We start from the raw sequence: 72,089 nt of genomic DNA, 5'->3' as shown, positions 1-72,089 counted from the left end.
TTTGTGTATCTAGTGCTGTTTGGCTGTTTATTATACCTGGTGACCAGCTATTTAGTAAAAGTAATCTAGGTGGCTCTACAGTGCTGGTTCCCAGGCTCTCCTGTTCCTCCGGGGAACCCAGGGCCACAGTAAATTAACCAGTGATACGTATGAGAGAGTGAAAGCGATAACACCAAATTTAACACACCTGCTCCCCATTCACACCTGGGACCTTGTAACACTAACAAGTCACATGACACCGGGGAGAGAAAATGGCTAATTGGGCCGAATTTGGACATTTTCACTTAGGGGTGTACTCACCTTTGTTGCACAGGCTCCTTCCCTTCTACACGCGTATCGCGTACAATTGGCTTTCTCAATAGATCGTCATACCATCAGAGTGGGAAGCGAGTGGACATCTTGTAACACTGTGACAAATGATTTTATCTTTTGAAACCTTGTAAGTGTAATATTTTAAGGGGGAAACCCAAATAAATGATTTAAATGGAGAGCACTATGTTTCTTGCATTTGTATTTGCATGAATACGGACCATATCCCGAGGGAAAAGTCTCGTCTGTGAGCCATTCATACAACAGGCTGGAGCAGGAGAGCTGATATTGGAGTGGAGAAAGAGGTGAGTTTCCATTCAGAGCTTGTATGGCTCAGTGTTGAGGTGAGCAGGCATAACAGCTGGTGGAGGTGTGCACATTTATAATATTGGAGAAGTGTGATAGACACACAGTGGTGGAATATTGATGCACAGCAATCAAGAAATTGGAAAAGTCGATTGATTTTATATATATATATATATATATATATATATATATATATATATATATATATATTAACTTTTTTTTATATTTTACTTACTATGGATATTCAATGTTTATATTTTTACTGTGTTTAAATTGGTTTATTTATTTGAATAATCACATGATAGCGGGCAGCACTGCATTCTTTATATAATAAATATTTTAGATGGTGAAGTGATACGCTGAGAGTGTTCAGCAGCTGCAGAAATTTTATTTATAATTTATAATTTATAATCTACAATTGTACACTTGCACAATAATTTTAATTTTAAATTTAAGTTATTTAGCACATTGCACTTTGTGTGGGGCTGATTGACTTTTACGCAAGATTTACTATATATATATATATATATATATTTATATATACCATTTATTTGCATTACCTCTAATTATATGTATTTTTTAGTGTCGCAAATAAAATGATAAAGCAAAAATGAAACAATTATCCGAGTCTGGGTAACTCACATGGCTTAATAAAACCAGTTTTAGCACTCTAGAGGGTATAATAACAAACCTAACCACACAGGCAACTGTAAGAGTAACATAATTAAAGTTCAGTAAAACTGTTAAGTTTAATTTCATTTACAGAAAAAATGACCAGTATCAGCATAAAAATCGAGTTTATATGCAATAGCAAAAATTGTTTTCCTAATGCATTTATAAAGAAGTTGGCTTTGTATACGAAGATTGTCACTGGCCTTATCCATTTAATACTGATAAATTGTGATTTATTTTCATTCCTGTGTGGTTGTAATCATATTGCTTATTTGTAAAAAGTAAAGCATATTTTAGAATTAACACTTAGAGACCAAATTAAATGAAATAGTGTCAGGCTGGGGAAGAGGACAACAGGACAGTTTTATAACTTAAGAGCACTCTTGGACAAAGTTAAATCTAGTGTGCTAAGTCTACTGTATATTATTAACTAAGAATTAAAGTTGAATTTTTAGGCAGATATCAAAAGTTCAGATTAATGCAGCTATGTTTAATAAATATATTTTTAAATGTTAGCAGTGTTAAGCCGTGTACACACGACCGGACTTTTCGACCGGACTGGTACGACGGAACAAATCCGTGTGTGGGCTTCATTGGACCTTCAGCGGACTTTTTCTATCGAAATCTATCGAAAATCAGATGGACTTTAGATTTGGAACATGTTTCAAATCTTTCCGACGGACTCAATTCCGGTCGAAAAATCTGTCTATATGCTAGTCCGACGGGCAAAAAAGGACGCAAGGGCAGCTATTGGCTACTGGCTATGAACTTCCTAATTCTAGTCCCTTTGTACGTCATCACGTTCAAACTAACAGACTTTCGAACGGACTTTAGTCCGTTCGTGTTTGGGCAAGTCCGGTCGTTCCAAAGTCCGTCGTAACTCTGTCGAAAGTCCGTCGGAAAGACCGTTAGACCTTTGATACTGAAAAGTCTGCTCGTGTGTACGCGGTATCTAAAATCAGTCCGCTTGTGTGTACGCAGTATCTAAAATTCACTTGATATCAGCCTCTTGCAGTCTCTGTATAGCAGAGCTCGGAGAGGTGGAGAAGAAAGAAGCACAAAGAGCCACTTAGGTGTGGTGGAGTGGAAGGGGCATGCCAATAGGAAGAGAAAGCACCTTTTTTGCTGTCCAATTGCATGGTTGTGGTGGGAAGGAGACCCTGTTAAAGTGTATTTCAAGAAGAGCAATTAGTCCTCCCAGTCCTTATCTTGGGGCTATAGAATGTTTAGCCTCTGGTGTGGACATGGGAAAGGAGGTGGGTCTGAGTAGTTTGGCAAGAAAAAAGCTGGCAGGGCTAACACCACTCAGTCCAAAAAAAAATATTACAGCTGCTAAACATGACAGCTTCCCCTCAGGCTGGTTGTTAGGAAGCTGGCAGCCACCAGCATCCTAGCAACCATGAGTCATACCCGTCATCAGCCAAGAATCAGCATAATGTAATGAAATGGGTGAGGATTTAATGGGTTTTATGAGGGGACCCCACACAAAAGAAAAAAAAAAACACATGGGGGGCTATTTACGAAAGACAAATCCACTTTGCACTACAAGTGCAAACTACAAGTGCAACATGCACTTGAAATTGCACTAAAAGTGCACTTGGAAGTGCAGTCGCTGTAAATCTAAGGGGTAGATCTGAACTTAGGGGAAGCTCTGCTGATTTTATTATCCAATCATGTGCAAGCTAAAATGATGTTTTTTATTTTCCTTGCATGTCCCCCTCGGATCTAGTGACTGCACTTCCAAGTGTACTTTCAGTGCAATTTCAAGTGCACTTTGCACTTTGTAGTTTGCACTTGTAGTGCAAAGTGGATTTGCCTTTCGTAAATAACCCCCATGGCATCATAAGGGCTGGAATAGCTCCAAGGCCGTGAGTGCGCACGTGCGTGTGTGTGGGGTGGGGGGCGTTTTCCCACTTTCCTGGCTTGCTGCCTGCTTGGATGAGGTTCTGGTATGGATTTTTGAGGAGGACCCTATGCCCTTTTTTAATGGGATCCCTCTTGACATCCAAATCAGACCCTCATCAAAGGTAAGGGTCTGCTATGTATTTTTAGGGAGAATTCCACACATTTTTTTGTGAAGGACCCTGTATTAACATTTATATGAGACCTCCATGTAGGATAAGGGTCTGGTATAGATGAAGGGTATTCCCAACCATGTCAGGATTGTTGTTATGGTAGGTTGTATACATCATGCAGGTGCTCCACTTCACAGGCAGGATCAGGGCATCACCTAGGAATACTATTTAAAAGGAAATTGCTGCTCCCTGCCAAATAGAATTTAAGGAATTATTTTTCTTTGATACATGTTCCCCAGGCCAGTGCCTGGTCCCCCTTGCCATTTGTTTTACAATCTCTTCTCTGTTAGCCTAGAAAATGTCAATTCCTGTTTTTTTAATAATTGGCTACCATTACATTTGGGGTGGGGGGGGGAGGTTGGATGTAGCATCTGAACTTCAGTCATGTTCTCCGAAATCGCCTAGACCAGTGGTTCTCAACCCTCAAGTACCCAAAATAGGCCACGTTTTGGGAAATTCTCTTAGACCCCTTTCACACCGAGGCACTTTACAGGCGCTATAGCGCTAAAAATAGCGCCTGCAAAGCGCCTGTAAAGCGCCTCTCCTTTCATTCCAATGTGAAAGCTCGAGGGCTTTCACACTGGAGCGTTGCGCCGTCAGGACGCTCCAAAAAGTCCTGCAAGCAGCATCTTCGAGGCACTGTAGGAGCGGTGTATACACTGCTCCTAAAGCGTCCCTGCCCGTTGAAATTTGCGGGCGCTTTTTAACCCTTTTTTGGCCGTTAGCAGGGGTTAAAAGCGCCCCGCTAGTAGCCGAAAATCACTGCAAAAACTACGGTAAAGAGCCGTTAAAAATAGGGGCGCTTTACCACCGAAGCCCGGCGCTGCTCAGTGTGAAAGTGCCCTAAATAGCTGTCCAAAATACCAAACCATTGACTCTTATTTAAAGCACCTGTGCAAGATAAAGGAAAACTTGCAAACATGGCCTGTTGGGGGTACTTGAGGACAGGGTTGAGAACCACTGATCTACACCATATCCAGGTATGTTTGGCTTATTTCTACTTCCCTCTGGTACAGTGTACTTTCACTTCACCTATCCATGAATTGTACGATTTTCTGCAGATCAAACAGATGGCAATACAAGGAAATATTTGGAAGAAATTTAAAATTGATTCACTCATCTAACATTTCACATTACAATTCTGTTAACATTCATTCCGATTTATGAAAACTGGATGCAGTATGATAAAACATTATATTGTACATATTTTTAATTTAAAGCTCATCTCCAGGTAGATACAACATACACAAATGCACCGCTTAGCGACCGCCCACCGTAGATATACCGCGGCAGGGCGGCCGCTCTATGCCAGATCAAATACCTGGTACGTGATCTGACACTTCCGAGTCTGGGGCACGCACACCTCCTGCCAGCGACCCGCTCCTGCTGTGATTGAACACGCGATGTCTGCCGGGACCCGCCGATCGTTCAGGAGAAAGGCAGATCGCTGGTCTGCCTATGTAAACAAGGCAGATCGCAATTCTGTGAGAGGGGAATGCGCTGATCCTGTATTCCAGGAACACGGATCTTTATATCCCTCCAGTCAAAGCACCCCCCCAGTTAGCAATCACTCCCAGGGAACACATTTAACCCTTTGATCATCCCTGATGTTAACGCCTTCCCTGCCAGTGTCATTAGTACAGTGGCAGTGCATATTTTTTTAGCACTGAACACTGTATTAGTGTCATTGGTCTCCAAAAAGTGTCAAAAGTGTAAGCTAGGTGTCCGATTTGTCCGTCGCAATATAGCAGTCCTGCTATAAGTCGCTGATCACTACCATTACTAGTAAAAATAAAAAAATAAAAATATACCATAGTTTGTAGATGCTATAACTTTTGCGCAAACCAATCAATATACAAGTATTGGGATTTTTTTTTACCAAAAATATGTAGCAGAATACATATTGGCCTAAATTGATGAAAACATTACATTTTTTACATTTTTCTATTGGGAATGTTTTATAGCAGAAAGTGAAAAATATATATATATTTTTTTTTTCAAAATTGTTGGTCTTTTTTTGTTTATAGCACAAAAAATAAAAACCATAGAGGTGATCAAATACCACCAAAAGAAAGCTCTATTTGAAAAAACACAGACATAAATTTTATCTGGGTACAGCATTGCACGCTCGCGCAATTGTCAGTTAAACTAACGTAGTGCCGTATCACAAAAAATGGCCTGGTCATGAAAGGGGGGTAAACCTTCCAGAGCTGAAGTGGTTAAAGCAGATTTTATATTGAATAATACATTGTTATTTTTTTATGGCAAACTCTGGACGTACCTGAATTTTACTTAGTATCAGCCTCTAGTAGTCCATGTACAGTATAGCAGAACTCAGGGTGAGAGAGCCAAAAGCAGCACATGGGAGCTAATGAATTGTGCTTGCTCATAGAAGGAAAGAGCAGAGTAACAGAGAGATAAGCTCATCCGGCTGATGCTTCTCCTTTCACTGTCCCAGGTTGAGGGAGGGACAAGACCTGTAAGGGCTCTTTCTCACGGGGCGGATCAGTGATGATCCGCCCCGTGAACACCCGCTTGCTCAGCGGGGATCGCTCCGCCGATCCCCGCTGAGCAGGAAGATGACAGGTCCATCGCTGCACGCTGTGCAGCGACGGACCTGTCAGAGCGCCGCTCTCCCCTATGGGGGGATCGGATGATGACGGACCGTAGTGTCCGTCGTCACCCGATCCAATCCGAAAACGGATGGAAAAGTAGGTTTTTCCTCCGTTACACTTTTCGGCTCGGAGCGGGGTCGGATGTCAGCGGACATGTCACTGCTGACATCCGACGCTCCATAGGGATGAATGTATGTCCGTTTTTCATCCGAAAACGGAAGGATGAAAAACGGACATATGGATCCCTCGTGTGAAAGAGGCCTAATGCCGCGTACACACGAGCGGACTTTACGGCGGACTTTGCCCGGCGGACTGGATTTCGTCGGACAATTCGATGTGTGTGGGCTCCAGCGGACTTTGTTTTCTCAAAAGTTGGACGGACTTATGCCGCGTACACACGGTCGGACTTTACGGCGGACTTTGCCCGGCGGATTTTTCGACGTACTTTCCGACGGACTTTGTGAATGAACGGACTTGCCTACACACAATCCACCAAAGTCCGTCGAATTCGTACGTGGTGACGTACGACCGGACTAAAACAAGGAAGTTCATAGCCAGTAGCCAATAGCTGCCCTAGCGTGCCTTTTTGTCCGTCGAACTAGCATACAGACGAGCGGACTTTTCGACCGGACTCGATTTCAACGGATAAATTTTAAACAAGTTTAAAATCTAAGTCCGTCCAACTTTTGAGAAAACAAAGTCCGCTGGAGCCCACACACATCGAATTGTCCGACGAAATCCAGTCCGCCGGGCAAAGTCCGCCGTAAAGTCCGCTCGTGTGTACGCGGCATTAGATTTTAAACTTGTTTAAAATTTATCCGTTGAAATCGAGTCCGGTCGAAAAGTCCGCTCGTCTGTATGCTAGTTTGCTCCTCTGATTGAGGATCAGTGTTACAACAGCGAATACACCCACCCACCCACGCAATGCTCTGCGCTCTAAGCCCACCCTATTTTGAAGCCTATTAGAGCCTATGGCTCTAATTAGGTGCTTAAAAAACACGTGCCCGGCATCCTGAAAGTAGTCAAACGTATGAATAGGGGTGGCAACGGTGGCCATGGATAGATTCATGCTATCCATGGGACGGGCTGCCACTGCAAGGGATCATAGCGCTGAACGAAAGAGACACTAACCACTAAGCTACTGTTTCAAGAGACTGCTAAAAATCACTGTCAATACATTCAGTGCTCCCTACAGCCTCCTTAATAATTTACTGGCACCATATTTTATTCTCCGTTCAGCAGGATCCATAAAATGTTAGAGGAAAAAAATTGCCCAAAATAGAGAAATACATGAACAGCACATAAAAAATAAGAAAATGTAAAATAGGGAAAAAAATAAATTTTTTAGCCAGTAGAATTTAATCTAATGAAAGGCACTTTGGCAAGAAAAACACTGAAAAACACCAAAAAAACTACCATCTGCTTAGACAGTAAGTACCAAAAAGGCCACAGAGCTTTGAAATGTAACTCCAGCAAAACTTTTAAAAAAATTTCAGATAGAGTAGGTAAGGATTAGATCTCCGCACTACTTACTACTATCTGGGTCCCTACTTAGGACCATTGTTGATGGGCTTTGAGCTGCAAATGCAGTGTGATACTGACATGGGTTTGAGGTGTTGGTGAGATCAGTCCGTGTTCATTTACAGATGAAGTTGACCTCCTTCATTTGATCTGCTTCTAACTGGCTCCTACTGAATCCAAAAATAAAAAGGAAAAAATAACATGCTTTGTCTTGACATAAACTGTAAAGTGTAATTCAGGCCTAAAGGTGGATTTAGACATGCATCTAAATCTCCCATTATTCTGAAGCCCGATCCACGTTCGGACCAGGCTTCAGAGACTACTGACAGGGCTGGCCCTACCATGGGTCCCACTGGGTCCAATGGACCCAGGCGGCACTTTGAGAGGGGCAGCAGAGGTGGCTCTTCAATTAGGCAAATTAGGCAGTCACCTCCAGAGAATGACCACCTCGTTCACCCACCCGGCTGGCACCTCTCCCTCCTCCCAGCCAGGTAAGGTACCGCATCGCTCAGTTGTGAATGCCGCCTGCACGGGCTGGCTACAGACAGACGATGGCGATGGAAGGAGACGGAGCCACAGCCACCACAGCACCGAGACCGGAACTTATCCGTCACTTCAACCGCCGCCTACCGAGCACAATGCTGGAATGGACAGACAACAGGGACACCTGCGCTGCCACCATGTTATTAGAGCCAGTCAGGCCAGTCAGAGAGCAATTATCCCGGCCGAACTGTCTGCAGGTCAAAGGTGAGTCCTAGTGCGTACACCCTGTCCTCTCCTCCTTCCTGGGGGGAGACTGCATGTGCCCATGGAGATCGCTTGGCTGTATGGGGGATTGATTGAAAATTGTAAAGTCGACTGTAAATGTCATGCTCATGTCATGTGTAAGGGCCTGGGGGGCTCCCTATTATATCTGGTTGATTGAGGGCCGTTTCACACCAGCACATGGTCGGTGTGGCTATGGTTCACTGGGTTGGTGTTTCCCACTCAGCAGGTGAACACACTTGCGATCTGCTGCATGTGGCTGCCAATGTATTGTTAATGGCACCTCAAATGCAGATCGCAAATGCAGTGTGTTTACAGGCACAAAATCGCATGGTACCACAGTACTTTGTGGTTTGGTGCAGTGTATTTTTAAAAGTAGTGCAAACACTACTTTTTCCGCAGTCTGTTACTTTTTTGCAGCCCATTCAAATGAACAGACAGTCAAAATGCTCCCCGTGGGAAAGCGTGTTTCCATGTGATCCTGGTATGAACTGGCCCTTAACCTAGGTTCACACTTCTGTGTTTAGTGCAAAATCTGACTTCCTGATAAATTAAATTTTGGTTTTGATTATCATGATATAAAATAATAAATGTGGAGCCTTTTGGTGGGTGTGATTTTTTTTTGGGGGGGGGGGGGGGCAGCATTTCCTTCTTGGACCCAGGCAGCACACTGTCTTGGTCCAGCCCTGGCTACTGACAGGCAGTGAGGAAATGTGACTCCTCCTCACTGCCTGTTTTTACCCCATTTTTGCCGGTAAATGCTTTGCAACCGTGTGCATTGCACATACTGATTGCTAGAGTGTGTAGGGTAAACTTTGCAGAGGGAGCGACACGTAGCATCGCTCCAGTATCATGTAAACACCCCCGTCGGCTGCCTATCGCAGCTTAAAGCTGAACCCCATCTTTTGATCTTTACATAGTTCGTTTGGGACAGCTTGGTCCAAAATAAAGATGTCCCTCACTAACATGTGAGACTGCTGGATGTGCGGTATAAACTGTATGTAGCTGAGGCCACATACAGCATATCACACTGTTGTGGGTTCAAGCTGAGACTTCCTGTACCCGAAACACAATGGAGTCTATCTGATCGGCGCTCAGCCATTCAGAGAAAGTGATGTATTCTTGCAATGAATACAAAGCTTCCTCTGAGTGGCTTAGTCAGAGGTTGTGACATCATCAGCCTGCCTCTCTGACTCAGCCACTCAGAGGAAGCTTTGTATTCATTGCTAGAATACATCGCTTTTTCTGAATGGCTGACCGCCACTGTGATAGACTCTACTGTGTTCCGGTATGAGACAGAAAGTCTGGTCTCGAATCCGAAACACAGCGCGGTAGGTAGCCGCAGGTACATACAGTTTATACCGCACATCCAGCGGCCTCACATGTTGGTATATCAAAAAATGGATAGCTTTAGGGGGTAGTTGATGGGTGGCCAAAACGGGGCTCAACCATGCATTTTTGCACCCCCCCAACCATACATCTAAATGAAGCCTACATGCAACCATTCTTTAAAATGTTCCCTTCCCCTCTTTCTACCTATTCTGCCTAACCTGTACAAAAAAGAATTTTGTACTTATCTATTTTTAAGGCAGGTCTGGTCTGGTTATGTGATCCCACAGCTCCGGCTTTCCTGTGTCATGAAGCATTAAACAAAGGCTGGAAATTTTGGGGGCCATGATGTCACCCAAAGACTCCCATGTCCAAGCTCTTGTTGCATTCCCTCCTCTCCTAAGGTTGCCACCTCATCTCTTTAAACCCGAACACATATGAATTACACAGGTTCTGAGGCTAATTTAATGCAGATAAGGCAACAAATTAGTTTAATTACCACCTTAATCAGCCACAGAACCTGTGTAATTAATATGTGTTCAGTTTTAAAGGGGTGGGGGGGGGGGCAACCCTATCCTCTCCCCTGCAGCCACTTACTGACACAGGGGAGCCGGAGCTGCAGAATTATGTGACCGGATAAGGGCAAATTAAAAAAAGGTAAATATACATATCTTTTTTGTACAAGGTAGGCAGGATAGGTAGGAGGAGGGGCAGGAAACATTTTTAAGAATAGTTAGTTTTAGGTTTGAATTTAACAGGCAGAAACTCAGCGAGCTGAGAGTTGAACTTCACCCTAGTCTTGAAGGCTAATACCTTGTAACCTTTTATTCGCCATGAAGGAAAATTCAACGTGTTTCTCAATCCCTTCTAACCAGCAAAGCTCACTGTTGTGATTTTTCTTTTGTATCCTAATATCATTTGCTGTGTTTGGATGCTGCTATAGTTTACATACCCCTCGGGTGGAGGATGTGCAATCAGACTCCCATGAACAGTATTCAACGCACTTTGATTGTCATCAGCTGCAGCTTATTATTCCGTCAAGGATTCCTCCTGTTTATCGATGACAAACAATGTGCAATCACTTTCTATTGATTGTAAATCGCTTTGCATAGGCTGGCGGGCTTGGCAAAGCAGACTGTGACGCCTCTTGTCCATTGCTAGGCGCGAGAAGGCCCATGGCGCTGAAATGGATTCAATTAAATATTGTTACCTTTGTGCATGAAAGTCACATTGCAGCTCCCAAAATGTTGGGTACTGCTCAAATCATTGCAATAGCTGCTATTATGTACTAGAAACTTTCTCAAGCTGGGTCATCGATATTTATTTTGTTTTTTTTTGCACTTTGCCTTTTGTATTGACTCATTCAACAAGTTGTTTTAAAGGAGAACTGTACCACGAGAATTATGAAGCCTGATATTGGCTATCTCTCTGTAGAGCTCAGTGGTGCCTTTTGCAACAGTGAGCGCTGTGAGGACCCAGGAGATCAACAGTCCCAGAAGTGTCAGTTCCTGCAGAAGACTTCAACTGGGGTATCTCTGGATCGGAGCCATGCTTGACAGCGTGGGAGGTAGGAGAGCTAAGTACATCTTCATCAGCTAAGTCCCAGCTGGTTTTTTAGTTTGGTGGCTGGGTCACTTTAAGGCTGGGTTCAAACTGGTGCGATGCGGGAAACCCTGCAAATCCTGTGCGGGTTCCCGCATCGCACCTGAATCTCAGACGGTTCATACTGACATCTACGAACCGCTGCGGGTGTCAATGCAAAATTGATGACACCTGCAGATCGGTTTGCAGAATTCAGTGTGAACTGTGAAATGGTACAGGCATCAGATCACATGGGTGTGAATACCCACGCAATCCGATTCTAGTGCGGCCCAAAAAAAGGGTCCTGCACCATTTGGTCGAATGCGATGCAAATTCATACAAACAGCCTCTGTCAGACAGCACATACATTTACCTACCTAAGATGGCGCTACATGTGCATGGACCCTAACCATCTCAATGTGACAATCAGTGTCCTTACTTCAGTAAAGTATCTTCAATGGCAAGTAATTTCTTGGCGAAATCTATTTAACTGAAATCAATATATACATTCCGTGTCGGAAACATTTTTTTAAAAACTGTTTGATGCACATTATATTTGAATTGTAAAAAAAAAACCTCAATAGCTATAAATTATTCAAAAGGTGGAGCCAATATCCATTACCACCAATCAGGTTTACTGATTGGAAAGCCATCCTAATTGGTTGGACAACTCTTCCACCTTTCGACTAGTTTTATTTCTTGTATAGTTAACAGCTTCAGCTTTCTTCCCATTATATTTTCTCCCATTTTTGTAAATCAGCCCATTGTATACATTTTAATTTGTGAGATTTCCTCTGGGTTTTCTATAATGTACATTATGTTTTTGTACACCAGCCTTATGAGTATTTTGCTGAGCTTGGCTCAGATTCAGGAAGACCTTCATACTTTCAGCAGGAGCTTCAATGTAACAAATCAATTTTCTGACATTTCCCTTTAACCTGTGACGGGACTGAGGAGAGTACGGAAATCACAAAACAGTGGAGTCATGGCACTCTGCTCTTTTCATGCTCTCTCAACAAATATGAAAGATTTATGGCTGCAGATGGGATTCCCTAGAGGTAGAGAAGTGCCATGGCTCTTACAATCAGCTGTGTTTTACTGCTGTCCATGGCTGTCCCTGGGGTTAGATTTAAAGATGAACTCCTGGGAATTAAAAAAAAAAATACCCTAGTAGTAGTGCCCCTCCATCACTGTTAAGGTAAATACTCATTTTTACCAAGGGCAGCTTTTTTCAACCAGGGTGCCTCAGCACCCTGGAGTGTCATGGCAAAATGCCTAAAATTGGCCAACATTGCTCAAAAATTGTCAATAAGCCAGTGGTTGGATCAAGCCTGACTTTTTTTTTTTTTCTAAACAACACCTTTTTTTTTTATTATGCAGCATTGCAACCCTGGGCTATGTGGGCCAGCCTCCAGGTCTTAATAACCCGAAGATGTCATTGGTTGATAAGCAGCATGTTGGATGCCTGCACAGTTATCTTGTTTGCCCCAACCCTGCCATTCTCCACCTGCCCTGGGGTCCCGTTAGCTGCCTGAGGAAGAGAAAAACAGGGAGAAGAGAAACATTGGAATATTAGCCGGTACCAATGTACAAAGAAAGATATATTTGCTTTGTAAAAATGGATCACCTCCAATGCTGGGTGTCCTTTGTGTGTGGATACTGCCGCGTAATGTACTATTACAAAACACATATATTATTAAAATATTATTAAACTATTAGCTTAGTTTTTTACATATTTCAATAGGGTACCTTGAGAGTTTTGATAATTTTAAAAGGTACCTTGACTAAAAAAAGGTTGAGAAACTCTGTCCTATGGCACCGTTAAAAAGTAGTTTTGCTTACCTTTAATAGTCTCTCACTAAGCGCCCCCCACCCCTTTCCATACGACCCTTTTCTGCACTCCATCCATTATTCACACTCTGGTGTTATCATCAAGTGAGGACATCAAGTGGTCGCCCACAACCTGGTGTATCAGAATAAAGAGGAAGAGGAAAGCACTGGCAGTTGACGGGTTTAGGAGACCACCAGCTGCTGGTTGGAGGAGAGAGAAGCACACTAGCTTCCAGGAGAGCGTGAGATAAGACAAGTAAAAGTGCTTTTTAATGGTTAAAAAAAAAAAGTTTAACCCTCGTAGTGCGAGCCTCACTGCAAGGGTGGTTTTTTAACATTCACAAAATTCTACTTTAAAGTAGAGTTCTACCCCAAAAACGTTGTTCTTGGTTTTACTAAGGAAGGGCTGAAAACTCTGTCAGGTTTTATTGTGGTCCCTCATTTCCTATTTTGGTGACCAGAAGTGTGGAAGTGAGGGGGAGATGAACACAGATAGCAACAAAACATTTGTTTAGGTTTAGGTTTTTGTGTTTCCACTCATTTTTTGCCCCAGTTACTGATTACACCTGGGTCAGAGGGGCAAGCTCTCCAGTGGGACATAGGCACCAATATAAAACCTGAGAGCTTTTAACCAATCACCATTGTGTAAAAAAAGAGAAAAAGGAGAGCCACATATGGCGATCGGTTCCAGTAATTGTGACCCTCGCTGTCCACTTTTCCTCCGGTTGCCTGGGCTCCCCTGTGTGCCCTTTTCCCTCCTCTGCTCTATTCCCTCCACTCCTCTCCCTCCCACTGACTGCTGTGGGGATACAGGGGGGTCGATTTAGGATGGAGAGTGGGAGGGCCAGTAAATATGTCATATTTTCTAGCCCCTAGCTTTTGTGAATAAACACACTGAGTGTTTAGTGCTGATAACTCACTGTATTCATTCCTAATTGAAGCATAACAAACTGTGTTTACTATGCTTCAGTTTGTGAATGAACAGGAAGCCTCTGTACAGAATGCTTAACAGGAAGCCTCTGTACAAAGCGCTTCCTGTTCATTCATTCAGCAGGGCATCTAAGGCTGCAGAGAAAGGGATTGAAGAATCTGTGCCCTCAGCTCCTTTCTCTGTCTCAAAACTGAGACATTGGGGGCCTCTTTAGACCCCTGATATTTCAACAAACCCCCCAACAGCATTGTAAAAAAAAAAAATGTAAAAAATAATATAAAAAAAATTAAGGGCATATTAACACGGGTTTCTGTGGCACATACAGTGGTAATGAGTGGTTTGATTGTGGAGCTGGAGGCGCTTGTTACTCTATGGGGACACAGTGGCTGTATGTGCCACAAGTCCTGATTTGACAAGTGTCATAGGCTGCCTGCATACAGCTTCAGCCACACAAAAAAAGGTGATTAACACTGTATAGGCCACAGCACCCATGTGAAAGAGTCTCAAAACCTCATCCACAAACAGAGCTTTATTTATTAACTCAATATAGTTGTACCTTTTAGATTTAGCAGGAATTGTGTAAATCATGCTGTGTTTGTGTCAGCTAATAATGACTTCAGTGTATTTTTAGCAAAAACATAATTTTGATATTTTTTTAAAGGGGGTCAATCAGGTAGGTTGTATGGGGCCCCGTAATTACTAACAGCAGTCTGGTGTTGCTGCATTGCACAGTCTCTATAAGACACTATAAAAACTGAAAGTATAGCTAAGAATCACTACTTCAGTAAAACAGATCAGAACACAACAGTTACTTGGAATTATCCGCCATAGGCAGCATCCCTCTCTGTGAAGTCCAGGGTTGCTCTGTTAACACAGATGAACTGCTGGAGGAATTAAAGGCTCAAGAATAAAGGGTTACCTAATTGAAACTGGAGTACTCTGCAGTCGGGAAAAGGGACCCCACAGTAGCTGGGTCTTCCAGAGAAGCTGCATGTCATTAAAAGAGAAGTATGGGTTTCCTTTTTTTTTTGCATACATCTATTCTATGTGAGCTGCTGATATCTAAAAATCTTTCCAGCCCTCTCAGAAGTGACCCCATTCTGTTAAACTCAAGCTAAATCCCCGTGGGAGGGTCTACAGACTTTCATACAATGTAATACCGACAATGGTCTGGCTCTGGAGTCTGGATCCACCCACTTTCCTGTCATTTTGCTTGATTGATTGATTTCGGCTCTCTGCTCACTCCGAGACTTCACAGAGCGTAGCTGCTTCCCCATCCCTCCTCCTCTGCAGCCTGTTCCGATGGTCAGAAGAATTGGCAGAAATAACAGAGTGAAAACAATATATTTGTAAAGCAGAATACGCATATGGATGTGACAGCACATAAGCATTCCATGCATTACTGGTATAGTAAAATTAAATAAAATCAGAGCTAACATTGTGAATGAATCCTTTTATTGACTATCTGGATTTTTATATGAGACAATGAAACATTCCATTCACATCTACATATATTTTCATACTGAAGCCCAGAGCTCCTCAGACATAGACAGAGCTTTGCTCCCCCATAATTGGTGTATTGCCTAGTACCCTAGTAATAATGTTTCCTTCATTGTAAATAGAGTATTACAGGATCACATGCTGTACAGTGTCATCACATGCCGTACAATGCCATCACATGCTGTACAGAGTCATCACATGCCGCACAGTACAATCACATGCCGTACAGAGACATCACATGCCGTAGAGTTTCATCACATGCCGTACAGTGTCATTACATGCTGTACAGAGCCATCACATGCCGTACACTGCCATCACATGCCTTACAGTGTCATCACATGCCGTACAGTATCATCACATGCCATACAGAGTCATCACATGCCATACGGGGAAGGGGATGATGGGATTGTATAGGAGTACAGGAAATGGGGATGGGGATGACGGGACTGTATAAGAGTACAGGGGATGGGGATGATGGGATTGTATAGGAGTACAGGGGATAGGGATGACTGGGCTGTATAGGAGTACAGGGGATGGGAATGATGGGGCTGTATAGGAGTACAGGGGAGGGGGATGATGGGATTGTATAGGAGTACAGGGGATGGGGATGATGGGATTGTATAGGAGTACAGGGGATGGGGATGATGGGACTCTATAGGAGTACAGGGGATGGGGATGATGGGACTCTATAGGAGTAGAGGGGATGGGGGATAGGGATGACATCAGTGGCAGAAGGATGGTGGGGGAGGGGGGGATGGGATCAGTGACAGAGGGATGATTTGAATGTACAATAAAGGAGACTCTGGGAACATATCGGGGGGTCACTTTAGATGTGGGAGATTTGTCAGTCTCCTATGTACTGTACACAGGTATGCGATCTATACATAGCACTGTGTACATTTCAGAGAACAGACAGAGGGCACATGTTACTATGCTCCTCATCATGTCTCCTCTTCTAACACAGTGCTATGTGTAGAGAGCTCACCACGGTTCATTTCTGTACATAAGAAGTTTTCAGTGACTCTCCCCCCTCCCCCCATCGGTTGGAGGAGACGCTGACATGAACTTTGAATGAGTGAGGGGGAGGGAATTCGGAGGACACGGGAACATCAAAGCCCAGGGGAGCGGTGTTGGAGTCTCACAAAGGAAAGTTTGCAGATAACAGCCAGGGAAAGCTAAGGAGACTTCACTGCTTGTATCACACTGTCTCTCTGCTTCCGGGTTTTAGCTCAGGGCACGCTGCCATGGAAACAGAGGCATGTGAAGAACGTGCTCGTTCTAGATAGCCTGGGTGTGCACTTCTTCACCAAGCACACCCACATGTCCTCCAGGGGGAGGGAGTGAAGGAGTGGCTGGATTGTGGAGCTGTGTCCACCCCCTGGAAACTTTTGAACTGAAAAATAACCGTTAGAGGCTGATTCTGGACACTTCAAAAGACTAGTCTGCAAAAACTAAAGGGCTGAGGAAAGAAAGAAATGCAATGCAAGTATGAGGGTAGCATGTACTACCTATTTTTGCATTCCCATACTTCTCCTTTAAGCTCTGGCCTACTGCCTGCACGCTGGTTCTGACAGTGGAGAGCCTCTCACCTGGATGCAGATCACTTGCCCAGCTATTTCTGCATTATCAGGTGTGGCTTCTTTGAGCTGCTGAGCAAGGAAAGCTGAAGATTTCTTTACCATGTCCATGAACCCAGGAAGATATACAATATATGAGATAGAGAGAGAAAGGGAGAGAGAGAGGAATGGGAGAGGGATCCTCTGTAAAGAAGGCCCTGATGGAACGTTAAGCTCTGTTTGGTTCTCAGGAGTAGGGATGTGCAAACGGTTCGGCCCGAGCATAAGTTCGGGCTGAACTTTGGTTGTTCGGCCATTCGGCAAACAACGAACATTATGTGGTGTTCGTGGCAAATTCGAAAGCTGCGGAACACCGTTAAAGTCTATGGGACACTAACATGAAAAAACAAAAGTTCTCATTTTAAAGGCTTATATGCAAGTTATTGTCATAAAAAGTGTTTGGGGACCCGGGTCCTGCCCCAGGGGATATATATCAATGCAAAAATTAGTTTTAAAAACTGCAGTTTTTTCAGGACCAGTGATTTTAATAATGCTTAAAGTGAAACAATAAAAATGAAATATTCCTTTAAATGTTGTGCCTGGGGGTGTCTATAGTGTGTCTGTAAAGTGTCATAGTTTTCCCATGTTTAGAACAGTACTGCAGCAAAATGACATTGCTAAAGGAAAAACGTCATTTAAAAATTGCGTGGGGGTTCCCCCAAAATCCATACCAGACCCTTATCAGAGCACGCAACCTGGCAGGCCGCAGGAAAAGAGGGGGGGGGGCAAGAGAGCGCCCCCCCTCCTGACCCATACCAGGCCACATGCCCTCAACATGTGGGGGTATGCAGGCTGGGGGCTTATCGGAATATGTAAGCCCCCTTTAACAAGGGGACCCCCAGATCCCAGCCCCCTATGTGAATTGGTAACGGGGTACATTGTACCCCTACCATTTCACAAAAAAAGTGTCAAAAGTGGTAAAAAAGACAAGAGACAGCTTGGGACAAGTCCTTTATTAAAAGATAAAAAAAAAGTCCCGCAATGTAAATGTTTACATCACCAGGTGGCCCCGCCCTCAGCTATATAACAGCTGTCACCAAGAAGAAGTGTCACTCGGCGGGAGCCTCCCATGGAGGCAGAACTGTTGTGGCTTTTTTTTTTTCGGTCCGTCGGGCGGCGGGGATTTACATCGCGGGACATTGTTTTTTAACTTTTAATAAAGGACTTGTCCCAAGCTGTCTCTTTTACCATTTTTGACACTTTTTTGTGAAATGGTAGGGGTACAATGTACCCCGTTATCAATTCACATGGGGGGGCGGGATCTGGGGGTCCCCTTGTTAAAGGGGCTTAGAGATTCCGATAAGCCCCCCGCCCGCATACCCCCACAGCCACCGGGCAAAGTTTGTGGGGATAAGGCCCTTGTCCCCATCAACATGGGGACAAGGTGCTTTGGGGTCAGACCCCAAAGCAACCAAACCGTGTTGAGGGCATGTGGCCTGTTACAGTTCAGGAGGGGGGGCGCTCTCTCATCCCCCCATCTTTTCCTGTGGCCTGCCAGGTCGCGTGCTCGGATAAGGGTCTGGGATGGATTTTGGGGGGACCCCTACGCCATTTTTTTTACATTTGGTGCAGGGTTCCCCTTAATTTCCATACCAGGCCCTTCTCTGGTATGGATTTTCGGGGGACCCCCACACAATTTAAAAAAAAAAATTGGTTTTGGGTTCCCCTTAATATTTATACCAGACCCAAAGGGCCTGGTAAAGGACTGGGGGCGAACCAATGCTGTTTTTTTCAATGAGATTTATCTATATTGCCGAAACCCGACAATTCATTACAGCCACGATTAGTTTTAAATTACAATTTTTCCTTTTGAAATGTCATTTTGCTGTAGTACTATTCTAAACACGGGAAAGATGCACCACTTTACAGGCATACCATAGACACCCCCAGGAATGATATTTAAAGGAATATTTCATTTTTATTGTTTCACTTTAAGCATTAAAAGAATCACTGCTCCATTTAAAAAAAAAAAAAAAAATATATATATATATATATATATATATATATATATATATATATATATATATATATATATATATATATATATATATATATATATATATATATATATATATATATATATATATATATATATATATATAAGCACGTAAGCCTTTAAAATGAGCACTTTTGATTTTTCATGTTTGTGTCCCATAGACTTTAACAGTGTTCGTGTGTTCATCCGAGTTCTTTGCTTGTTCGCATGTTCTGGTGAGAACCCAACCGGGGGGTGTTCGGCTCTTTCTTACTCAAGAGTAATAAGACCCCCCCCCTCACAATCACATGCAGTAAGAAGTAATTTAAGTAATTTATATAGGACCCTGGATAATCAGGCATGGCATTCCCTAAGCATTTCTTTCAAGGCTGTCCCACTTGGTTATGAAAATACAAGTACAGTATGTTAACATATCTTTGAGAGATGATTGATTTGGGTTCATTAAAAACTTGATACTGAACCAGATTCCAGAAAACCGAGCCGATATGACTGATTTTTTTAATTTACTGTTACAAACAGTAATGAAAATAACTACTTAATGCAATGCAATAAAAGCCTGTTTATTATCTCCAATGGGATGATATCATTTATGATTAGTACTCCCACATGATCTGGTTTAAATTGGGTCAGTTCTCTTTCAACATCAACCAAGACTTTTTGCGGAGCCTAGAAAATGGGGTTAAAGTGAAACTCCAGGAAAATCGTTAAATACTCAATTGAAATGCCTATATGCTTACTGTCTTACCTGCCAAAGGATCTATGATTCTGTTCTGCCAGTCTTTTGATTTGTGAGGCTCTGCCACACTACGCAGCCAGGCAGGTAACAGATATTTCCTAGTTCTGCTTTACATCTATTTCAACTCTCTGCCTCCAGCTTATTTGCTGGACAACAAATCAGCATCATCATGTCTGTCTAATTAGGTGGGTCTTATTCCAGAAGTTAAAGTGATTGTAAACCTCAGACATGAAATATAAATAAATATCCCTCTACAGTGTGTCATTTTTGCCTGGTGCTTTGTTCCTGTTCTATCAGCATGAATCACTTCTGGCAAGTTTTCCTGACACCAAGAGAAAAAAGGTGACGGGGAGGGATCTCCAGCGGAATGACGGCTTCTGCTTTGTTCCTGTGTGCTGTGTGAAGGGGGGTATCCCTTCCCTTCCCTTCAATAAGCTCTCAGATCTCTCCTTACTGAGCTCTGCACAGTGTGATTTCAGCTCTCCACATCCTTTTTTATGAACTCTCAGACAAGCTTTAAAAATTCTGGACTTTGAACGGATATAGAGAAGGGAATACTGCAGATAAACAGGTACAACTTATGCAGGAGGATTTTTTTTTCATCTCTGTACCTAAGGCCAGTTACTTCACTGGGTATATTTAAAGCGGAGTTCCACTTTAAATATACCAGTCAGCAGCTAAAAATACTGCAGCTGCTGACTTTTAATAATCGAACACTTTCCTGTCCCAGGGTCCAGCGATGCAGGGGTACGAAGCCCCGCATCTCCCCCTCCTCTCTGAGACACCGGCATTGTCACTGTGGGCGCCCGGCTGTGGCTTTACAGCCGGGCATGCACTGCCCATGCACGAGCCGCGCGGCTCGCCGTGCCTGGCCGGGCAATCCTCTCGGACCTGTGACGTGTCCTAGATGATTGCCAAGAGGGAGAGGGGATAGGTGATCTCCCTTCCAGTGCCGTGGTGCGCCAGGAGGAAGTGGGAGCTGGGACCCTCAGAAAAGAAGGTATCCGCCCCCCCCCAAAAAAAAATGACATGCCAAATGTAGCATGTCAGGGGTCACCTTCACTTAAAGCGGAAGTTCCATTTTTGGGTGGAACTCCGCTTTAAGGGTTTACAACCACTTTAAGCTTTAAGTGGTTTTAAACCCTTACGCATACTCAGTGAAGCGACTGGCCTCATGTGATACACAGAGATGAAACAAATCCTTCTACATAAGTTGTACCTGTTTATCTGTAGCCCTCACTTCTCTACATCTGTTCAAAGTGCTGAATTATAAAGCTTGTCTGAGAGTTTAGAAAAAAGGGGGTGGAGAGCTGAAGTTACACTCTGCAGAGCTCAGTGAGGAGAGCTCTGAGAGCTAATTGGAGGGAAGGGACACATCCCCCTTCACAAAACACACAGGCACAGAGCTGAGGCTCTCAATCAGGTGGAGGTCCCTCCCCTGTCACCATTTTTCTCTTGGTGTCAGTAAAACTTGTCAGAAGTGACTCATGCTGATAGCAGAGGAATGAAGCAGCAGACGAAAATGACACTTCGTGCTCTTAAATGAGACACTATAGAGGGATATGCTTTGTTCATATTTCATGTCTGAGGCTTACAATCATTTTAAAGTTTACAAACATTGACTCTCCAGCATCCATCTAACATTGAAATATCAGATTTGGGTGGAAAGAACTTTGAATTCAATATACTGTATGAATTATCTTTTCTTTCTTTATCTGGAGTTCTGTTTTTACTAAAAAAACACATTTTCACATTTTCAACTGACGTTCAGCTGCCAACTATCAGCCGGTAAGCATGTTTGGCCGAGCAGAGGGAAGAGGGTTTTGGCACAGCATCATGCGTACAAAGTCATCAAGCGTAGAACTGATGAGGGATAATTATTAAACACATGAACTCATTAACCATATATCAGAGATGTTAGACACGGTGTTCAGAGTGTAAAACGTGACCTTCACAAACAATGGGGGATGAGCCAGACTAAATATACGGGTTTAATATATGATATTATCTTACCATGATTACTATCAATGTAGTATAGGTATGTGCTAGATGTGTAAATAATAAATATATAATATATATACACTACTGTGCAAAAGTTTTTAGACAAATGCTGTAAATGAAGAATGCTTTCAGAAATAGTGTTAATAGTTTATTTTTACCAATTAACAAAATGGAAAGAAAATGAATAGAAGAGAAATCAAAATCAAATCAATATTTGCTGTGACCACCATTTGCCTTCAAAACAGCATTAATTCTTCTAGGTACACTTGCACTCAGTTTTTGAAGGAACTTGGCAGGTAGGTTGTTCCAAACATCTTGGAGAACTAACCACAGATCTTCTGTGGATGTAGGCTGCCTCAAATCCTTCTGTCTCCTCGTGTAATCCCAGACAGATTCTATGATGCTGAGATCAGGGTTCTGTGGGGGGCAAACCATCACTTCCAGGACTCCTTGTTCTTCTTTAGGCTGGGTTCACACCATTGAGAATCGGATGCGGTTCTCCGCATCCAATTCGCAATAGCAGTAGATTTTGACTGGTTCTCTATGGAGCTGGTCCACATATCTCCGCAGTGGGTCCGGTGCGTTTTGCACAAAAATGCTGTACGTCTTTTGGTCTGTTCAGGGGCGTAACTAGAAATAGCAGGGCCCCATAGCAAAATGTTGTATGGGGCCCCCCTGCAAACAGCCCATCCCCCCCCCCCCCCCCACAGCTGCCCTAGTGTCAATGCAGCATGACCTGTGCCCAATGCAGCGTGACCTGTGCCCAATACAGTGTGACCTGTGCCCAATACAGCCTGGTCTGCCTGTGCCCCATACAGCCCCACCTATGCAGAGGAAGAGGCAAGCCACCCGGATCAGCAGAGAGCAGGATTGCCCACTGTAATAGCTTTCATTTGAATTTCCTGTCTTCCCGGGGCTCATCGTCACATAGCCCCACCTCTTGGCCCGACACCTTTGATGACGTCACATTTCCCACATTGGATCGGCGTTCTGTCTATCAAAGGCACCGGGCCAAAAGGTGGAGCTATGTGACGTGAGCCCCGGGAACACTGGAAGTTCTAATGAAAGCTATTACATCGGGCAATTCAGCCCTCTGCTGATACGGACAGCTCGCCTCTTCCTTTCCTCTCTCTTCCCCTGGCTGAGAGACTGTGCTGGCGGTGCTCTTATCCTCACTGGGCCCCACTCGGCTGCGGGCCCCATAGCGCCCGCAGGGTCGCTATGGTGGTAGTTACACCCCTGAACCAGGATGCACTGGACCCCTGCTGTGATCCACATGCGACTCATGTGTGAACCGAGCCTTACACTGAAAATAGTTCTTAATGACATTGGCTGTATATGTTTGGGGTTATTGTTCTGCTGCAGAATACATTTGGAGCCAATCACATGCCTCCCTGATGATACGGCATGATGGATAAGTATCTGTCTGTATTTCTCAGCATTGAGGACACCATTGATCCTGACCAAATCACCAACTCCATTTGCAGAAATGCAGCCCCAAACTTGCAAGAAACCTCCATCATGCCCTCTCTGCAACCCTTCGTCTAACAAACTGCCTCCTGCTACAGTCAAATATTTCCAATTTTCAGTCCAAAACACCTGCTGCCATTTTGCTGCACTCCAAGTCCCATGTTTTTGTGCATAGTTGAGTTACTAATGCCGCGTACACACGACCGGACTTTACGGCATACTTTGCCCGGCGGACTTTTCGACTGACTTTTCGATGGACTTTACGACAGACTTTCTGAATGAACGGACTTGCCTACACACGATCAACCAAAGTCCGACGGATTTGTACGTGATGACGTACGACCGGACTAAAACAAGGAAGTTTATAGCCAGTAGCCAATAGCTGCCCTAGCCTTGGTTTTTGTCCATCGGACTAGCATACAGACGAGCGGACTTTTCGACCGGACTCGAGTCCGCCGGGTAGATTTGAAACATGTTTCAAATCTAAGTCCGTCAAACTTTTGATAAAACAAAGTCCGCTGGAGCCCACACACGATCAAATTGTCCGACGAAATCCGGTACGCCGGACCAAGTCTGCCGTAAAGTCCGCTCGTGTGTACGCGGCATTAGCCTTGTCTTCACGTTGAAGATATGACTTTTTGGCAACAATTCTTCCATGAAGACCAGTCTGGCCAGACTTCTTCACACTGTAGATGGGTGTAACTTGGTCCCACTGGTTTACACAAGTTCTGTGTTGATGGCAATGGTGGATATCTTCTGATGTCGAAAGTAAGTATGATGTGTCTTTCACTTGCTTCATTAAGTTTCCTTGGCTGACCACTGCATCTACGATCCTCAGCGTTGCCCAATCAATGATGTCCTCAATGCTGAGAAATACAGAAAGATACTTATTCATCATGCCATACCATCAGGGAGGTGTGTAATTGGCCTCAAATTTATTCTGCAGCAGGACAATGACCCAAAACATACAGCCAATGGCATTAAGAACAAGGAGTCATGGAAGTGATGGTTTGGCCCCCGCAAAGCCCTGATTTTAACATCATCAAGTCTTTCTAGGATTACATGAAGAGACAGAAGAAAAAAAAAAATAATGAAAGAACAAAACTCTATTAACCACTTGAGCTCTGGATGATTTTACCACTTTCATGACCAGACCATTTTTTGCTATTCACTACTGCACTACTTTAACTGGTAATTGTGTCATGTAACACTGTACGCAAATTACATTTTTGCCATTTTTTCACACAAATAGAGCTTTCCTTTGGTGGCATTTGATCACCATGCCATATAAATATAAAAAAAAAAAAAAACATTTTGAAGAAAACCCCATATTTTTTATTTTCTGTTAAAAAAAATCAGATTAAAAGAAAAAAAGTCAAAATCAAATTTCTTCAAAAATTTAGGCCAAAATGTATTCTGTTACATGTCTCTGGTAAAAAAAATCCCAATAAGAGTATATTAATTGTTTTGTGAGAAAGTTATCGCGTCTACAAATGATGGTATATAGGTACAGGTACATTGCCTGTATGAGCCGCCCCAAAGCATTATATATACTGCAGCAGGGTTGGCAAGTGGTTAATATTGCAACTATAAAGAATAATAAATAAGAAAAAAATATTAATATTGCAACAATAATGAATAATAAGTAAGATAAACGATCATCATACTACAAAAATATATTGTATATATAAAATGAATACAAAAAATTATTCTTATACCTTTGAATGTGGTTACTTGCAATTTATACATATTGTGTCTAGTTTATTTATACTTTCATTTGTGTTTTCTATCCCTGAAGAAGAGGGCTGACCCCCGAAACGTGTTGGCTTCTTTGTAGTTTTTTTTGCCATGAATCAATTTCATTAGTAGGAGATTTTGGACTGTTGGACATTTGTCTTGTCACTCTCATTAGACTGTTCATATATGGATTCTCAACTCCGGGTGCCCCCCATACCTAAGGGGTACCATTAATTTTGTGCAGAGCTGTCTAACCAGAGCCATTGTGCCAAGTGATAATTTATTGTACCTACTGAAAATTTGAATCCGGCACTTTGTCTTCACCTTTCCTTAATTACAGGCTGGCTGCAAGGTGGTGACCAAATTGCATTGTCACTGGCCCGCGTGGCCAATTTAAATCTCAAGACTAGATAAATAGATATACAAAATTGCAAGTAAAAAAGCTCCTAAGTACAGTTTAGTTATTTGTCTGCAGTTGAATTTTAAGTAAAAAAAAAAGTTTACTAATTGCATTATTGCATGAACAGCCTTTTCTCATACACTTTGAGCTTTATATTTTGAATATTTTTTATTATTTTGTTAATTGATGAAGGAGAAAGGTCTCCTGACCATGAACTATCCCATCTCCTGCATATTGCTAGCAAAATACACTCATTATCTTCCATTTCCTGACAATAACTAGTTATCTTCTATTGGACTTCCGTTCATCCTGGTTCTAATTTGGCTCATCTTGTTTTGAAGGCACACCGTGTCATGTGAAATTCTAAAAAAAAAATTAGGGGAAAAATACCAATCAGACAGGAAAACAATAAACACATGAGAGGTCTTATCTGTATGCTGATACCACGTTCCGGGATGAGAGTGAATCACGATATTGGTCACCGCACATGATCCTATTTTTTTCATCAAATCTTCAACCTGAAACAGATAATAGTGGTACAAAAGTGAATTTGTTTTTCTTGGCTGAAATTAGCGATAAGCTTAGGAAGAACATGACTAAGTAGAAAAGGATATAAAGGCTACAGCTTTAACTGACTAATGGCAGCTCGATAAAAGCAAGCAATGCACCCAATTTCAGTCATTTCTTTTAATTATTGGGCTTTTTCTGCTGTCGTTCTCTATTGAGAAAAGCAAAGGATTAGAATTACCAAACAGTCTCTGCTCTTAAGCCGCGTACACACGAGCGGAACGTCCGACAGAAAAAGTCAGACGGAAGCTTTTCATCGTACATTCTGATCGTGTGTGTGCTTCATCTGACTTTTTTTTCCCGAAAATTCTGACAGACCTAGAAATAGAACATGTTCTAAATATTTCCGATGGAACCAATTCCTATCGGGAAAACCGCTCATCTGTATGCTGTTCTGACGAACCAAACCATTGCATGCTCTGAAGCAAGTACAAGACAGAAGCTATTGGCTACTGGTTATTGAACTGCCTTTTTCTAGTCCCGTCGTATGTGCTGTAGGTCACCGCGTTCTGGATGGTCAGACTTTGGTCAGATTTTGGTTTGACCGTGTGTAGGCAAGACCGCTTGAATGGAATTCCATCGGAGTTCCGTCGGAGAAACCTTCTGAGTTTATTCCAATGGCAAAACCGGTTGTGTTTACGTGGCATAAGTGTTGGGAAGATATCCTGCTATGTCCCAGCCCTTGCTTAGCCATTAAAAAAAATGATATAACTCCATTTCTCAACAGGTCCACTTGACTGCTAAAGCTGGCCACACACACATACAGGGGATTTTTTTAGTTCAGCCTGTGGGCACCTCCAGCTGTCAAAAATGCCCAAACAGTGCCTACATCTGATTGCAAACAGCCACTGTTCGACCAACAATTTTTTGCCCACCTTCTTTGATTTTTCAATGAGGGATATTGTACGGGAGGGTGCAGACAGGGCCACCATGGAGCAAATTTGTTAGCACCACAAGGGTATTGCATGGTAAATGTTATAAGATTACTGTCATCAAGTGTTAACACACTGTGGTATTGCTTATGTGTGAGTTATTGCCCCTCATGGCTGGAGGCCAATCTACTTTACTGGGCCCCACAACAGAAGGACAGAGCCTTTTCAATTTACAGGTGACACCTGTCTCAGCATCGACTACTGAGTCATTTTGCGGGAATTAGAATTGAACACTGATAGCCTCCTCCTCCAGCTCTTTACACATGCCACTCACTTTACTTGCTTTGACACAAAGGCATGGAAGAAAGCTGCTGTATATTTTTGCGAATCCTCTTACACCTGTGGTCCAGACCTGGTCCCTAAGGGGGTTCTGTTCTGCAGCAGACCCTAACATAGGCACCCTGCCACTTAGAAGGGTAGTCCATACAGCCATCAATCCACCCCTCCAACAGAACCTCTGTCACCTGCCATCACTGCTTCCTCTCCAGAGCTGGCCTTTTACTTTTTACTCCCCATCACCCAGAAGGTTAACATGTAGGTCTACACTTCTTTCCCTGTTTCCATTGAGAACACTCTAGTTCTTTTTATGCAGTAAATCAAACCAGCCATTGGACTCTCTATGCTTGAATAAAAATGTATAGTAGTACCAGAGGCGTAGCTTGAAGCTTGTGGGCCCCGATGCAAAAGTTGACCTCCCCCCCACTACTTCCAACGTGCGTGCAGATACATCCACCGCACGCCAAGATACTCAAAGTAGCTTAAGAGTTTTGAGTTCCTCTTTACATCAGAGGACAGGAATCACCGCTGGAGAATCACAGGACAGGGACCCCTGGCAGGTCACTTGGCAGAGCTGCTTTCCCATCCCAGCACTGTATACAGCTCCCCCCCCCCCCACACACCACACAGGGCTGAAATCACATTCCTTTACACACAATCTGTCAGTCTTCACAAGGTGTATCTGGATTTTATGTTGCCCTTCTGACCTGTGAAATTCTCTGGTTGGAACGGTGGTGTAGTTGCAGTAGGCAGATACACCCTGTACAGATCATGGCTAACTGGCTGTGTTGTAAATGAATGTGATTTCAACCCTGCGGAGGAGGAACAGTATAGAGTGCTGTAATGGGAAAGGAGCTCAGCAACCGGGCATAGCATGCAGGGTGGAGGGGGTGGTCAGGGGACTTTGGGGGGGGGCAACTTAGATCTGGGAGGCCAAAGCCATGTCACACAAAATCTGGAGCCTGCAGCCCTTCAGGGGCCCCCTGAGGAGGTGATAAGGGATTTGTTTTACCAATTTCTTAAGATTTCTAAGTTAGTGTTGGCAGGTGTTGGGGGAAGGCCACCTCCAGGAGGTGTGTGTCTTTTCCCCAGTTGTCAGGGAAGTGGGGTAAGTAGACATCCCTGGGTGGGGGAGTACAGAGAATCCCAGCTGGTGACTAGGAGACACTGAGCAGTGTCATACCTCACCAGTGACATCAGTTCCATCGTGGCTACAGGACGGCACTCTCCTCCTCTTGCCTCGCTGAGCTTGGTTACCATTCCATGTTGCCAGCACACAGCACAGACACTTCCCCATCCTGGGCTGTTCTTACCATGCTCCTCTCTGTTCAGAAAATGTCTCACAGCTTCTCCCCAGCCAATGAGAACGAAGGGGTGTGGAATGTGGAAGGCAAAGTAGAAGCCCAGTACTGGAGCATGCCTGTGGGGCCCTAGGGCAGATCGGAGCTGGATTTTGTGGAGGATATGATAATATGACAGGTAGGCATTTGTTTGTGTATGGCCCTTCCAACTCCTACAACCAGAGACTATTCCTCGCTCAACCCCCTCTACACTATATATACCTTCCCCACCCCCCTATGGGAAGCACCACAGGCCAAATGATAGACACACCACATTGCATTAATTTCTGAGTCACCCGACATAACCCTGTAAGTGAAAATCAGAAATAACGGAAAATAAAAAATAACAGGCACCTCCCCACAAAATTCAACCAGTTAATCAGGAACTATCTGAAATTCACTCCATGTACGGCCATCTTTACTCTCCTGCTATTTATATTCACCTTCTCTTCAGGACCCTACCTATGTGGATCCCATTGGAGTGAGGAGAGAGAAGCCCTGAATAAACACCAATTCAACCTGACGGGAGCCTACACAAGCCTTAGGATCCCCTCCATGCCACCAAACGATAATGTTCAGGTTTTAAAGTTGACTTCTCAGGCACTTAGTGCATCATCTTGAATGGACAGTGAGGGAGTCACATGTTCCCAACATCTGGCTGGCAAATATAGTAACAGAGTGGACCGAGCAACAAAGGGATTCTTCTGCATTGGCCTGCATTGGCAAAGCACAGGTTCATTTTAAGTCTAGCTACTTATTTGAGGCAGTTGTAGAAAGACCCAAGTGTGATCCAGGACATAGCAGACCATGTGACTGCTATAGGAACCAGAACGTCCAGGTACAAAGTGGGATTGATTTACTAAAGGAGTTGGGGCTATTTACTTGATAGTAAATAAGGTGAGCCTACGTTAGGTGAGAGGACTACCCAGTCATGAGAGTTTTGCTAACATATGTTTGATTGATTATCAATTAATTATATTTACTACAATCAGTAAACATTAACTTTTTAAAGTGAGCAGTTTTACTCCTCTAACCCCTCTGAGCTTACTAATAGGCTTTCATAGTGAAAAAGAGGAGAAAAGCCCAGTCATTGGGATTGGTTACTAAAGGTATAGAGACTGTTTACTTAGCAAAGTGAATGTTCGTTGAGCTTAGTAAAAAAATTAAATAAAGCTGTTTACACCTCATTCATCAATCATTTGCTAACAAGAGTCCATTTTTCCCCCTGCACATGTTTGGGTTTTTGATGAGAACACAGTTACAATTTATTTAATTGCAGCATCAACCAGCAGCCCCTTCAAGCTGCCCAGCGGACCATTTTTCCTTACCGCAGCTGGTTGCTCACTCCCTGCAAGAGATGGACAGTTCAGGGAGAAAGAGAAGCAGAAAAAAACATTGATAGGCTGCCGTGGCTGTGACTGAGTAATAGCCCTGCCCACCGCCCAATCAGAGGAAGGAGTGACTGAAGCGCCCAATACCTATGATTGGCTATCACTCAATAAAACCCACCCCTGTACTGTACTCTATTTCTCCTTCCGAATGGAGAAAAAGCTACTTTGGATCTTTTCCCCCTAGACAAGGGAGAAAAATGTAAACAAACAATATAGTCCTTGTAAAAAAAAAAAAAATAATAATAATAAAAATAATGAAAGATAAAATAGCTAGATCGGGGCTTGATTTAGGTTTATGTCAGCGTCAGGGAAAAGGTCAGGATCGGTATGTTTTAGTTACAAAAAACAAAATGAGCAATATCATTTTTTAGCCCTACTCCTGGTGAAAACAAAAAAAATATATACACATATATAGTATCAACACAAATGTTGGTAGGAAAATTTATATTAGTGTTTTTGTAGGTGGTGGGTCTTGGTAATGGCAAATATACAGCAGAAATAAAACAAAAGATGTTTTTACTATTTTGAGCCAGTTTTCATTTGATAATAAAACAAATCAAGAGATAACATATAATAATCTGGATACACTAGGTAGTTGTATTATGTATAGTGTTACTAACACATGCCAAAGTTGCAAAACTGCAATTAGGCATTAAGATTTGTTTTACTCCTAGGCATTAGGGGGTCAAAGAGGTTCTTCACCCTGTTTGAAAAAAAAGTCAGCAGCTACAAATGCTGTGGCTCTTGACCTTTAAGAAAAGGACACTCACCTGTTTAGGGATCCAGGGCCATCCTCACCCGGACAGTTCTTCGCTTGTCTTCGGGTGCCCGGCACCGGCATGGCTTCACAGCCAGCTTCCCACTGTGCATGCGTTAGTTGAATGGTGCTGTAGCCTTCTAAGACCTATGACCTATCCTAAAAGGTTGCAAGTGTGGGGGGACTTTCAGGGACATTGCCTTGGTGATCTGATGGCAAATGGGAGCGTGTACCAGTTAAAACCAGGTCCCTGACCCCTCTGCCGCCCCCCCCCCCCCCCCCCAGCCAAAAAGGTGCAAAATCAGAAGGAGTGGGAGAAAGACATAAAGCAGAACTTCCCATTTAGGGAGAAGTTCCACTTTAAAGGGTAAGTTCGCCTTTACAGAAAATTTGAAGTGAGGTGAACTTACACTGGGACCCCCCTGCGCTTCACTGGTCCGGGGATTAGAAATCCCAGTGGCTTAATCTCCTAAACGTAACTTGTAATGGTATAGGAGGCATTCTAATTGGTCGGCGTCATCACATGGACAATGCCGACCAATCAGAACCCACCTAGCCTGTCCTGTTAGCACTGGAGAAGAGGTGAGAAAGCCGCTGGGATTTCAAATCTGTGGACCGGTAAAGCAAGCGGCAACCCGATGTCTCACAGTGGGTGATCGCAGGACTCAGGTACAGCAGGACCAGGGGAGGGGGGGGGGCGAGTGTAAATTCACTTTAATGATTTTCTGTAAAGGTGAATTTACACTTTAAGTACTATTCTTCCTTATTAGGGTACTCAGTATGTGAGGGACCTTGTGAGGGAGCCTTGCAATGCAGCAAAAATGTCCAATGATGGGGTGGGGCATCAAAGATGGACGAGAGCATCCAAAACTTTAAATTGCCTGGGGACAGAGCAAGGAGCAAGGAGTAGTGCAGCTACAACTAAAATATCACTTCGATGCCCCAAAAAGTTTGAAAAGATATGGGCGGCATGGGTTAAGGAGCGGCGGTTGACTTTGGAGTAGGGTTTGGAGTCTGTTGAAATGTAAAACTTGAAAGGCGCCCCCCCCCCCACTCCCCTCCAATGACTTATATTCAATGTAGATTTAGACTTGTACCCAACCTTTGGGACCCCCTTCATTGGTTTCACCAATTTAGGCCTCAAACTGGTTGGGTCCCCGCCCCCGGGCATAGAAATACTACCCTCTACTGTATTATCAGGTTGCTTTTGTCTAAACTGTATTAGTGGTCTGTTGAGAATGTACCACTGTTTTTGTTGTTTTTTGTCTTTTTCAAAATGAATAAACTTTTCTGTTAAAAAAAATATATATCACTTTGAACTTTGAAGAGAATGGTTTCTGTTCCATTTCAAAAATGAAAGGCTTTCCTACCATTTATGAAAGAGTAAACCCCCTAATATTTTATCATGAAGCAATGCATTAACAAGGGTGGCCTAGGTCTAGATTTGTAAAATAACTTAGCAAACGCTGTATTCTGTAATGTGCTTTGCTAGCTCACAAATGCCTTTAAGGGAAGCATAAATCAGACATACTGTTTTCAAAGGGTTGTAACACAGCATATCAGAAAGATAATTTTGTACTCTTTCTTCTAACAGCTGGATTAAATTTAATATGAGATAGATACATTGTATTTTTGTGGATCAGATTAACACCAGCAGGATTCTGGGGAAAAAAAAAGAAAGTTTCTATCTAAAGCTGAGTGATTCTTGATGGAAAATAACTTGGGTTTTGATGTTATTTTTACTCAGAATATCTCTCTAGCTTCTCTCTTTCTCTTTTCTTGTCTCTTTTCAGATTCCTCTTTCTTAATATCTATTCCTTCCTCTTTAATTTAATCTTGTTTTCTGTCTCTCTCACTTTCTTTTTTTTTTTTCACTCTATAGAAGTTGATTTCTCTTTGTGTCACTCACTTTCCTCTGTTTCCTTTATTTCTCTCTTACACCTTCTTATTCCAGTAAACTTTTTGACCTATTTTTTTTTAACAAAACAAGCAATGAAGGACCCCTTGACCTTTAGTGAAATGAATCAATGGATGATAGAAGGGTGGCATGGGGACATAACTTGTGCTAAGTGAAATGTGCATACAATGAAGTAATTTGCTGTTTTAACTTACAGCCCAGCTCTAAGAAATAAAAAAGGTTTTTTTTCTGGATTATGCCCAAGAAGTGTTAAAAAATAGTTTGAGCTGCAATGCTCACATTCTCTCCAGTGCAGTTCTCTGTAGTAATTAATTTCTGCCACTAGATGTCCTCAGTCTTCTGGGTTGAATGACTCTGAGCATCATTCAACTAAGAAGACTGAGGACATCTGGTGAGTGCAGGAAGTCATAGACCCACTCCTTGAGGGGCACCACTGCAGCACTTTACAATCACAGTATGCCAGCGTTATTCTCTGCATCATTAACACCTTTCCCATCCAGCCGTCATTCTGCTATAAGTGGCTTTAAGATCCTGACTTGATGTCATATGACATCATTCACTTGTGTTGCTTGTGCACTCCCCCCGGGGGCATGAAGAACGATGATTGGAGTGAGCTGTGTCCCTTGGACACAGCGCATCACTGATCAGGGTAAAAAGAGGATGACTTTGTAGGCTCTTTACCATGGGATCGGCTGTGTCCAATCACAGCCGATCACATGTAAACAAATGCTGGTTATCGGCATTTCCTTTCCCGAGTGCTGTCAGTGTCTGATGAAAGGAAGCCAATAAACATCTTTCCAGTTACAGGGGACATTAACACTGATAATCAGGGCACTGATCATCTGTGCCCTGATCATCAGTGCAGCCCATCAATGCAGCATATCAGTGCCCATCAATGCTGCACATTAGTGCTGCCTATCAGTGAGGCCTTGTCAGTGCAGCCTCATCATTGCCCATCAGTGCAGCTTATCAGTGCCGCCTATCAGTGCCCATCAGTGCTGCCTATCAGTGCTGTCTATCAGTGCCCATCAGAGCCACATATCAGTGCCGCCTCATCAGTGCCCATCAGTGATGCCTCATCAGTGCAGCCCATCAGTGCAGCATATCAGTGCCCATCAGTGTAATGTATCAGTGCGCATCAGTGCAGCCTCATCAGCGCACATCAGTGAAAGATAAAAATTACTTATTTAAAAATTTTTGGGTCTTTTTTAATTTGTTTAGCAAAAAATATAAAACCCAGTGCCAATGAAATACTACCAAAAAAACAAATCTGTCTCAAAAAAAAATAATTTGGGTACAGTGTTGCATGACCACACAATTGTCATTCAAAGTGCGACAGCGCTAAAAGTTGAAAATTGGCCTTGGCAGGAAGGGGATGAAAGTGCCCGGTTTTGAAGTGGTTATTGACTGTCTAGGGCTGGAGAAAAGGTAAAGTAGAGGACCCCGCGCCTCATGAAGGCCTAAAGACATATGGTATTGGTGATTTAAACAAATATAAAGCACTTACAGCCAGTGGCTGTGGGGTGATTAGGAGCTGGAGCTATAGTTATTGAGGTCCTACTAAGAATGAGTGGAGATTACTGACTTGTAGTCTCGTGCAATCTTGTAGAAAGCTCTCTCCCACCATTCCCTTCTCTTGATTATTGTGACACCTTTATTGGCAGATTTTTACCCTGCAGCGGTTGTATTGTAACTGTTTAATGCCCTCTGGGGCCTCTGGTTAATTGTAAGCCTGTTTGGAACTGATGGTTAAGACAGGCAATTGAGCAAGTTTATGACAGTTCAGGTCTTACAGTTCATCTGTGACTGCCACGAGTGTTTGCTCCAATGTTGATGTTGTTTGCTAATGGAATAAGTATGTGGTTTATTAATTCAATAAAACGTGTCCTTAACCATTCCCGTATTATTGGCTAAAAAGTCTTTATTGGGCGAGGCCCTCTTTGAATAATACTGTTACGAGGTGGGTTCATGCTTATGTTTCTCAGTAGCCAAGAACTCGTAAGGAGTATAAGCTGATGTGGGCATAGAAAGCAGAGATGAGTCCTAGAGTTCCAACAGGCTTAAAGGTATACAGTGAACTTTTAATATTAGTCATTCCCCTTGTCTTCATGTCAAGGGCCATACTCCTGGGATTTTCATGCTGCATCTAGCTTTCATTGTCTACTCTTGAAAGCAGGCATCTAACCTGAGGTGCAAAAGAGCTCTTTTGTGGATATATATTTTTATATTGTCCATAATATCACAACAAAATCCAAAAAGTGAATAGGTGAAAAAAATAGCTCATATGGTTTAAGCAAAAAGTGGATCAAAAATCACCAACGTGCTCCACCACCCAGTGTAAGATGGACTCTGTTATGGAGTCAATTGTGCTCAACATGGTGTATAATCAGCACACAGCCTTCACATATCCTGCAGGAACAGATAGTGTTCAGTGCTTCCAATAGGTATCAATAGACACAAGGCAATGGAAGTGCATCGTGGATATGTAAATTAAGGAAACATCTACATGTGTAATACTGTAAACACTGGTTTATTTGTGAAAAACAAGATGTACTCACATCTCATAAGATAAAAGTAAGCATATAAAATCAATACAGGAAGTGTTAACTGCACATGGAGACAGGTAAATTGGTGTACACGGCAAGACAATCGTAGTAACGGCACGTACATAGCCTCCGCCCTTCATGTTTTGTCACAACTGACGTCAACGTGGGCACGATAAAAGTTACACCTTTCCGTGTATGTGATCACTATATTTTATTTGGTCACTAAATAGAGTAAAATCTAAAGTACAACTACTGTAAAGACTCTGGTGTGGCAGTCTAAACAAGCACCAAATCCAGCTCCTATGTGATGCACAAGCATCATAAAGTAAACAGAAAACATTCATGCTTCTCCAGACTGTGTCAAATCCTCCTTCCTTTGTGTCTCACATGTCCTCCTTCCCAGACACTGCAGTTCACCATAGAAGGGTTTCAACAGAGGCAGTGCTATCAATCCTGAAAGCAGTCGGCAGGGTTAGTTATGGCCAGGTGGTGACCGACAAGCTACATGGTCTATCAGAAGTAACAACGCTGATAGCCAGGCCCCCTACAACATTTTGTCAACCTACTGTACTACAAGCAGGTATTGTACATCCTACATGAGAGTGGCAACTCTTTCCTCACAAGAGCAGTGCAGCATTGTTAATAGAAACGTAAGATGCGCTCTTAATTGAATAGAACTAAAAAAATAGTAAATAGGTGTAACTATTAAAGTTGAGTTCCACCCAAAAATGGAACTTCCGCTTTAAGTGAAGGTGACCCCCTGACATGCCACATTTGGCATGTCTTTTTTTTTGGGAGGGGGGAGCGGATAGAGGGATCTAGCTCCCACTTCCCGGGGCACCACAGCGCTAGAAGGAAGTTCACCTCTCCCCCCTCCCGTCGCAGGTCCCAGATGATTGCCCAGCCAGTCACAGTGCGCAGCGCGGCTCACGCATGCACAGTGCGTGCACAGCTGTGAAGCCACAGCCGGGCGCCCACGGTGACAATGCCGGCGCCACAGAGAGGGGGGGAGAGGAGCGGGGCTTCGTTCACCCGCATCGCTGGACCGTGGGACAGGTGAGTGTCCAAATAATAAAAGTCAGCAGCTACACTTTTTGTAGCTGCTGACTTTTATATGGGTGGAACTCTGCTTTAAGGCTTAATGTACACAGGACGTTTTAAAACCTCTCCTGAACGATTTAACTTGACAGATAGTAACTGACGTTTAAAAACATCTGTTTTGCCGCGTTTACATGCCACATTTAGCCACGTTTGCGTTTGAAAGCATTTTTTTTTTTTAAATAGTCAAAAATGTATCTCCATTAAAAACGACTGTAAACAAAATGCGGCTAAATGTGAATTATCGCATTTACACACGTTTACACGCTGTTACAGGCATTTGGCGTTTCAAATGCCTCTGAACATCCGTCCTAAACACATTTTTTTGCTTTCCAAAAAAAGCTTCTAAACTCAACTGCCTAGAAACAACTATAAACGACCCTGTGTACATGTACTGATAAGATAACATAGAGTAGAGTTCAGGGGCAGCTGAAAAAATTGCCCAACTGCTCCTAAACGTTCGTTTACCAGCAGCAGTGTACATGAGACCTAATGCCCCATACACACGATCGGACATTCCGACAACAAAATCCATGGATTTATTTCCGACGGATGTTGGCTCAAATTTGTCTTGCATACACACGGACAAATGTTGTCGGAAATTCCGAATGTCAGGAACGCGGTGACGTACAACACGTACGACGAGCTGAGAAAAATGAAGTTCAATAGCCAGTGCAGCTCTTCTGCTTGATTCCGAGCATGCGTGGAACTTTGTGCGTCGGAATTGTGTACACAACAAATTTTGTTGTCGGAAAATTTGAGAACCAGCTCTCAAACATTTGTTGTCGGAAATTCAGACAGCAAATGTCTGATGGAGCCTACACACGGTCGGAATTTCCGACAACAAGCTCACATCAAACATTTGTTGGCAGAAATTCCGACCGCATGTACGCGGCTCAACACTATAAGGTGATTAAAACCACTTTGGAACAATAAATGAAACAAAAAATGTTGAAAAAAAACACAATAAACCATAACAAGTGGGTCTCTAAAAAATGCCCACAGCATGTGGGTTTAAATGCTAAAGACAGATGTGTCAATCTCATGAATAATCTCATATCTGTCTTTAGCATTTAAACCCACATGCTGTGGGCATTTTTTAGGGACCCACTTGTTATGGTTTATTGTGTTTTTTTTTTAACATTTTTTGTTTCATTCATTGTTCCAAAGTGATTTTGATCATTTTATAGTGTTAATAGTTACACCTATTTACTATTGTTTACTATTTTTTTAGTTCTTGTGCTATTCAATTAACAGCACATGTAACATTTCTTTTATTTATTATTCCTCACTATTCAAGGGTTTTTGATTGTAGCAGTTTTTTTTATTTTTTATTTTTTAGGCTAAGCGCACTTTTGTTGTTTTTATTTAAGTGCAGCATTGCTGCCACACCATCACAGAAAACTGCATTAGGTGGTCCTTATTGGCAGGATCAATGGGTATTTGTTGGACTTTACAGGGGGACTATGAATCTGTGAGCACAGATGCTCTCATAATTAAGTGCTGCAGCCCTTATTTTTTATTTTAACAAGAGCAATTGTTCTATTTCAAGTCATATCTAAATCCAAAAATGTAATATTCGCTCTCTTTTGATCTCTTAAATTTACCATTTAACCACTTGCCGTCCACCCCATAGCAGTTTTACTGCTACAAGGCTGCCCTCCTGTGTAGGATCACGTATGCATACCTGATTCTGCACTTCCGCCTGCAGGGGGCGTGCACGCAGTGGATGTTGAGCCAGAAGCCAATCTGTGGGTGCAAGATACTGAATGTCCTCCCTCGCCCACCGATCATCAGTAAGACACACAGAACGATGATCTGCCTATGTAAGCAAGGCAGATCTCCGTTCTGACAGGGGGAAGGGATGGATTTTGTATTCAAAATCCATCTCTTGCCTTAGTAAAAGCACCTAATACAGTACACAAAACACTGGCTAGGTGCACATTTAATCCTTTGATCACCCTAGATGATTAACCCCTTCGCAGCCAGTGTCATTAGTACAGTGACAGTGCATATGTTTAGCATTGATCACTGTATTAGTGTCACTGGTTCCCACAAAGTGTCAAACATGTCAGTTAGTGTCCGATTGTTCGCTACAATATCACAGCCCCGCTATAAGTCTCTGATTGCTGGCATTACTAGTATAAAAAAAAAAAAATCCATAAATATATCCCATCATTGTAGACCTTATAACATTCACGTAAACCAATCTATTTACGCTTATTGTGATTTTTTTTTCCCAAAAAACATGTAGCAGAATACAGATTGGCCTACAATTATTAAGAAATTCAATTTTTCAAAAAAATGTTGGCTATGTTTAAAGCAGAAAGCAAAAAAATTTTGTTTTTTTTATTTTTTCAAAATTGTCGTTCTTTAAATTGTTGTTCATAGCACAAAAAAAATGAGAAACGCAGTGGTGATCAAATACCACCAAAAGAACGTTTTATTTTTTGGAAAAAAATGACATAAATTTTATTTGGGTACGACCACGCAATTGTCAGTTAAAATAACGCAGTGCCGTATAGCAAAAAATGGCCTGGTCAGGAACGGGGGTAAATCTTCTGGAGGTCAAGTGGTTAAAATGTTTTGTTATATCAGTTTAATAAATGTAATAGCTTTTACATTTTTAAAAATGCCTTTTTGATCTTGTCAGAAGTCAAGATTAAGATTCTTTAGGAAAAGGGAACACTTGACACCCCCATCCCCTCCCCATAAAACAGAGCTCAGCATCTGATTCGCCAGTCACCAGGCTCTGATGGCGTCTTAGCCTGTATAAGATTTGATTAAGCTGTAACTTTGTTGTGCTCTGGTAGTAGATGTTCATAACACTGCCTCATCCTGAGCACACTTTTTATGTTGCCTAAAATATACAAGGTACAGGATAACGTACCCTCACCGGCCACTTTATTAGGTACACCTTGCTAGTACCGGATTGGACCCCCTTTTATTCAGTGGGAAAATGGGGGAACGCAGTTGCAGCACCTTCAGTACTGAGAGGTATTGTATTTAATGGCAAGGAGTGCTGGGGTGTGCTGGAGGGTCTATTGTTGTATGGTTGTTTATTGTTTCTGGGGAGGTCTATTTTTGCTAGTTTGCTAGAGGGGGCTTATGTTGCTGGGGGGTCAATTGTTGCTGGATAGGATCTGCTGTTGAGGGAGGGGTCTATTGCTGCTGGCTGCAGGGGATCTATTTTTACTGCTTTTCTTGTTATCATTACCAAATTCCATACAAATTACACTGTATTACCAAAAGTATTGGGACACCTGCCTTTACACGTACATGAACTTTAATGGTATCCCAGTCTTAGTCCGTAGGGTTCAATACTGAGTTGGCCCACCCTTTGCAGCTATAACAGCTTCAACTCTTCTGGGAAGGCTGTCCACAAGATTTAGGAGTGTGTCTATGGGAATGTTTGACCATTCTTCCAGAAGCGCATTTGTGAGGTCAGGCACTGATGTTGGATGAGAAGGCCTGGCTTGCAGTCTCTGCTCTAATTCATCCCAAAGGTGTTCTATCAGGTTGAGGTCAGGAATCTGTGTAGGCCAGTCAAGTTCCTCCACCCCAAACTCGTTCATCCATGTCTTTATGGACCTTGCTTTGTGCACTGCTGAGCAGTCATGTAGGAACAGGAAGGGGCCATCCCCAAACTATTCCTACAAAGTTGGGAGCATGAAATTGTCCAAATTGTCTTATGCTGACACCTTAAGTGTTCCCTATCACTGGAGCTAAGGAGCCAAGCCCAACCCCTGAAAAACAACCCCAAACCATCATCCCCCTCCACCAGATGATTTGGACCAGTGCACAAAGCAAGGTCCATAAAGACATGGATGAGCGAGTTTAGGGTGGAGGAACTTGACTGGCCTGCACAGAGTCCTGACACCTTTGGAATGAATTAGAGTGGAGAATGTGAGCCAGGCCTTCTTGTCTACATCAGTGCTTGACCTCACAAATGCGCTTCTGGAAGAATGATCAAACATTCCCATAGACACACTCCTAAACCTTGTGGACAGCCTTCCCAGAAGAGTTGAAGCTGTTATAACTGCAATGGGTGGGCCAACTCAGTATTGAACCCTACGGACTAAGGCTGGGATGCCGTTAAAGTTCATGTGCGTGTAAAGGCAGGCGTCCCAATACTTTTGGTAATATAGTGTATTTAGCACCACAAAATGACACTTACTTCTGTATTTGCTAAAAGGGGCAGTACTAAGAGGTGGATGGGGGGTGGAATCAAGAACTGACTCAGAAAGGGGGGAGTTCCTGCACCCATTCTCTGAGAAAAGAAGCCCTGAATGTAACTACACGAAAAATCCACACATGGAAATCAGGATTAACGCTTTGGTTTTCAACAAACTGTCTACTGCAGTAGTTCAGTTGGACTTATGTTTTGTATTACTGTTTGGCACTTAATAATTTTAAGCCTGTCGGCTAAGGCGTGCAAATCCTCAAATACCCGTTTTCGCGCTCCTATACAGATATATTATTCCATTAACCACCCAAAATTTACAGCTAAAAAGTCGCTTGCGCAACCACTGTCTCTAAACACATGTAGATGTTTTTCTCTTAGCCTCGAAACAGATGGACAATAACTCACACTCTGCTGAGATTTGTCGAGAGTGATTTACACTGCAGCATAAGAAACAATTGATACATCTGACAGCCTGTTTACTCATTTGCAGAATGCTATCTCTCTGTTAAATAGCAGCTAAAGTTCTCATAAAAATGATAATTGTATAAAAGGAAGCATTAAAATAAAAGTAAGCTGGCACTCGTCCAGGCGTGGGCTACTTGTTTCACAAGTATACATTCCATATCTCCCTCCTGACCAGGAGGCTCCAGAACAGCTAGAGAAGAACTCTTTGTGCACAGCCCAATAACCCCGCTATCAGAGGGTTCACTACTGTGATAAAACTGTTATATTATATTCTTATATATTATTTAAATTATATTTGTATATATTATTTATGTTATATTATTTCATCGCTATTTCTTGCATACAATTTATAAAGTAGATTGAAACCTCAGTAGAAACTCTTATAAGTGTAGCCCTGGTGTTGCAGCTAGTAACAAACAATCCACCAAATCACCCCACTGCCAGACTTCATACAGCACTTCCCGAGACAATGAACAGTCTTTTGCTGTTTTTTTTGTTGTTGTTTTATTGGGGGGTACAACTTGGACAGGGTTTGGAATATGGGATGCCCATAGGATTTGTCATTGCCATCATATTTATAATTTAAACACAAAAGCACAATGTTAGAGCCAGATGATTAGATGCGCATGGACATTTAGGCTATGTTTCCACTAGTGCGTCCCCAAAGTCGCGCGATTTTGCCGCAATTTTTTACCGCGATTTTACCATGACTTTTTACCGCGATTTGAAGCAATGCCTGTATCTATGGACCTCAAGTCGCATCAAAGTGGGACCAAAGTAGTGCAGGGACTACTTTGAAGTCGCTGCGACTTGAAGTCGCACAGATATGAACGGTACTCATTGGAAATCATGGGAAACAATTTGTCATGCGACTTTTCAGTCCCAAGTTGCATGAAAAGTCGCACTAGTGGAAACAGAGCCTAAATGTAATTCTCCTCCTGCATCTCCATGCAGACTGTTGCTCCTCCTCTGCATAAACTCCGCAGACTATTCCTCTAATGCCGCATACACACGATCGGAATTTCTGCCCGCAAAAGACCGATGAGAGTTTTTCGTCAGAAAATGCGACCGCGTGTATGCTCCAGCCAGCAAAAGATTGAGAGCATGCTCTTAATTTTTCGGCCGGGAAAAGTTCCTATCCGAAAATGCGATCGTCTGTGGCAATTCCGAAGCGCAAAATCCCTACACATGCTCGGAAACAATTCAACGCATGCTTGGAAGCACTGAACTTCATTTTCTCAGCTCGTCGTAGTGTTGTTGACGGTCGTAATTTCAGCTAACTTTTGCGTGACCGTGTGTATGCAAGGCAAACTTGAGCGGAATCCCGTCGGAAAAGCCATCATATCTTTTTCCGATCGTGTGTACGCGGCATAAGAATTCCCCATCCATCACCGTGTGAGGGATGAGGACACCACGTATGACCGTGTAAAAATGATGGTCTTAGATCTCCTTCTCCTCCTGCACAAACTTATTTCCTCCTGCATAAAGGTGTTCTCCTCCTGCACAAACTTGTAGTTACTGAAATGAAGTATGTCACATCTTCTTCTAATGAGTAATAGGGGCCCACTCTGAATAAGTCCCTTTACTGACTCCGGTTGCTCGCTGCTACTAGGCCTGAGGCCTGCAGAACCTCTCCCTTGAGGCCTAGTAGGTTAAAAGCATGACTTTAGGCAATGGACTACTGTTCCCAGCCAGACCAACTTGCAAATCATGTGCCCTCAGGACACACCGACTTGACACCCACAGTCTTTGTTTTGATCCAGGACTTCCCATCATCCACCGTGTGTATGATGAAGACTCTGCTAATGACCGTGTAATAGCAGAGTTCCCTCACAGACTTCCTGGCACATCCAGCCCCCACTGTGGTAGCACTCACCGACTTTCCACGGCTAGGGTTGCCACAACATCCCTTTAATCCAGGACACATATTAATTACACAGGTTCTGAGGCAGATAAGGCATCAAGTGAGTTTAATTACCATCTTAATCAACCACAGAACCTGTGTAATTAATGTGTGTCCTGGATTAAAAGGATGATGTGGCAACCCTTTCCACAGCCCTGAGTCCCTGATGAGGAACTTGACCGGACCATGCGTTTCGACAGCTTCACCTGCCACTCTTCTCCAGGAGTTCTCTACCATCTGACCGTGTGGTGGCAGAGACATTGCCAATGACCGTGTAGAGGCAAAGTTCCCTCACAGCTCTCCCTGGGCCTCCTCCTGCGATCGGCGCATCCCCCCCAGATGGGGATGGCCGCCTGCTGCTGCCTAGCATTCCATTTCTCACTTCACTCAGCCGACTTCCCCCACCAGTGGAATATCACCTCAGCTTATATAGGAGGCCCACCCCCTACCAATACCGATTGGGGATTGGTCAGGGCTCCCACATGAGCTGCCTGCCACTCCAGCTCTAGGCCCAGCCCCTCTTCCAGAATCTTCTCCCTGAAAGCAGGGGAGGCGCCCCAGAACTAGAGCACAGGTGGTCACACCCACTGCTACTCTGACCACTCCCAGCCCCCAGATCAAAGCAGACAGGCCTAGCTTGCAGCACAAGGCCTGCCTAAATTTGCCTGTGCTGAAAACCCTAGTAAAATAACCCTTACTAGCACCTACCTATTGGTAGAGGGTGCTACATAAGCTTTACCGTGTTAATGTCATTTCAGAAGTTATTTTTTATATTTATCATTTGGCAGGTTTCATTAAAACTTTATAGTCATCCTGCCATGGCAGTCCTCGTTCAAGTACTTCCTGGTGACACAACAAAAAATAGCCTCTAGGTCTCCCTCTTTCTATAGCCTCAAAAAGCAGTGAGCTGGGAGTCCCTAGTCATAACATATTGAATGACCTAAGAATATAAAAATACTAGCTATGGACTAGTTAAGGGTATATGCATATATACAACAATCCTGATAGCCATAGCACTGTATAAATCTACTTTATTTTACACAAATACAGTATTTTACAAAAGTGAGTACACCCCTCACATTTTTGTAAATATTTTATTATATCTTTTCATGTGACAACACTGAAGAAATTACACTTTGCTACAATGTAAAGTAGTGAGTGTACAGCTTGTATAACAGTGTAAATTTGCTGTCCCCTCAAAATAACTCAACACACAGCCATTAATGTCTAAACCGCTGGCAACAAAAGTGAGTACACCCCTAAGTACGAGGAGGATTTGGATTTTGTGGGAATTTCAGAGACCTGGTTCAACAGCTCTCATGATTGGCTGGCAATCATTCAAGGGTATACCCTTTATCGCAGGGATAGAGAGGGTAAAAAATGGGGAGGGGTATGCCTATATATCAAGAATAATGTATAAGTGAATGTGAGAGATGACATCACTGAGGGAGCTAGGGAGGAGGTGGAATCCTTATGGGTAGAGCTTCGAAGGGATGAAGCTAAGGGGAAAAAATACTGGGAGTGTTCTACAGGCCCCCTAACCTGAGGGAGGAGGGGGAGACTGATCTCCTATCACAATTTGGATTAGCAGCAAGGATGGGAAGTGTTATCATAATGGGGGAATTTAATTATCCAGACATAGACGAATGCGTGGTTCCCTCCGCCCAGTCTAAGGCTCGCCAGTTCCTAAATGTCTTGCTGGACAATTTCATGGTTCAGATGGTAGACGCATCAACTAGAAATAAAGCGTTACTGGATCTACAGATTACCAACAATACAGACCTGATCATGGATGTGGAAATACGGGGCAATTTAGGAAATAGCGATCACAGGTCAATTGGATTCAGTATAAATAACACAAATAGGAAACATAATGAGAAGACACTGAATTTCAAAAGAGCCAATCTTAGGAACAAAGAACACAGAGGAGAGATGAGTTTGCATTTTAAATAAGGGCATTAGCCAATGCATCCCATTGAGTAATAAATTTAAAAGAGCGAACAAAAGTCCTGGATGGCTTAACTCCAATGTAAAAATGCATATAAAAGCAAAGGAGAAGGCCTTCAAAAAATACTAGGTTGAGGGATCATCCTCAGCATTCAGACTTTATAAAGAATGCAACAAGAAATGTAAGGGTGCAATTTGGGCCGCTAAGTTAGAACACGAAAGACACATTGCGGAGGAGAGCAAAAAAAATCCCAAGAAATTCTTTAACCACTTGCCTACAGGGAATTTACACCCCCTTTCTGCCCAGGCCATTTTTCAGCTTTCAGCGCTGTCACACTTTGAATAACAATTGATTGGTCATGCTACACTGTACCCAGATTAAACTTGTACAGTATAATTTTCTTCACATAAATAGAGCTTTCTTTTGGTGGTATTTAATCACTGCTGAGTTTTTTATTTTTGTACAAAAAATAAGAACAAAAAAGTAGAAAAAAAAATGTTTTTACTTTTTTTCTGTCAGTAAATTTTGTAATTAAGTAATTTTTCTCCTTTACTGATGTGCGCTGATGAGGCGGCACTGATGGGCACTGATAGGCTGAACTGGTGGACATTGATGAGGTGGCACTTATGGGCACTGATGAGGCGGCACTTATAGACACTGATTAAGTGGCACTAATGAAGAGGCACTAATATGCCGCACTTATGGGCACTGATAGGTGGCACTGATATGTGGCACTGATGGGCACTGATAGGCGGCACTGATGGGCACTAATAGGTGGTACTGATTGGCACTGATAGGCAGCACTGGTGGGCACTGATAGGTGCCACTGGTGGGTACTGATAGGCAGCACGGATAGGCGTTACTGATGGGCACTGATGGCCATTAATGGGTGACACTGATGGGTGACACTGATGGCCATTGATGGACAGCAGTGATGGGCATTGATGGGCAGCACTGATAGGCGGGACTAATAGCCAGCACGGACTGGCATCACTAATGAGCACTGATTGGTGGCACTTATGGGCAGTGGTGGGCACTGATTGCTGGCAGTGGTGGGCACTGATTGAACAGTCCTGGGCTTCCAACTTTCTCGAAACTGTGATCCTGCTTTGTCACACTGTAACTTGTGCACAGGCATGGTCCACTATTGTCGTCATCAGGAAGGTAGTTCAGAGTAATGATGTGAAGTTGATGCTGCAACTGGAATTTTAACAAAAGGTTTACTGGAGACTGGAGAATGTTTATTTTGCTGTGCTAAAAATGCTAAGGGATTAATACTACATTAAAGAGGCTGGAGAGGATCAGCCATGTATAGATACATAAAATTATGAAAATGATAAAAAAAAGGTGAAAACACAACATATAAAAAGAAAAAAAAAAAGATACTCAATGATTTGAAAACTAAATGTCATGAGTTCAGGTCTACTTTAAATATTACTTTGAGTGAAACGGCCTTTAGAAAAATGTATTGAAAGAATAAAAAGCTTGGGAACTCTTATTACTAGGTCATACTGTGTTCACTACCAAACAATGTAGAATTTCATTCTATGTTTTCCTTTTCTTGATGTTACTCAATTGAACTATGTGTCCATTGTTTCTCTAGTTTAACCTACTGGTGGTTCTAAGAAGACAGAATTCATTGAGATTTGGAAGGAGTTAAGAATGCCCTTCAAATCAAAACTACAACAAACAAAACAAGTTTTCAGAGAGGAATGGAAGAGATCCAAATTCCGAGGGAGAAGGGGAGAGAAGGGAGACAGACAGATAGAGCAGGAGGGTGGGGCAGACGGTGTGGGGAGAGGTCTGGAGACCGATTGTAAATGAGAACAAATTTACTGGGAAAAAAGGAGAGGAAATAGAATAAGAATACGTTTCAATAACTAAAAATTACAGCCAGTTTAATAAATTTTCATCTCATTTAATTTGTATGTTGGAAAAGGTGTGTATGCACCTACTGCAATGCTTGGTTGGTCTCCAAAATTGTGACCTAGTCCTAGCTTTGTTGAGAAGAACAGGAGCTTGTCAGAGGTCACTACAACTGTAGATATTAATAACATTTGATCTACCTGGCTGTCCCTGTGTTATTTGTGGGGAAGGCTATCACACTGGCCTAGAGGGTCAGCCTCACTTCACAATGACTCATGGAACCACAATCACTTAATCTTAACCCTATAGAATCAGCCATACTCGACAAATTCCCATGGAATCATACTCAGCATCCAAGATCCCTCAGTCCTCATGAAGTACAACTTTAGAGGATCTGCCCTACTTTACAAAGACCCATGAAACCACAATCAGCATCCACGACCTATCTGTCCCCATGCAGTAAAGCCTAGAGGTTAGGCCCTACATCAGAAAGATAAATGGGACCACAATCAGCATCCAATATGCCTTGGTCCTCCTGCAGTACAGCTCTAGAGCATCAGAAAAACACATGGGACCACAATTAGCCTCCAAGATCTCCAGTCTTCATGCAGTTCAACCCTAGAGGATCAGCCCTATGTCAGAAAAATACATAGAACCACAATCAGCATCCAAGATCTCCAGTCTTCATGCAGTGCAACCCTAGAGGATTAGCCCCACTTCAAAAATACCCATTGAACCACAATCAGCTTCCAAGATCCCTTGGTCGTCTTGCAATACAACCCTAGAGGATATGCCCTACTTCACAAAGACCCATTGAACCACAATCAGCATCCATGGTCCCTCCTTTACTCATGCAGTACAATCCTAGAGGATCAGCCTTACCTCAGGTATACCCATGGGATCACAGTCAGCATCCAAGGTTGCTCCCATGCTAAAAGAAAACCTGTCCTGAAAGGGATGTGTAGGATGCCATAGTTGCCCTCTCCTACTAAAAAGGTTAGTTGCCTTGTCTCTCATTTTAATCTACAGGTTGCAGTACTTTCTGGGTCACTGAAGTCAACACATATGCAAGTAAGGTGTTCTGAATTCACTCTTACTTACACTGCAATCTGCGAACCAATTTGGGGGTGTCGTTACCTTAACATTGACACCCACAGCCGTTCGCAGAGAGCAGTGTACACTGCCTGCCAGTGAGATGCGATGCGGGAACCTACACAGGAATTGTGCGCTGGTTTCCACATTACAACAGTGTGAACCGAGACTTAATCTGGTAGACATGTGCATGACTAAAAAAAATTGCTTTGTTTTGTTTTGTTTAGATTCGTTAACCGCTTCAGCCCCAGAAGCTTTTACCCCCTTCCTGACCAGTGTACTTTTTGCGATTCGGCACTGCATCGCTTTAACTGACAATTGCGTGGTCATGCGACACTGTACCCAAACAAAATTGACATCCTTTTTTTCCCACAAACAGAGATTTCTTTTGGTGGTATTTGATCATCTCTGCGGTTTTTATTTTTTGCGCTATAAACAAAAAAAGAGCACAATATTTTGTACATTTTGCTATAATAAATATCCCCATTTTTTTTTTTAAAAAAAGCTAATTTTTTCTTAGTTTAAGCCAATATGTACTCTTCTACATATTTTTGGTAAAAATAATCGCAATAAGCATATATTAATTGGTTTGCACAAAAGTTATAGTGTCTACAAAATAGGGTATAGATTTATAGCATTTTTATTATTATTATTTTTTTTACTAGTAATGGTGGCGATCTGCGATTTTTATCGTGACTGCTACATTATGGCGGACACATCGGACAATTTTGACATATTTTTGGGACCATTGGCATTAATACAGCGATCAGTGCTATAAAAATGCATTGATTACTGTAAAAATGTCACTGGCAGTGAAGGGGTTAACACTAGGGGGCGATCAAGGGGTTAACTGTGTTCCCTAATGTGTGTTCTAACTGAAGGGGGGAGGGGACTGACTAGGGGAGATGACAGATCGTTGTTTATACTTTGTATGAACAGACGATCTGTCACTTCTCCCCACAGAGAACCGGGATCTCTGTTTACACACAGAGATCCCGGTTCTTGCCTAGTGGCCGCCTTAGGAACCGGCGTAACATAACGGCGATTCGCCTGCCTCTGCCATTTTGCACAACTGCGACGGCTGGTCGGCAAGCGGTTAATCTAGTTATTTTGTTTAGTTTCATTTCGATTGATTCGTTCAATTCGTATTCGGGATTCGTATTCGGAATTTATTTTATATATTTTTCTACTTTTCCTCAAATTTACCGATTTTTTTCGATTCAAAACGTTCATATATATAGAGCGGGTAAAATAAGTATTGAACACGTCACCATTTTTCTAGGTAAACATATTTCTAAAGTTGCTATTGACATGAATATTTCACTACATGTTAGTAACAACCCATGCAATCCATACCTGCAAAGAAACCAAAACAAATACGTTTATAAATGATGTTATGTGCAATAAAATAGAACGAGTCAGGGAAAAAGTATTGAACACATGCAGAAAAGGAGGTGCAAAAAGGCATGGCAATCCAAGACACCAGCTGAAATTTATCAGTAATTAGAAAAGCAATCCTGCCCCCTGTTTGTACAAATTATTATCAGCTGGTTCAGTCTGAACTGATGGGCTATAAAAAGGTGTCTCATTACCAAGGTGTCACACAAGAAACATCTCATAATGAGTAAAAGCAAAGAACTCTCTCAAGACCTTTGCAACCTTATTGTTGCAAAACCTACTAATGGCATTGGTTACAGAAGGACTTCTGAATGTTCCAGTGAGCACTGTTGGGGGCCATAATCCAGAAGTGGAAAGAACATAATTTCACCATAAACCGTCTACGATCAGGTGCTCCTCACAGAATGTCTGACAGAAGAGTGAAAATAATTATCAGAAGAGTTGTCCAAGGGCCAAGGGCCACTTGTGGAGAGCTGCAGAAAGACCTGGAATTAACAGATACAATTGTTTCAAAGAAAACAATAAGTAATCCACTCAACCCCCATGGCCTGTATGCACGCTCACCACACAAGGCTCCACTGCTGTAGAAAAAGCATGTTGAAGCTCGTTTAAAGTTTGCTGCACAACATTTAGACAAGCCTGTGAAATACTGGGAGAATATAGTCTGGTCAGATGAGACCAAAATTGAACTCTTTGGATGTCATAATACACACCATGTTTGGAGGTCAAATGGTACTGCACATCACCCCAAAAACAACCCAATACCAACAGTATTTTTGGAGGTGGAAACATCATGGTGTGGGATAGAAAGAGATAGAAATTAGTATTTGTGAGTCGTATAGCCATAGGATGGTGGGAGGGAATGGAAGGTATTGTGCTGGTGGGAAGCTCAATGATGGATATGATACAGTAGGTGAATGGGATAGTATAGGGGCAAAAGGGGGAGTGAATAATGGGGGGGGGGGGGTATAGTAAGAGGTAGGGGGAGGCCGAAGAAGGAGTGAAAGAGAGAAAGGAGAAGAGGAGAATGGGAGGGAGATAAAGAGAGAAGGGGAACAGGAAAAAATGGGGGCATGGTCCACTGCAACAGGGCTAAGACTTGAAAGTGGGATTTCTAATTGTTAGAAAGGATTGATCAAAATCTTTTAGCTCCTGCTGTGTCTTTGCATTACAGGGCTGGCAGGCGCCCAAGATTCTGTTGCCATAGAAAAAATGGGGTAAGGAGTTGTGTTACAAAATTAAAGAATAATTTCTTTACAAAGTCTGCAGCTTTACAGGTGAATGAGGGCTTGTTTTAAAGTGCTTCTACTCCTTGTTCAGAATATGTTGATTTTTTTATTTTATGTATATGGCCTGGGGAAGGGTTAAAGTGGAACTAAACTCTCACATTCAACATGAACTATTTAGAAGGAATATTATATTCACTTGTTTTAAACTTTTTTTTTTTTCATTTTTTCAGTTGCTTCCTGGTTTCTGGCCTAGGCCAAAATCATGTCATATAGCCTAGGAGTCTTCATGGACATTTCTTTTTCTTTCATTTGGAGGGGAGTAGGGGCTTTCTCAGGTACGTACACCCTCCTGCCTGCATGCCTGAGCTACAGGCAGATGGATTCTAAGAAGTAAAAGCTATATGAATCATTTGCCCTTACACAAGATGGCTGCGGCTTGAAATGCTATGGGGTGTTTTTCAAAGTGGATTCTCAACACAATAAAGCATGGAGACATAAATGGATGGGTGAGTTTTGAGTTTGTTTTAAAAATAAAAATGAATTAAATAGCATTTTCAGTTTGTGGTTTTCAGATACAGTTTAGTTCCACATTAAACTGGACATACGCGGCTGAGTTATTCCTGTGATTCGTCTGAAATTCTGGCCATGGGTGGCCCTACCGACACCACCCGGATCAATAAACTTTGATCAAAAATCAAAAAGAGCCAGTGGGAAAAAAATCAGTTGAACAGTGACTACAGCCAATCAGCAGTTATTGTTTGGGTATTCAATAAGCCATGGGTGCCGGCTGTCAGAATACAGTAGCTGGCTGTGAGAGATACTTCTATCTATGCTATTTAGCATGGATGGGGGAATCTATGGATTTACATGTATGTCACTTGGTATGGTTCACAGGAATACCGCCCTCTCCTGTGTGCCAAATGCTGCGCTCACAGACCTACCCCTCACTGATAGCTGCTGCTTAAATTAAAACAATGAAAAAATAATGGTAAATGATTCACTAGTGCCTGCCCTCCCTCCAAGTGAAATCAGATAGCAGCGCTAATTATAAAAAATGTGCATACATATGTGAATTAACCACAAAACAAGCTGAAAAGTGACAACCTCCCAAGTGTCACACAAATAATGAGCAAAATAATTCTAATGTGAAAATTAAACAGTGTATAAATTGGTAACATAAAAGTCCAAAAATAGTGACGTAGTGATATATGTGATGCTTCAGAAATAATACAGATCTTCAGTGAGCAAAAATCTTCCACCACACCGCTGTGCACTGTGATCTCCACTCCCCTTCAGCGAGCAGACTCACCAGCTATTTTTGCCTTACACTCTCGTGCTTGGCTCACAGGCTATTCCCACACAGTAGGGGGTACAATGATAATTTCCACTCAATTCCTGTTGGATATCCAGAGCATATGCTAGCGTACTCTCCACATGAAACAAAGAAAAGCGAAGCAATAGTGCAGTAACGCAACAACCTTTAATAAAGTACCACTCTCCTTCACCATTAAACTCACATTTCATAAACTTGAATCAAGCAGAATAGCACAGCACACATGGTCATCACCAAAAAACACTCTCCAAATAATAACCGGACGTATGGTGGTCACGGCGGACCCAGGCAGTCGGATGTTCGGATAACCCTCACCCGTTCCTCGCGTCTCCTGGGGCCGCTTCCCCGCTTTCCTGTATGGCGCCTCCTATCTCAGCGTCCTACGTCTAGCGCGTCAGATTGCCTCGTAGCCACGCCCCGACATGTTTCGTCACAAGGGACTTATTCATGGGATTGGCTGCGCTATCTGGCAATCTTTCTTAAATACCCTCCTCTCTCGTATGACGCGGTAATGGTGACACCGCGCCTGCGCACTCCCTGTGTCTCCGCTCGCACCATACGTGTACATTGCTTAGTATACACAAGTTAACATGCATTTAAAAGCTTCTGTTACTGCAAGTGCTGAGTATGACACTATATATCTGCAAGAGAACTACTTGGTCACCTCGTGGGCTCCTGTCATAGGCCGTACGGGTCACCAATCATCTTTACATGTGTTCTATATTGCAGGTCTTAAGTGTCATCTCACAAAACATTTTTTTTATAAAAAATCCCTTTGAAATTTATATCTTTTTTATTTCTATAAAAGATTATCATTAATATTAAAACTGAATGGTTGGAAAAGTGCATAAAAAAATATATATAAAAAATTATTAAAAATAAAAATAAAAAATAAATAAATGAATAAAAAATAAATAAAAATAAAAATAAAAAACTTAACCCATTACGGTCCATCTCAGGTACTCCTGGGTATTCTGAAAGAGTTCTACCGACACACAATTTTTTATCTATGGTGTACCTTCCACAGTTATCAAAGTGCAGCATATTATTTTCCACTCTATTCCCCCTCCCTGTCATCCCCCTTAATAGGTAAATCTCATAATTGCGTTGGTGTTATGGATTCTTAACCTCTCTATATTTGGGGTGACAAATACAGAGGGACCCCAACCGGTCATCAATCGCCCACCAATCATTATCAATAATCATTGATGAAACAGTTGAGGTCCAATTCTATATTTAAACCCCCCGGAAAAAGACATTTAAAGAGGTATATCCATCGGGTTTCTCGTTGGGACAAATCCCTTATTCTGTTTGAACCCCTCCACGATGGATATACAATGTCTATCCCGCAAAATTGTAATAAACTGGGGTCCTGGTTATGGTATTCTTTGAAATGGAGGGACACACTGTGATACTTGAAACCATTTTTTATATTGGTTAAATGCTCAGAAATGCGAACCCTAATGCCGCGTACACACGGTCGGACTTTTCGTCTACAAAAGTCCGACAGCCTGTCCAACAGACTTCCGACGTACCTTCGGCGGACTTGCGGCAGACTTTCTTACGAACGGACTTGCCTACACACGACCACACAAAAGTCCGACGGATTCGTACGTGATGACGTACACCGGACTAAAATAAGGAAGTTCATAGCCAGTAGCCAATAGCTGCCCTAGCATGGGTTTTTGTCCGTCGGACTAGCACACAGACGAGCGGATTTCGGGGTCCGTCGTACTTACGACGTAAAGATTTGAAGCATGTTTCAAATCTAAAGTCCGTCGGATTTGAGGCTAAAAAAGTCCGTTGAAAGTCCGGAGAAGCCCACACACGATCGGATTACCAGCCAGCTTTAGTCCGTCAGCGTCCGTTGGACTTTTGTAGACGAAAAGTCCGACCGTGTGTACGCGGCATTAGTAGTCTTTTGGTACGTCCTATATAGAACAGGCCGCATGGGCACCACATCAAATATACAACAAATGATGAGTTACATGTAATGAACTCCTTGATTTCAAAAGTTTCATTTGCTCGATTAGTGATACTCTTCGTGCTTCTACTCCTGTTCCTCACTGTTCTACAGCATATGCATTTGTTGCATGGAAAAAAACCTTTAAGGTTAATTTTGATTGATGGTTGAACTGGAGGGTCAAGAATTTTCTTTACCACTTTGTCTCCAAAGTTGGGGGCCCTTCTATAGATGAACTTAGGGGTTTCAGGTAACATCTCTCCTAGATGTCGATCCCTACGGAGTATATACCAGTATTTTTTAAAAATGGTCTCTATTTCTCTATATTGACTATGATAATTGGATATGAAACTCCACTGATGTTTTTCCTCAGACTTAGTCCTTTCTTTCTTTTTCAAACAGTCCTCCCTTGGTATATTAGCTACCTGTTCTATGACATCATCCATGGATTTTTCTGAATATCCTTTCTGGAGGAATCTCTCTTTTAAAACCTTTGCCTGTGTGTAGTACTTCCCTTGTTCTGTACAATTTCGACGGACCCTCAAGAATTGTCCCTTCGGAATATTTCTTATCCATACAGGGTGATGACCACTCCTGATGGATAAGAAACTGTTCCGGTCCGTTGGTTTGAAGTATACACTAGTCACCAGAGACTGTTCCTTCCTTTCAATGGACACATCTAAAAAATTGACGCATGTTTCACTAATCTGGGCCTCCAATTTGATGTTATTATTATTGGTGTTGAGGTATTTCAAAAATTCTTCGACAGATTCTCTAGATCCCTCCCAGATGAACAGGAGATCATCTATGAACCTTCGATAGAATCTCAACTGGGGAAAAGATTTACTGAAAATGAATCTGTCCTCCCACTCAGCCATGAACAGGTTGGCGAGGCTGGGGGCAAACTTAGCCCCCATAGCCACGCCAACCCGTTGGGAGAAAAAGTGCCCATTCCACCAAAAGTAATTGTGTGACATGCAGAAGTTTAGGGCCTGGCCCACAAACCTCTTCTGCATGTCTGGAATGTCCTCTCTCCTACTCATGGCCCAGTTCAATGACAGGGAGGCGTCCTCATGTTGAATGATCGTATATAATGAGGACACGTCTGCTGTCACTAAAAAGATGTCAGCGGCAGGGTTCAAACAGACCTCCCCCAATCTTTGGAGTAGGTCAGTGGTATCTCGTAGATACGCCCTAGTGTTTTTTACACTTGGCTGGAGAAACCTATCTAGGTACTCTCCCAACCTTGCCGTGACAGATCCTATCCCGTTTACAATCGGGCGCGCTGGTGGTAATTTGGCGTCCTTGTGAATTTTAGGAAGTGTATATATAACTGGAATCCTACACGCACTAGGGACAAGGTACCTTCTTTCTCTAAGGTTCAGGGCATTAGTAGCATATCCCCATTCAACCAATGAGTTTAACTGTTCCCTATATTTCTCAGTAGGGTCTGTAGTTAATCTTTCATATGTGGAGCGGTCACTAAGCATATTTGAAAGTTGTCCGTGATAAAAGGATTTATCCAGAATGACAACCCCCCCTCCCTTGTCAGCCGGACGTATAATGATGTCGTTCCGTTTTTCTAGTGCCCTGATTCCTTGAAGGAGAGTGGTACTTTATTAAAGGTTGTTGCGTTACTGCACTATTGCTTCGCTTTTCTTTGTTTCATGTGGAGAGTACGCTAGCATATGCTCTGGATATCCAACAGGAATTGAGTGGAAATTATCATTGTACCCCCTACTGTGTGGGAATAGCCTGTGAGCCAAGCACGAGAGTGTAAGGCAAAAATAGCTGGTGAGTCTGCTCGCTGAAGGGGAGTGGAGATCACAGTGCACAGCGGTGTGGTGGAAGATTTTTGCTCACTGAAGATCTGTATTATTTCTGAAGCATCACATATATCACTACGTCACTATTTTTGGACTTTTATGTTACCAATTTATACACTGTTTAATTTTCACATTAGAATTATTTTGCTCATTATTTGTGTGACACTTGGGAGGTTGTCACTTTTCAGCTTGTTTTGTGGTTAATTCACATATGTATGCACATTTTTTATAATTAGCGCTGCTATCAGATTTACATGTATGGCCAACTTTTTTTTAAAGTGTTTATTACCCTAGCATTTCAAATTCCTGATATGTGCCTGCTGTTCCATGCACTTGTATGAAAAAGTCTCCTGTTCTCTTTGTATTGCTTACTTTGTGTGGAATCCCTGATGTTCCTGCCAGTCCCTCTGCTTTCCAGTTAAAAACTGACCACACTAAGCAATAGAGATCACTGTGGTCAGTTCCTTAGTTGTGCTGGGAACTCAGCTTGTCTCCTCCAATGTGACCCGACATTAGAGCGGGGTATGAGCTTCCGCCACTGGGAGTGCTGGCATGGGAGGGAGCTCGTCCCAGCTTCTGCAATCACTTCTGTGCTGTCCCTAAGATGAGCCAATGAGTGGTAACCTTAACCATGTTTCGCTTTGCCCGTGACTAAGCTCTGAGGGGCAGAACAAAACATTTGGGGGAGTGACCTGGTCGGAGTCCAGGCTGAGGTTGCCACTCATAGACTCAGGTGTGCAGCAACAGGGAGTCCTTTCTTAACCTTTAGTGCTCTCCTCCAATAATCAGACTTGTCCGGACACACTCCCCTGCACAGCCTTTCACTGAGAAGGGAAGATCAGTGTGCTGTTGCTTCTCCTCCCCACAGCTCTCATGCAGCTGAGAACAGAGGGAACAGAGGGAATGTGATCACTGTGGGAACAGGGAACAGAGGGAATGTGATGTCAGTTTTAACCTGATGGGTTATTTTACAAGGTTAGTGTTTACAATCACTTTAACTTTTTTGCTGCACTAAGAGCAACAACATCCAAGCACAAAGTTATTTGAACTAAGGATCAGGGATCACGTGAGTTTGATCCATTCAGTAATCAAGATGCAGGGAATAGCAAAAGAAGTAGCCCATGCACCAATTTCTAGACCAGTATTTCTCAACTCTTTTTCAGTCAAGGCACCCTTTTAAATTATGGACAATCTGAAGGCACCCTTTAAAATTATAGACGATTTCAAGGCACCCTTTCAAATTATAGACAATCTGAAGGCACCCTTTAAAATCATGGACAACCTCAAGGCACCCTTTAAAATTATTGACAATCTCAAGGCACCCTTTAAAATTATGGACAATCTAAGGGCACCCTTTAAAATGATGGACAATCTCAGGGCACCCTTTAAAATGATGGACACTTTCAAGGCACCCTTTAAAATTATGGACAATCTCAGGGCACCCTTTAAAATTCTAGACAACCACAAGGCACCCTTTAAAATTACAGACAACCACAAGGCACCCTTTAAAATTACAGACAATCTCAAGGCACCCTTTAAAATTATGGACAATCTCAAGGCACCCTTTAAAATTCTGGACAACCACAAGGCACCCTTTAAAATTATAGACAATTTCAAGACACCCTTTAAAATTATAGACAATCTGAAGGCACCCTTAAAATCATGGACAATCTCAAGGCACCCTTAAAATTATGGACAGTCTTGTGGCACTCCATTTTAAAATGTAAAAAAAAAAATATTCCAATAGCTTTACACAATGTGTAGGGCACTCAACATTAGAGGTGATTTATTCTTCCAAAACAAATACACTTTTGCACACTGGTACTGACTAGTATTCCAATGTTTCTCTTCTCCCTCAATTTCTCTCTTTCAGTCAGCTAATGTCACCCCATTGCTAAAGGAGGGGGGCACATGAGGGTCAAACAAAGATGCTGTGGAGGCAAAAGACATCCTTATTACCTAATGATGTCATTGGTTGTTAGGATGCCAGTGTCTAGAAAGTCATAATGGTGCATAATGAAAACCTGTGATCCCACCTGCTGGCTTGTATACAATTTTTTGATAATTTTTTAGGCATTTTGCCATGACACCTCTGAAGAAACCTCAAGGCGCCCTGGTTAGAAAAAAAAAAAGCTGTTGTAGACAACTGAAATTTACATAATGAGAGTGGAGTGAGTTAAAAAATGAAAAAAAAAAAAAAGAAGAAGAGAAACCGGCCTGGAGATGAGGGGGGGAAAAAAAGGAGGATAAAGATGTTATCTCAACGTACATATCTACAGTGGACAGTGGACAGAAAATAAAACATACAGGAGATGTGACATTGAAATATCATCATGCATTTGACAGAGTGGCAAATAAAGTTTATTTCAAGAACTTCATTCTTGCACTGTTGCTCCAGGCTGTGCATACAAGCACACAATAGACCTAGTCTGACAAGATAACACACAGCAGTTATCCTCCCCTACAGCTCCAATGAAAATACCCACCAGGGCACTTTCCCCTCCGCCGAAATGTGTGATCTTGGCACATGCTGGCGGAGTTTTGCTTGCATAAACTCAGAGAATTTTGTTTTCTTTATTATCGAGTAAGAGCAGAGAAGAATTTTTAAAAGAGACTGGATGGTTTCAGGACCCGACCAGATTTTAGAGGCAAGTTTAAGAGAGTCTAAAAAAAAAAAACCTGATTGGTCCAGGCCCTCACCATCCGTGCAAAAACAGCCAATCGCTGCCATCGTTGGACTGGCCAAATTCCAGCCGAGGTATGCCAAGTGCTTGCCAAGTGCCAAGTGCTCGAAAGCCGTGCCAAATAGAAAAACAAGGGTACTTAGTAAAATAAAAGGGAGTTAACATTTTTTTTCCCCGTTCCTAAAAAAAAAAAACTTTCTTCCACTTGTTAATCTGTTTCCCATTAATAATAAGTAAATAAAAACGGTGCCCTTAATCCACTTAAGCAGAACATGACAGGGTACCAGCGATGAACGTGTTAGCGAGCGTGTAGGATTTAACCCTCTAACATCAGAGGATTTTCAGATCCAGCCAGGAAATTTTCCAAAAAAACTGAGTACTGGTGTTGGGAAAGACATAAAGGAGGTAGATTTTAACATGCGTTTGATTTTACGGTTGCTGGACACTTCCATGGGGATCTGACAATGCTTAGGCAGCCTGCTCAATTATCTTTCACCATTAAACATTGGCTGGGACGGCAGGCGTTGAATCTTTGCACACTGCTGTATTGTGTAGGCTCCAAAGAAGAATATCCGTCTTATTGTTGGTACTACAGATGCATCAGACTGTATAATCTACAGAGCAGTGGCCAGGGAAGGATAGACACATAATAACATACTATACGTTAACGCATGCATAACACATGGTATTTTCATTACCGTATGCTATTTGCTTTTTTTTTTTTGTTGAATGAATGAAAATGGATTTTTAATTCGCTACAGCTATTACCACACCGATCTGTTGATGTTAACTCGCAATCCTAACATTATCAAAATGTTAAAAGGTATTTTGAATGAAAAGTACATTTACAAAGATTACCACACAGTTAATCTGGTAGAACAATAGGTTGAACAGCAAAACTGCCATAAATTTCAAATATCTAAATAGCTCTGCAGCTGTGGGAACCTTTCACTATGTCATTGTGAATGTTATTACTAATAATACCTTTGATGCAATTTTTGAGTATAGTAATCATTTAAAAATGAACTCCAGGCAAACTGCTAAATACACAAATGAAATGCATATATAAGAATTGTTTTACTTGTAGTCAGGTGCAGTCTGATTCCTCCACTGCAGGTGGCGCTCATCTGCAGCAGCAATGCAGGTGGAGGAGGAAATCGAGAGGAAACTAAATCCCCTATGGTTTCTTCAGTCACCAAGAGGTGGCATCCGATTGGATGCTGGCGTCCCATGTGACATTGGCGGTCATCTTGGGTCAGGCACAATCTATTTAAGACCCTGGCTCCTGGGTTTGGCATGTGGCTAGCCACTTGACGACCACCTGAGAAAATATGTCATTAATTTGACCTTAAATACCAGTATTATGAGGTGGGGATGGTGGGTTCTAAGGTAGAAGAGCAAAGATAAAAATGTATATATACAGTCTACTCTTTAAATTTTTTCTTTGTTTTTACATATCTTTTTGTACAGTATTGTATGGTTTCTCCTAAATGTAAAAAATGTAATAAAAATTGAATTATAAAAAAAAAAAAAATACCGGGGTTATGGCTGCAGAGCTAGATGCCGTAATCCTAATATCATTTTTTCCCTCAGGTGGCGGTCTTTCTCATAAAGGTGCTCCGAGTGGCAAATTCGCCACTGGGTCACTTTTAGAAGCAGCAGGAGGGGTGGTCCCCATCTTGGGTCAAGCTGAGTCTATTTAACAACTTCAGCCCCAGAAGGATTTACCCCCTTAATGACCAGGCCATTTTTTGCACAGCGGCACTGCGTTGCTTTAACTGACAATTGCATGGTTGTGCGACGCTGTACCCAAACAAAATTGATGTCCTTTTTTCCCCACAAATAGATCTTTCTTTTGGTTGTATTTGATCACCTATGCGGTTTTTATTTTTTGCGCTATAAAAAAACTATATTTTTTACTTTCTGCTATAATACATATCCAGAAAAAAGAATATTAAAAAACAAATGTATTCATCAGTTTAGGCCAATATGTATTCTTCTACATAATTTTGTTAAAAAAATTGCAATAAGCTTATTGATTGGTTTCCGCAAAAGTTATAGTGTCTACAAACTATGGAATAGATTTATGGACTTAGCGGCGATCTGCGATTTTTAGTACTGCGACATTGCGGCAGACAAATCTAACCCCAAGTGACACTTTTTGGGGACCAGTGACATTATTACAGTGATCAGTGCTAAAAAAAATGCACTGATCAATCAGGGAAGGGGTTAACACGAGGGGGTGATCAAGGGGTTAACTGTGTTTCCTGGGTGTGTTCTAATTGTGTTGAGAAGGGCTTACTGGGACAACACAGAGATTGCTGTTCCTGATCACTAGGAACAGCAGATCTCAGTATTGTCCCTGTCAGAAAGGGAATCCACCTTGTTTACATAGGCAGATCCCCATTCTGCCAATCTGCACTGTGATCACGGGTGGCTGGTGGACATCGAGTCTGCTGGACCCGCGGGTACGCTCCTGTGGCACGTGGTGGGCGCGTGCGCACCCACTGTATCTCATGCACGGACCGATGTACAGGTAAACCCATCGATTTCTAAATTCAAAAAACAACATGCCGGAAATGCTAGCTGTTACATTGGTTGTGCTCTCAACCAAACTGTCAAACCATCCAATGGCTGGTGTCATGACGGATCACATGTGCAGCAACATGGCAGTTGCAGATTAAACAGAGGCCAAGATGGCAGCTTCCTTGGCTGAAAATGATAGGAGGGTTTACTCCCACTTTAAGTGGTTGTTAAGCCACTATTGCATTTCCCTCTGTAAAATAACATTATGTATCCCTGTGTCTGTGTTAAATAAAAAGGATGCCATTTTCTACCTCATCTCAGTGTGCTCACGTGACTCCTCAGCTCTCTCTTTTCCCCGGCTGACAGCTAGAAAGGGAGAGGCCTAGAACTCCCACTGATGTCACCTGGGGAGGAGGGGAGGAGAGAGGAGAGAGAGCCGAGCTGTCACGTGAGCGCCGGGAGACACTCAGAGATGAGGTAGAGAACCGTGGTCAGTTTAAAGGGGGGAGGGCGGAACCAGGCAGGATCAGCCAGGTTTTTTAGGTTATACAAGGATCCAAATTACACAACACAAGCGCTGTGCTGTTTAACATTTACCTCCTCTCGTGCTCACCTTCAGGACTTTTCCAGAGCCTCTCCCATCCTCTGGAACTCCCTGCCCCAGCCGATCAGCCCCTAACCTGTCCACCTTTTAGGAGATCCCTGAAACCTCACTTATTCGGGGAAGCCTATCCCACACCCACCTAACTACTGTCCCCGAGCCACCCCAAATCATTCCCCGCATCTATTACCTTGTGTACCACCTCCCCCCTCCCTCCCTTTAGAATGTAAGCTCTACGAGCAGGGCCCTCCTGTCTCTTCTGTATTGAACTGTACTGTAATTGTGCTGTCCCCCCTCTACATTGTAAAGCGCTGCGTAAACTGTTGGCGCTATATAAATAGTGTATAATAATAATAATAACATGCTTTAAGGGAACAGGATCTATTTTTTTTTTTTTAGGGTAACAAATGCTTTAAAGGTAGAGGGAAGCCCGAAAATCAATCCGGCGCTGGCTGGGCACAGAGATGAGTAAACAAAAGATGGCCTCTTATAGCTGGAGCAAGAATAAAAAAAAAATCCCCAAACCCACCACATGCCCGGCTGCTGTATACCAGCTTTACAGCCTCCTGGCACCTCACTTCTTTAACCCCTTCACGCCAACATCCGCCCCACTGCACTGGGATTTTTGCCATGGGGCCGCATATTTGCATATCTCCCTGTGTGCTGGGTGTGCGTCGCATTGTGTCATGTTTTGGAAATAAACACGTTGGATTAATTCTTTGGTGTGCCGCCGTTTTCTTCAGTTTATTGATCTCCCAGGACAGAGACCGGGGTCACCGTGAGCCCCAGGCCCTGTACTAACCATTGGGACCCCAAACACCCGATTCCAGGTCATCTAAATGCTGTGATGGCCTCTCATGGCTTATCACAGTGATTGGTCACTGTTAAGTCTGCCCCTGTGTTTTCTTTTGAATGTTTTCTGTAATGGAGGAGAGAGATACATTGTATCACTCTCTGTCCTTGCACAGAAAAAAAAAGTGTGTGTAAAAAAAAAAAATAATAACTTCTTCTCCCTTGCCTCCAGGCAGTGATCAGGCTCCTCTCAGGCCGAGCACCTTTACACGTGGTTAGGCCCCAGGCTTCAGGCCTACACCTCAGCTGTTGCTCCATACACACCCACCCAGGCCTCAGCCCAGGTAGAAAGAACCCCGGTCACCTGACTCTCTCCAAATTAATAGCCTATCCCAGCAGCCTCAGTGGCCAAAGAAACTCCTGCTGATTGGCTGAGAAAAGCATAGTTACACAGTTACATAGTTACATAGTAGGTGAGGTTGAAAAAAGACACAAGTTCATCAAGTCCAACCCATGTGTGTGATTATATGTCAGTATTACATTGTATATCCCTGTATGTTGTGGTCATTCAGGTGATTATCTAATAGTTTCTTGAAACTATCAATGCCCCCGCTGAGAACACCGCCTGTGGAAGGGAATTCCACATCCTTGCCGCTCATACAGTAAAGAACCCTCTACGCAGTTTAAGGTTAAACCTCTTTTCTTCCAATTTTAATAAGTGGCCATGAGTCTTGTTAGGCATATTCACTCATAACCTGAATTCACTGTAATTAACTGTAAATAACATGAGAGGAGGTGTATTGTAGTCCACTGAGAGCCAAGAACAATGCTAACTGAAAAGTGCAGCACAGAAAGATATCAGCCTCTGGCAGGGCCAACTAGTATTTTTTGCACTTATTGAACAGAACATACAAATTGATTCTATGGTATGTTCAACAGATCAAAAGGGAGCAAATAAGAGAAGACATTTATTAATGTGTATATGCACTTTATTGATTTTATAATAAATACGGAGCTGCATTAATTTGTGTCTTTTATATCTGCCTAGAGTTCAACTCTTCAGACCTCTATTAAATTTTTATTTTTTTTTATGTACACCTACGTGAATGAATAGCCACATAGGACATAGCCAAAAGCCAAGGGCTATTTTGTGATGCCAAAGGACAGATGTGTTTTCCGTGAAGGAGAAAAAATCCAGAGAACGTCTCCCTGCATGCAGGATGCTTCCAATTGATCTATAACCAATTACTTATTAAAATGTAATTGAACTGCAACAGATTGTAACGTATGCTAACTAATATGTAACAGTTCACAGCTATTTCATTAAGCATATTTAATTGGATTTCCAGAAGATAACTAACACGATTAAATAGCAATAGGCTTTAATAGAGTGGTAAAGATTATGATGCTATTTAATTGAGTCAGGATAACTTCCTATGTGCCAATTTGATGCTTATTGAATCTCTGTATTAATTATATTCTTTGGGTCTTTTTTCCTCCTTAATTTGTTTTTATTGAATTCACTTGCACATGCGACAGGGAGGATTTAACAGGTTGCAGGGTAGTAAAGGATGGTATTTTGGCTGCAGAAGTTTTGGCTGCACTTGTTTCAATCAGATCAATCAGTTTTCATTTAAGCATATCTAAACCTCCCAAAAATTGAATATATTGCAGCTTACGAGTCCCTAAATACGATGCCTGCATTTATTTTCTTTTTTCCAGTTTTTTTTTCCTTTAATTTACCTGGCGATCCCATCATCTCTAATACATTGAGGGTTGTTTTGTAGTTTACAGTAGATAGATAGGAAAATAACATACTTGGATACATTAGTTCAGTTCACAGAAAGTTACAAGAACACAATGTTTCTAACAGGATTTTTTTCTGTTTTTGCAGAAATAAAAAACAATGCAGCCATCACATCCAAGGACCAGTACATTTTTGCCCTTGGATTTAGATATGCATACATTTTTCATTAGTTCAGTTGTATCTAAAAAAAAATTATTGGAATGTGCATATTATTTATTGATTTATGTGTATAGATTTTCTAGGTATTTAAACAAAAAAATGTGGTCAGATTAGGAAAACCTGATAATTTTCCAAAGGCTCATAGGGTATGTGAAACAGACAAAATTCTTTTTTTTTTTTTTTCCGATCAAGTCATTTAGACCAGAAAAATCAACCAAATGAAAGGCTAAGGAAAATATGTTAGAAAACATTTAAATTTACATGAGTTTCCAACCAGAATCTCGATTGTACTTAAAAATTTTAATTTTCCCAAAATTCTGGTAAAAATCCATTATGGCACAATGCAGTCAACGGGACCGGTGAAATGAAGGTGTTTTTTTTTTTTGTTTTTTTTTTTTGTTTTTTTTTAAAGGTTGCAAAGTGTTTTAAATGGCTCCCAAGGGTCAGGAAGATCTTTTCAACTATCATGGATCTTGAAACAGCCTTCAACAGAGGTAGTCATTCAATCAACAATAAGTGAATTTAGGCATGTTTGGGATAAATATAAGTCTCTATTCAGACATAAAAGTTAAATAAAAGAAAAATATATATATTAAAAAAGAAGCAGACCTGATGGGCCACTAGGTCTTTTTCTGCCATCCCTCTTCTGTGTTTATAACCAACCAATGAGCTGCTAATTTTATGAGGCAAATACAGCAAATGTGCTGAAAAAGTCCTTGCCATTCACCCTACTATACCGAAGTATAGTCCACTGTATCCAGAATTCACAGAGCTCCTAACATACAGAGGGTGCATATGCTGTCTGTATTTGAATTGCCCATTAGATTCAGCTTCCACAGCAGGTTTTATCTGATTGGTTGCTTTTTAAAAAAAACTTCTTATTGTAATATTTGTGTTGGTGAGAGACAACAAGGAGTATTGGCTTTTTTTTTGTATACTGCTCTTATCCAAAGAAATGTTACAAAGAAATAAGCAAAAGTCATCAAAGTAGAAACTGGAGGTTTTCTAGTTGTTTATTTTTTCTTATAGTTGAACTAGACGGACTTGTGTCTTTTTTCAGTTTGACTAAGTATGTATCTAATATGTTGGATAGTGAACAGCAGCTATATGCAGATAAAAAAAAAAACGACTCTACTTGTAGGACACCTTTGATGCCCAGGTTGGGTCTGAAGTGACATTTGGTTTTTCCCATCTAAGGGTCTCTATCTCCTTCCTGGTTGTAGGTATAAAAGGGAGGCATGGAGCTGGGCTAGTCATAGTTGGTGGTAGTGCGGGTGGGGGGTAAAAACTGAGCGTAGATATTATAGGTAGAAAGGGAGCAAGAGATGAAGGTAAACTGAGCCTCCTCATTCCAGTGACTTATATCCGTGGAACAAGAAAAATGGACACTAGCTTGGAACTGAAAGTAGTCAAAAGAAGTATCTGCCTGCCCAGCAGCCGTGACGGGTCTTCTGTCTGAACCACACACCTGGAAAACCTGTGATCCTGTTCATTTGGCCTGGGTGAGTGGCACAACGTCTGACAGACCCAGCTTGGAACCACTATACTAAGGCCCCAACATCTCTGCATTAAAGAATTTGTGTAGTCCACTTGCAAAAGGCCTTCTGGCCATGGAGTTAGACCCAGAGCTCAGGACAGGTTTCCAAGCCCCTGGATAAAATCCACTTTAATAAATAACAAATATTTGCACATTTTACACTTTTCCTTTTTGCGACATGATGAAAATTGACCAACTTACGCTAAAAATATAGAGGTTGACTTCACACCTTTGTGTTGCTGTGCATTGTGATAAAATAAGGCAGGCTTACTTTTTTTGGCACATGTTACAACAGTCAGGAGAGCCTAGGAGACCCTTCTGCTATAAGCTCATGCAACCATGAGTTTATAGCAGAAGGGAATACAGCTACCATAAGTGTTACTGAGCTGGCCAGCTGCAAAGTTTGTGTTTTGCCATAACCCTTACATCAGTGGCAGTGAAAATGTTGAAGGCCAACTACAGCTTAAAGAAGAAATCCAGGTATGGATAGATTTACATACAGTAGTTACATAAGTCTAGCATGGACCTATGTAACTATGCATATACTGCACCATACCTGTGAGGACCCTCTAGAAGCTGGAAATCATTGTAGTAGACACTGCTACTACAGTGATCTCTACAAGAGTCTGTGTCTCATGCCATGCAACTGCCCTCCTAAATTGTGAATACAGGAGGTTGCCCACTTGGTAATGGGAGCCATTCTGAGAAAACTTTGCATTCTTTGAATGAATGCAACACATTCTCTGATTGGATGAGGTGGAGAACATGGTGTCACTACCGCACCTCTCCACCTTGTTCAATCGGAGAACACTTTGGATTCCTTGAGAAAATGCAAAGCAATCTCTGAATGGCACCTATGCTGAGCGGCTGACCTTCTGTGTCCACAATGCAGCAGGCCAGCCGCTTGACACGGGACCTGGGAGCTAGTGGAGATCTCTGGAGTAGCCATGTCTACTACAATGATTTCCAGCTTCTAGACGGATCCTGCAGGTATGGTATATGCATAGATACATTGATCCAAGCTGGATCTATGTAACTGTAAAGATATCCAAACCTGGAATTCTTCTTTAAAATATTTTTTAGGTGTGTTATAGAGTTACATAGTTACATAGTTAGTAAGGTTGAATAAAGACCATAAACACCAGTCCATCCAGTTCAATCTGAGTGAGTGTGGGTGCGTGTCTACAATTGTCCCTATCCCTGTACATTGTGTCTCATTAAGATGCTCATCTATTATATTATTATTTATTTAAGGTACCCATATAGCGCCATCAATTTACGCAGCGCTCCACACATACATCGCACACTCACATCGGTCCCTACCCTCAAGGAGCCCACAATCCAAGGTCCCCAACTCACATTCATATACTAATTTTGGACAGAAGCCAATTAACCTACCAGCATGTCTTTGGAGTTTCAAAGGGTTAAAACTGCTGTCATGTTTTCACTGCTGTCTGTGCCCCGTCTTAGGGATTTCTCTTCACTTCCTATCTATTTAATGGTTGTAAAATAGCACAAGATATCAGGGGAAATCCCTCTAATGGGAACATCGCAAGGAACAAAAACATATTTGCTAGTGGAAAGAGGAAGTGTCAGAACCTTGGTATTTAATTGCAGTCTGTGTCCCCATAAGGGACATTTACCCTGACTTCCTCAATTGAAAGGATGAAATATTTCCTCTGTATATCACAGACAGAATTTAAAACTGTCCCCGGTCTCTCCTAAAAAAAAAAAGAGTTGGAGTTAGATTTTAATTTTGGCTGGAGTTAGATTTTATTTTTCAGTTCTGAATGGAGTTTACTTTTAACCAGCTTTGCAGTTTTCTTCAGTCTGGACTCATTATAAATGATAAACTATGTGCCTGGACAATGTATTTGTTGTACTGTAAAGCTTTATACTGTCTGATGTTGCTCTCCAACCATAGAAGCACAGGATGAAATTACTGCTTATAACTGGCTTATTACTGTGTTTTTCTCCACTATTATTTCCTGGCACAGTATTGAGCAGCTGAATTGCTGTTTGCAGCCTCGTACAGCATTGGTGGCTCTGTGTACTGGGTGTGATTAATGCAGTGTGAGTAATTGAACGTGGCTTAATTTACTTTGTTTGCCTGGTGCTGCAGTTACCTGCTGGGTCTCTTATTTAATTTCATTGAATATCTGTATATCTCCGATTTTATCTCAGCCATCTCTACTTTCCACCTAAATTATGACAATTGCCGGGTCGCTGTCACTACACACTAATAATCTCATTATGTGGCAATTAAAAGGAACCTTGTGAATAACACATACAGTCATGATACTGTGTATACAATCACAAACAAAAGGGTGTTAGGCTACATTCACATATGGCGTTTGTGTACACTTGCGAAAAAGCACGACTTGTGCTTCCGGTTCTATTGATTTAAAATTTCACCTCAAATGCACAAACACGTGTTTTTTTCACGCGGCTAACCATGTGGTTTAAAAAAAACGTGCAAAGCCCAAAAATGTGCATGAAATGCTTTTGCCAGGATTGTTGCACATAGGGAAGCCCTTTGAAATAAATGGGTTTTCCTATGCGTGTAGCGCAACAACGTCTGGTGTCACGCGCCATAGTGTAAATGGAACCTTATAGTTCATAACAAACAAGTGTAGAAACGCTATCATGCCAAAAATTCTATTTTTGACATTTAACCATTTGAACTCCGGCAGATTTACCCCAATTCCTGACCAGGCCATTTTTTGTCATACGCACTGCGTTACTTTAACTAATAATGGCGCGGTCATGCAACTCTGCACCCAAATAAAATGCATGTGATTTTTTCCCCATAAATAGAGCTTTCTTTTGGTGGTATTTGATCATCTCTGCGATTATTATTATTTTTTTTGTGCTATATTTATAAAAGGCCTGACAATTTAAATATATATATATATTTTTACTTTCTGGTATAAAACATATCCAATAAAAAAATGTTAAAAATCAAATTTCTTCATCAGTTTAGGCCAAAATGTATTTTGCTACATTTTTGGTAAAAAAAAATCCCAAAAAAACGTATATTGATTGTTTTGTGCAAAAGTTATTGCGTCTACAAACTATGGGATATATTTATGGATTTTTTACATTTTTTTTACTGGTAATGGCGGCCATCAGCAACTTTTAGTGGGACTGCGATATTGCGGCTGACAGTCAGATCCTGACACGTTCGACAATTTTTTTGGACCAGCGATCAGTGCTAAACATATGCACTGTCACTGTACTAATGACACTAGCTGGGAAGGGGTTAAACATCAGGGGCGATCAAAGGGTTAACTGTGTTCCTAGCCAGTGTGTTAATGTACTGTGGGATGTTCTTTTACTAGGGTAAGACATGGATCCTAGTCTCTGCTTTGCAGAGACACTGGATCCATGTCTTCCCTCGTGTCAGAAAGGCGTTCTACCTTGTTTACATAGGCAGACCACCGTTTTGCCTCTGTGCTGGATGATCGGTGGGTGCTGGTGCCCAGGGGTCAGAGAAATCCCAGCCAGGAGTCAAGAGACAGGAGGTCTTAACCAGGGGTCAGAGGTGCCCCAGCTAGTAGCCAGTAGCCAGGAGGTCTCGTCCCAGGAGTCAGGTCGGCTCCTATCGGGGTGTCAGGAGAACCCCTATCCAAAGGCCAGGAGTGGGCCGTGCAGCAGGGCACTGCGACTAAGGGCTAAGAGAGCCAAGTGAACCAGGAGAGCTGGGCAACACAGTCAGAGGGACTGGTAAGAAAAGCAGTGATGCCGATGACAAGGGAGCCAGGTGGCGTGGCATTTTCAGGTGACTATTCATGTTGATGTGGAAGAACCCATTTTGTTCAATAAAAGTGGGCTAGCATGTCTTAAAATACAGTTTGGACTGGTGAAACTTATTGGGAAAGGTATCTGCCACATGTGTATAATCACCCCAGTACCACAATGGATAAAACCCCTGACATTTTTTTTTTGTTGTTGTCTGTGTCTCATTGGAGATTTACCTTTGTGTATTTTCTCGAGACACAAACAGAAGAGGAAATCTCTCTAAAATGAGGGAAATCTTCCCTTACACAATTGTACCTAGAACAAGTGTCCCCATTTGAAGATTTTACCTCTATTCCTGACCCATTTACAGCTACAAATCTCTGATCTTCTATCACTTTCAGACCTTCTGACTGATCAACAGGACAACTATAGACGGTGAATCTCTACAGCAGGGGCTTGTTCTAGGGGCTTTCTAAAACAAAAGAAAAAGGTTTAATAAATGCTTTATAGGTTGTGTAGATTTCTTCTCCTCCCTCCTAAACCACAGCTTCTCCACTATTGTTACGTAAACCCCTTAGGGCACATCTAAAAGCATCAGGAGGTACTTTCACTTGTCACTTTTTGATAGCATTTACTGTGTTTCTAAAAAAATAAATCTTCAAGAAACCCATCTGGCATGTTTAATAAAAAAGTGCTTTTGAAAATGCTTTTGAAAACGTTGCATCCTTATGACGAAACGCGTCAAATTGAACGTGTCAAACGTCACTTCCGGCCAGGAGAGTGGAACGCACGCTACATGCTGCATAGCCACCATGTCTCCATAATAGTAGTGCCAAAGTTTTCAGTGACGCTGGTTCTGTCTAATAGACATCTAATATTTTAATTGTAAGTTGATTTTTATAATAAACCTGGGGATAATACTCTATGAGAAGCTTTCTTTCTTATACATTATATACTGCACACCACCCACCCCGGGAGTTCTGGAGTCATAACAAAAGGAATCTATCACAGAGGAGTCAGTGGAGGACATCAGAGAACATCGCATTGGGTTTGGTCCCCAGTAAATGACCTAAAAGCACAAAATACTCTTTTTGCTATAAGGCAAAGGAGTCAAACACATCCGGTGAGTTTGGATTTTTACACCACTCTAGCTGGTGGAAGTATTGGCATCGATGGACACACGGAGCACTGTAGCACTTTTTTTTGCACTTATAAGGAATTTGTGCTCTAATAAGGACTTTATGGCACTTATACCACTTTATGGCACTTATACCACTTTATGCACTTTCATCATTGTCACTTTATTTATGAATGCACGTTATTATTGTCACTTTACATAATACAATGTAAATGTATTTTGGTATGCAAAGTTACTGTGTTATTTATTCATTCAAAGTTATAAATTTAGAAGTATATTATGGGTATAGCCCAAAAGGGTAATCAGTGCATAGGAGGAGCAGGCACAGTCCATTTGCTATTTACATTTAATTTGCCCCATAACTGGGGATAATATTGGACAGCAGCAGCCCAATTATATTGATACATAGTATCAAGGCACAAGTGTTTTTACTACATTATTATACCTCCAGTATTAGTGAGACCAAACTCTGGAGGAATGAGAACAGGAGCCACAGCAGACAGCAGCATTATCAGTCTGGAGGGATGGTGTATTACATGCAGTGGCGGCGTGGCGGTAAAGTTTTAGGATGGGGGGGCGCCAGACCCCACCCTTCTTTTTTGACCCCTCCCACTTCTCATAAGACCCACCCCTCTTAGAATCCACCCACTCCATCCCCTGTATTCCACTTGCTTGCACCCATAGTGTCAGGAGTATACAGCTCAGCATCACAGGGCATAGTATATAGCCCCAGTATCACAGGACAGAGTATACAGCCCCAGCATCACAGGACAGAGTAAATAACTCAGCAACACAGATCAGGGTATATAGCTAAGCATCACAGGACAGAGTATATAGCTCAGCCTCACAGATAATGGTATATAGCACAGCCTCGCAAATCATGGTATAGCACAGCCTCACACATAATGGTATATAGCACAGCCTTGCAAATCATGGTATATAGCACAGCCTCGCAGATCATGGTATATAGCACAGCCTCACAGATCATGGTATATTGCACAGACTCACAGATCATGCTATATAGCACAGCCTTGCAGATCATGGTATATAGCACAGCCTCGCAGATCATGGTATATAGCACAGCCTCGCAGATCATGGTATATAGCACAACCTCGCAGATCATGGTATATAGCACAGCCTCACAGATCATGGTATATAGCACAGCCTCGCAGATCATGGTATATAGCACAGCCTCACAGATCATGGTATATAGCACAGCCTTGCAGATCATGGTATATAGCACAGCCTCACAGATCATGGTATATAGCACAGCCTCGCAGATCATGGTATATAGCACAGCCTCACAGACAATGTATACCCCACAGGTCATATATGTACAATGTATACACCACAGGTCATATCTTTACAATGTATACCCCACAGGTCATATATGTACAATGTATACTCCACAGGTAATTTCTTTGTACAATGTATCTACACAGGTCATATACTGCATATGTACATTGTATACAATGAAAACACAAGTCATTTACTGTATGTACACAAAAGTCTTATGTACATTGTATATACACACAAGTCACATACACCAATCAGCCATAACATTATGACCACTGACCAACCATCTGTGAATAATACTGCTTATCTGATTACAATGGCATCTGAAAGTCGTGGGATATATTAGGCAGCAAGTGAACATGTTGTCCCTGAAGTTAATGTGCT

This window comes from Aquarana catesbeiana, linkage group LG11 (genome assembly GCF_042186555.1).
Source record: "Aquarana catesbeiana isolate 2022-GZ linkage group LG11, ASM4218655v1, whole genome shotgun sequence".
Classification (NCBI taxonomy): Eukaryota; Metazoa; Chordata; class Amphibia; order Anura; family Ranidae; genus Aquarana; species Aquarana catesbeiana.
This window is presented reverse-complemented; position numbering follows the sequence as displayed.